This window comes from Bombina bombina, chromosome 4, assembly GCF_027579735.1.
Source record: "Bombina bombina isolate aBomBom1 chromosome 4, aBomBom1.pri, whole genome shotgun sequence".
Taxonomy (NCBI): domain Eukaryota; kingdom Metazoa; phylum Chordata; class Amphibia; order Anura; family Bombinatoridae; genus Bombina; species Bombina bombina.
Window position 1 is genome coordinate 741,789,379 of NC_069502.1, and position 66,369 is coordinate 741,855,747.

Here is a 66,369-nt window from a genome sequence, read left to right on the forward strand (position 1 = left end):
GTGAGGAGATCACTGGTATGGGCTCTACTAATTTGTCCCATACTCATCGTACCACAGTGAAAGTGCCCTGCACAGAGGCATACTTTGCAAACCTCCCCACTGCGGCAGCAAGAGCATAAAAATCCCCCTTTGTTGTTGCTCGCTCCTTATTCTCCTCTAACCACACTGGGGCTATATCTGTTACCCCGTGCTGCAGCTCAGCCTTTACTGTCCTCGCGGCGGCCGTATCCACATCTCTGCATTTCCTGGGACCCAGGAGGCCTGCTATCCCTTATGACTCTCTCGCACTGGACTGCTTCTTGTGAACATGGTGACGCGAGTGAGGATGATTCAAACCTAGTATCAGCATGAGTTTGCTAAAAGTTAAGCTGGGACATTGACTCCCTTTTTCTCCTTATGCACCAAACTGCCCCTGGAGCTTACTGTAATGTTGGTAAGGGGGATTCAACACCAATATCAGCATGCGGTTGCTGGAGCTAAGTTGGGACATTGTCATTCTTTTTTCCTTTCAACACCGGACTGCTCTTTGAACATACAGACGTTAAGTTGTACAGTCATTACTCTCTATATTTTCTGCATGTTTCCGGTGCAGTTCGATTTTATTAATATGCATATTTGCAATGTGCTTATATTTCACTACGGACGATCTATCTAATGTTTACAGGTCCCTTTACCTTGTTTTTGACTTATTTACTACCTAAACATATGCTTTGTAATATTGCATTATCCTTTACTTTTTATGTAAGGATGTCAAGTTTAGTAATATAGTACCATAATGTATGCATGTTCCTGGTGCAGCCTCGCTTTGGCAGGGTATGTCTGCACTATATATATAATCATTTTAAGATCATTTGCTGAAAGGTTGCAGGTCCCCTGCATTGATTGTTTGTTTGTGACTTATTTATTGCTGGACAATATATGCTTAGGTATACCCTTACTCTAAATGCTCTCCCATTTACCCACTCCTTAACTGCCTATAGAATCCAGCCACCTCTGCATTCATACCTTCGAATGCTTTACAGCCTTTACGCCTTACTTATATCTCCAATGTTTAGTATAATATTTTAAGGTGGTGTCTTGCTGCCAGCGGCCGGGGCCGCAGGATACCCATTTTCTCAGTCTTTTAATTTTTACTAGTCTTTTGCAAAGGTTAGGGCTAGTATGATAGTGTAATATATCCATTCCTTAATAGGAGGCAGAATTCTTTCTCTTTAATATGTTTTCGTGGGATCTTCCCTTATTATTAAACATATGGCACTCATATTTGGTTAGGTCCTAGAGACTTATCATTTGGAGCAGTTTTCTTTGGTTTATATTAAGCTCCCTTCTATTTCCCAATCCACATACATAGTTGCAACCTCCAAGTTAGTGTAGTCTCATATTCTACCCAGCATTTAAATAGTATATTTGGTCGACTTGTAAAGCAGAGTCCTATCTATAATATTTTCTCTAACGCTATATCACCCCATTAAACTGTTCTATGTTAAAAAGTATTTGCTTACTATCTCCCAACCCTTACAATATATACATACATAGTTGTAATCTCCAAGTTTTATGTAGTTTCATATTCTACCCAGCATTTAAATGGTATATTCTGGCCACACGCAAGGCAGAGTACGTACAGCTTTCCAACGCTATACCACCCCGTTAAATTACTATACGGTAAAATTTATTTATTTAAGCATGTTTTATAACAATCCTATAGTGCAATAAAACTAAAATCTGAGGTTTTCATAATGAGGCCCATAAGTGGCCTCTTACCTTTGGGGTAACCTTCCGCTATAGCTGTTCAATATTTTTTGTTATGAGGTTCAAGAGTGGCCTCTTAGATAAATAAGAAGGTTAAAAACTTTTATTGACATTTTCTTGAACGGTTGTTTTACCTGTCTTTTATTCTTGCAGCAGGTGAATATGTTTTACGCTTTGCTTCGTGCAACTGAGATCATATGTAATGTCTATCAACCTAGAATCTATGCATTGTACCCTGTTATAAGCAAATTTAGATTTCTACTGTATACTGCTGCAATTTTGTGTTTGTATGCCAAATTATCAGCTCAAAAAATTTTTTTTAAAAAAAAGCGTCGTAAAGTTTAATGAGTAAAAGTGTCCCTGTTTTTAAGATTATTTTTAGTTACCGGGCACTTATTCATTAAATTTTACAATCACTTTAATGTGTTTCCAATACCTTGTTATACCAGTTATAGAGTATAAATTATATGGGTAAACCAATACTTTAGTTTTATTTTTGTGTATGAAATAGCATTAACATTTTTTATTTAAAGGGACAATCTACTCCAGAATTGTTAAAAACGTTTTACCTCTGTGATTACCTTTTTATCTAAGCCTCTACTGACTGCCCCCTTATTTCAGTTCTTTTGACTGACTTGCATTTTAGCCAATCAGTGCTGACTCATAAATAACTCCACGGGAGTGTGCACAATGTTATCTATATAGCACACATAACTAGCGCTGTCTAGCTGTAAAAAACAGTCAAAATGCACTCAAATAAGAGGTGGCCTTCAAGGGCTTAGAGATTAGCATATGAGCCTAGATAGGTTTAGCTTTCAACAAATAATACCAAGAGAACATAGCAAATTTGATGATAAAAGTAAATTGGAAAGTTGTTTAAAATTGCATACCCTGTCTGAATCATGAAAGTTTAATTTTGACTAGACTGTCCCTTTATATCTTTTTCAAACCACAATCCATTAAAATGGGCTTGTAGGGAGAACAGGTATAATTATTTTATCGTATATAAATAACACAACGGCTTCATTATCACTGTCTGAGATAGTACTTCTCTTTCAGGGCCTGATATTTAAAACCTTGCTGCTCAGGCGAGATATTCTAAGAAGTTTCGTTGGTACTGCAAAACCCTTAAAAAAAAATTAGAAACACATTTAATCTTGAGACATGTTTATGTTGCTATGTAGTGTTCTTTATGTGAAACAGAGACTCCTACATTACAATACAAGGTCTAAAAGAAATCCCAAAGATTTTTTTATTTCTTTCCATTTCGGCAAAGTTTTGATTAGGCCTTGAGTGTTTACTAAAGTCCAGAGTATTGCATAAATGACTAAAATTACAATGTTGCACTGCACAGGTATTTTATTTGAAGAAGAAAGAAACTTGAATAATTGTACTGGATATATGAAGTTAACAAAAATGGATAAGTATCTGAAAAACATTCTTGTTGTTTCTTTTGGATTTTTGCTTTTGTTCACAGCCTTTGGAGGGCTTCAGAATATACAGGTGAGTACTTTATTAATATAGCTATATAGACTGTCTTATCTGTAAATATCAATCTAGTTGACATATGTTATATGCTACAAATATATAACTGATATCAGTAGCATTTTAAAAACAATTTAAAGTACTCTGAAGCATGTAATTGTTGTAAAGGGTCAACATGTATGAACTGATTAAAAATATATATATATTAAAAAAGATTTGCATATACAGTAAATTCAGACCCACCAACTGTCACTTTTTGATAAGGACAGTCCCAGATTCTGAGCTCTGTAATATGTCCCTTTTTGCAGAATTTTCTTTAGCCCCGCCTACTGAGCACCCAGACATGACCACAAACTGCCCAAACACACCCACTGACCACCCAGGCACAAACAATATCCCGCTCACTATCCTTTCATGATCCCACCTCTCCCAAAAAAGCTCCACCCACAAAATGGTGATAAACCCCATTAACCTTACGAGTCCCTGACACCCAGCCACAAATGTTGGGAGGTATGTAAATAATCTAAAATTAAAATCTGTTATTTTGTTGTCAAATATTTGTGCTAATTTTGCAGTCCAGTTACATACTGAAAAGTATTTTTATATTATCTCCTTTATCCAATTAGGGAGAGATATACATGAGCTATTATACTGATTCACCAATCACTGAGTTGGGCCTCTGTAATTTGGAATAAGCACTTCAAAATCTCTCATGGGAATTAAAAAAGCACTATTTTCAGAGTTAAATTTCAAGAAAAGGGGTAAAATAAATAATATAAGTGAATTGCAGGTTCTTATACTATGCATAATTAAATTTTTATGGCAAATTTAAAGGGATATAACAGTGCTCCTTTAGTAAAAACAAATATGTTAAAGGGACACTGAACCCAAATTTTTTCTTTCGTGATTCAGATAGAGCATGACATTTTAAGCAACTTTCTAATTTACTCCCATTATCAAATTTTCTTCATTCTCTTGGTATCTTTATTTGAAATGCAATAATGTAAGTTTAGATGCCGGCCCATTGTTGGTGAACAACCTGGGTTGTTCTTGCTGATTGGTGGATAAATTCATCCACCAATAAAAAAGTGCTGTCCAGAGTACTGAACTAATAAAAAAGCTTAGATGCGTTCTTTTTCAAATAAAGAGAATGAAGAAAAATTGATAATAGGAGTAAATTAGAAAGTTGCTTAAGATTGCATGCTCTATCTGAATCACTATAGAAAAACATTTGAGTTCAGTGTCCCTTTAAATCATAGTAAACATAAAAGAAACAGATTGTGTTTAAAAAAAAAAAAGCAAACAACTGCACACAGGGGATGAAAGAGCAGTCATGTTTTGAACATAAAGGGACAGTCTACCCAAAAGTTTTTATTGTTTAAAAATATAGATAATCCCATTATTACCCATTCCCCAGTTTTGCGTAACCAACACGGTTATATTAATATACGTTTTACCTCTGTGATTACATCTCAGGGCTATTTACAGACTTACTTTTCATCCAATTAGTGCTGCTTCATAAATAATTCCACAGGATTAGACACAATGTTATCTATATGGTACACATGAACTAGCAGTGTTTAACTGTGAAAGGCTGATAAAATGCACTGAGATAAGAGGTGGCATGCAGAGGCTTAGAAACAGGTTTTAAGGTTATAAAGTATATTAATATAACAATGTTGGCTGTGCAAAGCTGGGGAATGACTATCTTTTTAAACAATAAAAAAAATCAAGTAGACTGACCTTTAAAATTGCGGTCTGCCTCGTTTGAGCAAGGGCAAAACAGACAATGTCTCTCAAGCATTATCTCAATAGTAAACCATTTTAAGTTACTCTAGAAGAATTATGGCATCAAGCTAGATAAGACTTTCTGTAAAGACCCCACCCCCTTGTGGACCTTGCACAAATGAAGTTTAAACAAAAAAAAGAAATAATAAAAGGTACAATACTTTTAACATGATGAATAATACATATTGCAAGTGCTATTAAAACAATGAAAATGACTGTTTATATTCATTTAATTTGATTTCCCAGCTCCAAATAGTATTCACCATTTTTACAGAGCTCCAAACTTTCACACATTTTGTTGCATTTTCACAGTATGGGAGATTTTTCCCACTTCCCCTCCTGTACATCCTCCTTATTTAGGTACAGGATACACCCTGCCCTATTATTCCCCAATCCAAGCCCTATGCACACCTCAGCCTGACCAACATGGTCACCCAACCCAGCTCGCAGACCCAACTTCACCAGTCACTTTCCAGACTTCTCCATAATCGTTCTAGTCCCAGAATCACAGGGCAGAAGGGCAATAATGCTTCAGGCAATCAGAAAAGACAAATGTCTGAACATGGAACCCAAAATAAAAATCCTGATAAAATGATTAAGGAAAATATAACAGTAATGCAGTATGTATCCTTCCTTTTTTCTCACTTTTGATTTAAAATATTTAGAAAACTGCTTGTTTTATTTTCCCTAGAGAGGCAGGACAAAGTCAAAATTAAACTTTCAAGATTTAGATCAACTATGCAATTTTAAGCATTTCCAAATTACTTCTATTCTCTAAATTTGTTTTGTTCTCTTGATATCCTTTCTTGAATAGCATACCAAAGTAGGTTCAGGAACGGCAGTGCAATACCGTGAACTAGCTGCTGATTGGTGGCTGCACATTTATGTCTTTTTTAATGGGCTCACCCAATGTGTTCAGCTGGTTTCCAGTAGTGCATTGCTTCCCCCTTAACAAAGGATACTAAAAGAATGAAGCACATTTTATAATAGAAGTAAATTGAAAAGTTAATTAAAATTATATCATCTATCTGAATCACACACACACATAAAACATGGGTTTCATGTTTCATACAATGATATGCCTGAGTTAGCTACATACTATGTAGTGATTGCTTAGAGCAGTACTGGCGGTCCTGTAGCAGTGGCTGTGCGGTCGGAGGGTAGAAGAGGACGTCGTTCCGGTGCTGCGGGTGAGGTGCGGCCGTTAACGTGAGAACCAGGAGGAGCGGCGGCGGAGACGGTAAGTAGCCGCTGAGCTATCGAATGCATGGGCTGCTGATGAGCGGGGCTGATGGGGGCACAGTCAAGCGGGAGTTTAACCCTATGGTGGTGAGGTGCCAGTTACGGCCGGGGTAGGAAGGGACGAGGCCAAAAATGAAGGCCCGCTGGGATGAGGGAAACCTGGTGAACGGCACATTGGAGGACAAAGGGGGCCAGTGGGTTGAGGAGCAGTGGGGAGCCGGGGATAAGGCTCAGTGAGGCACAGATAGGGAGGCCACGGTATGGCGGTAGGACAGTTGGGGGAGGCCACATGTAAGGCCGTGACGGGGGGAGGCCGTGAATAAGGCAGAGGCTAGGATCATCAGAAGGGAGGCAGTGGATAAGGCCAAGCTTAGAGCAGTTAGGAGGGAGGCCACGGATAAGGTCGATATTAGAGCTGCTAGGGCGGAGGCTGCAACTACGGCTGAGAGGGGGAAAGCCGGAACGAGGCCTTTAGATGTGTGAGCCAGGGCGGGGGGGAGGGGCCTAGGAGCAGAAGTAGTGCGCAGGTAGCAGTAGGCTGTGCTAGGAATCTGCTGGGCACATGGGGGAAGAGGAAGGCCCTTAAGGGGTTTTTTTTTGTGTCAGGAGGCATAGCGCGGGTCAGGTGTAGGCGTGAGGCTATGGTGAAGGTTGCACAAAAAAAAAAAGGAATAGAAAAGATGGGAGGGATATTTGGAGAGGAGGGGGAAGGGGCCTGTTATATACAGTGGTGAGGCACTGAGGGGGGTATGGGACTAGGGGATGGGCGGGGGGGAAGGGGATTATCCACACACAGGGGGTAGTGCAGGTGGGTAAGGGTGATTGGCTCCTTGGGTGGATAAGGGGTGAGGGGAGTCGTGAGGAGTGGTAGGTAGCTACCCGGGGGATATGATGATTGGGAAAGTGGGATGCTAATCGTGTTTTTATTGTTGGTTACATTTCAGGGCTAGAGGCAGTGGACAGGAGGGGTGTAGAGACCCCGGAAGCCAGGAGAAGGGAGGTTGCAGCTCTGCAGGACCCGGTTTACGGAGCCGCCACTGGTACTGGAGGCCAGTGGTAACTTCGACGAGGAAGAGGAGGACCCTTTGGAAGGGACGTCAGCAGGACCAAGCATGGCTGGCCAGGTAGGGGAGCTCTCTGCCCTGGCGCAGCTCATACAATTGTTGTCTCTTCCATGGAGGGACAGGGGGGTGGAGCAGGGGAGCCAGGAGAGAGGGGCAAGGGGTGGCAGAGATGGGGATAGGGGGCAGCTTAAACATGTGTCTCCCTCACAGCCAGCAGGATCGGAGAGCAGGAGGGGGAGAGGTACCTCGTCCGAGGTCAGGGCAGGGGTGTCCAGCGGACACTGGAGGTTGAGGTCCCCATTGAGACGGCCGCGTGTGGGAGGCCGTGGTAGCTCTCCCACGTGGGGCCGGGTGTAGAGAGACCTGGAACGGAGCAGGCATGGCAGGGGGTGTTCCCCTGCAAGGCGGGACAACGTGCGCAGAAGGCTGGATACCAGCAGAGGTCGGGACAGTGACAGGGAGCACAGGAGAGAGCCTGCGGCAGTACGCGTGGGCGAGTCAGTGACGGTGCAGCAGCCAACAGGTGAGGTGCTGGCTGGGGGGGGGCGCCAGTGGTGAGTGTTTCGGGTAATAGTGAGAGAGAAGTAATTGTGGCAGGTTTAAAGGGGTTGCTGTTGGCTCTGGAGAAGCCAAGCGGTTCTGGGAGCGCAGTGGCGGCAGCTTGGGTAGCGCCGGCGGTGGGGACACCAGGAGCGGTTACGCAGGCGGTTGTCAGGGATCGGGTAGGAGTGACACCGGTGGCGAGCGCAGGTGAGGTGATTAGGGTGCCAGAAGGGGCCCTCAGGAGGCCCTGCTTATGCTCGGTCGGGCCTTTAGGGATCCACCTGACAAGTGAGTTGAGGGAAAAGATAGGGAAAAGGGAGTTCGTAGAGATATTTTCCTTATTGCCCTTAGAGCATGTATTGGAGGTGAAGGAGGACGAGAAAAAGAAGGGTAAAAAAGAGGAGGAGGAGAGAAAGAAGCGGTGGAGGAGGCTACCTAAAATGTTCGGGAACTGGTCCAGGGCCTTCTGTATCCTGGCCAGTGTAGTGTGCGAAAAATCACCAGAGCAGGGAGCCCCCTTGTTCTGTTATTTCGATGAAATATCGAGTGCATACAGGACTTACGGGGAGATGGCTTGCTGGAGATACGATGAGGGTTTTAGGCATTGGATGGCGGTTTGTCCGGAGATGAAGTGGGATGACAGGGACATGGGGATTTGGTTGGAAATGACGACCCCCTTACGGGGGAATTATTCCTTTCGAGGCTACGGACAGACAAGTGGGAGTGGCGCTGCAGGTAGTGGGTCGGGAGCGGCCATACGTAAAGGCCTGTGTTTCCAGTTCAACGAAGGGCAGTGTAGATTCGGGGCCTCGTGCAAGTATAAGCACGAGTGTTCCGTGTGCGGGGGGATTCATTCCGGAGCAAAGTGTTTCAAAAAGGGTAGACTGGGGACCCGTCCAGGGGAGGTGGGTGCAGCGGGCACGGACACCGGTGAGGGTAGAAAGAATGGTGCCGTGGTTAGAAGCGTACGCCCGTGAGCGGGGGCACACTGGGGACGCGGAGCTGATTTTAACTGGTTTCAGTACAGGGTTTATGATCCTGTACAGGGAGCAGGAGGGGTCGCTGTTTGTGGGGAATTTAAAATCGGGGAGGGAGCACCCAGAGATTTTGAGGGACAAATTGGGGAAGGAAGTGAGGTTGGGGAGGATGGCGGGCCCATTCCGGAGCCCGCCGTTACCAAACCTGAGGGTGTCCCCATTGGGGGTGGTACCTAAGAAGGTTCCGGGGCAATTCCGGATGATCCACCACCTGTCTTACCCGAAAGGGGGGTCGGTGAACGATGCCATCAACCCAGAGCTGGTTTCGGTCAAAAATACGTCCTTTGATAAGGCGATGGTGGTAGTGAGAGCAGCGGGAAAGGGAGCGTTGATGGCAAAGGCGGATGTTGAATCCGCTTTTCGCCTCTTGCCGGTTCATCCGAGGTGTCACCACCTCTTGGGTTGTAAGTTTGAGGATCTTTACTTTGTGGACCTCTGCCTCCCGATGGGCTGTTCGATATCCTGTTCTTATTTTGAAATGTTCAGCTCATTTGTGGAATGGGTGGTGAAGAGGAAGGCAGGGATGTTTTCAGTAGTACACTACTTAGATGATTTCCTATTTGTGGGCCCGGTGTGTACGACGGTATGTGAGATGTTGGTCAAAGTGTTTGGAGAGGTAGCGCAGGATTTCAGTATCCTGGTGGCGGCGGAAAAGTCAAAGGGTCCGTCCACGCTGTTAAGCTTCTTAGGCATAGAGGTGGATTCAGTCAGGATGGAGTGCAGACTCCCGGAGGAAAAAGTCCGGGACCTGCAGTTAGTGATTGATGTGGCTTTGAAGAAAAAGAAAATAGTGTTACGGGATTTGCAATCGCTATTGGGGATTTTGAAGTTCGCTGGCCGAATCATACCCATTGGGCGGGTATTTTGCCGTAGATTGTCTCTGACGGTGCGGGGAGTCACCGACCCCAGATTTCACATTCGCTTGTCAAAAGACGTGAAGGAGTATCTGAGGGTTTGGAAAATCTTCTTGGAAGATTTTAACGGCAGGTTGTTGATTCAGGAGAGGGGGTGGTCGGACGACCAGCTCTGCTTATATACGGATGCGTCGGGGGCCCGTGGCTTCCGGGCATTCCTGAATGGGCATTGGTGTGCGGCAGCCTGGCCGCACGAGTGGGTGGCATGGAGATTGACCAGGAACTTTACTTTTTTGGAGTTGTTTCTGTTGGTGGTGGCCTTGAGAATATGGCCGGAGCAGTTGAGTAACAAGAGGGTTTGTTTTCACTCTGGCAATTTAGGCGTGGTGTGGGCCATTAACCGCCTCACGGCGAATTCGCCAGCGGTGATACGGCTGCTGAGGGTTTTTGTGCTGGAGTGTTTGCGGTGCAATATTTCGTTCAGAGCTGTACATGTCCCAGGGCGTTTTAACGTGATTGCTGATTCTTTGTCCCGATTCCAGTGGGACAGGTTCCGAGAGGTGGCCCTGGAGACGGACACGGAAGGAGTCGAATGTCCGGGGGATCTGTGGCAGCTTGGTTGCCAGGAGCGTTGAGTATGGTGAAAGGGGCGCTAGCCCCTAGCACATGGAGGGCCTATGCCCGAGTGTGGCAGCTGTGGTGGGGATTTGTGGAACAGGAGCAGGTGCAAGGAGCAGGTGATGAGGATCTGAGGGTGTTGTTGCTGTGGATTAGGTGCTGGGAGAGGGAGAGGCTGTCGCCTTCGGAATGTCGTAAGAGGATGGCAGCATTGGCCTTTTTATTTCAGATGTTAGGAGGGGAAGATTTAACTAAGATATTCGTGGTTCGCATGGCGGTCAGGGGTCTGTGCAGGGGCGGTACCAGGCCTGATGGCAGGAGGCCGGTGACTTTTGCCATTCTGGAGGGTTTAGTGGATAGATTGAGGGATATTTGCACTTTGCGATATTAAGTTATATTGTTCAAAACAGCTTTCGTTTTGGCGTTCTTTGGGGCATTCAGGGTTTCAGAATTAATGGGGAAGAACCGGGAGGATCGGAGTGGTCTGGGGAGACAGGACGTGACGATAAAGGATGGGGTCGTAGAATTGTGGGTACGGAGGTCCAAAACGGACCAGGAAGGGAAGGGAATGTTGGTGAAATTGCGGGAGATTGGGGGTTGCTGCTGCCCGGTGGGAGCGGTGAGAGAATTTCTTGGTGCGACGCACCAGGCATCGGGGCCTTTATTGGTGCATGCCGCTGGTTCTTCCTTATCTAGGTTCCAATTTACGTCGGTGTTACGAAAATGTTTGGGTGCCATGGGACTGAGGGGGGCTGACTTTGGGTCTCATTCGTTTCGGATTGGGGCGGCTACAGAGGCAGCAAATTTGGGGCTCGACAGGGAGGTCATTAGAAAGATCGGGAGGTGGAGGTCTGAAAGGTTTCGGGGTAGGTGAGACCGGGACTGGTGTTGTCAACAGGGCCTGATGGGTTGTGATTTCTTTTCATCCGACAGGTCCAGCGAGGTGTTGGATCGTAGGGCATTCCTATGTTTTTTGGGCACAAAAGGCAGCGGCGGTAAAAGAAAATGAAGTACAAATGGGGTTTGCAAAAGACAGGGTGTACCTGAGGTGGTTTGGGATACGGGGTATGAAATGGGGTCAGGTAGTGGGAACGGTGGTAGAGTACGCCAGAAGGTTTGGTCCACCTCAGGTGCTAGTGATTCACGCGGGGGGGGGGGGGGGGAATGATCTGGGATTCATGCCTCAAAAAGACTTAGAAGAAGAGATGAAAATGGGTTTGGACAGATTGTGTGAATTGTTCCCGGGGGTGATAATAGTGTGGTCGGAAATTGAGAGTAGGATAGTGTGGCGTTTAAGCCTGGGACCTTAGGAGCCTGGAGGCGTCTAGACATAAGGTCAACAGAATGGTCAGTGCGTATGTGAGGAAGTTGGGGGGCATTGGACTTAGACATGTTGAATTCAAGGGTGAGTCTGGTAGGTGTTTCTACCTAAAAGATGGGGTGCATTTAAATGAGGTTGGGTTGCACCTTTTTAATTTTACATTGAAGAATGGGATAGAAAAGGCCTTGGCTTTAGGTGGCGGTACTCGCTGAGGGCGAGTTGTGGCGGGGTGCTTGCTATGGTCTATTGAGGCTTACGCCTGATGGATGGTGGCTAGTACTTTGGTTGATAACTGAGAGGAAGGTAATGGTGGACAATAAGCAAGCACTGTGGGTATTTTAAAGAGAAACAAAAAGGTTGTAAAATGTTGTGAAATAAAAGTTTAATCGTTGATGTTTTGTTAATAAATAAGCTGCGGCCTTTTCTTCCCCAAAACTTGGTGTCTGGTTTCATTATTGTGCTGGAATGGATGAATTGGAAATGTGGGGTCAAGTGTGTCCCTTAATGAAAGGGATATGTGCAAAGTGCATTGCGCACCTTTTCATGGGATTTTCTGATTCAAGCTGGTTGAAATCTTCAACCGCAGAAAAAAAATATAAAATCTTTACGGAGCAGTAATATGCCTTAGACTTTGCATGCAATGATAGTGGAGGGCTCTCTAGTGGGCCAGTAACAACATTAAGGGATTACCAACTTGAAGTCTGGAGAAATGCTAAAGCCATGTTTGTTACAATGTTGCATGTGGAGAGGCGGTGTCTGTTCTTACCTTTATAGGGTCCTGCAGCAGTGATTTCAGCCTCTTTCGGTTTCCAGACTTCAAGGAGAAGGTTTTCTGAAGTTTGCTGCAAAAGAGTGGAGCATGGAGAGATCTAGGAGGAAATCTGTGCCTCCCAAGCGTTACAGGGAGGTGGTGGAGCTATCTGCCAGGAAGAAGGGACCTGCAAAGCAAAGACAAGAACCTGAGACTGAGGATCTGGTACCCCCCACACCCCAAAAGTCCCCACCAGCCAGGCGTTTCAATAAGGGGAAGGGGAAGAATGGGGTGGGGTTGGGGGAGGGAGGCCCTAGTTGTCAGTCCGAGGGTGAGGGGGCCCTAGAGGGATCACCCATCATGGGAGCGCAGGCCCAGAGGTCAGGGGAAGGCATTGGGGCGCAGTTGGCGGACTTGTCACCGGAGGCCATGGTGGCAGTCCTGGCCCTAGCGCAATCCTTATCAGGCCATGCGCAGGGCTCGGGGGCCTTTGTGGCAGCCGGTGGTGAGGTAGGGAGCGTGCGGCCTAACACAGTTAGTGCAGAGTGCGCAGCGATCACGGCTCCCTCTGATGGCGGCTCACGCGAGAACTCCTCCTCCGATATTTCATCTGGGGAGGAGGAGGAGAGTAGCGGCCATCATCTTGGGAGCAGGAAGGAGCCGGAGGAGACACCCTCATGCGACCGGAGCTCCACAGGTAACTTGGGGAGACTACCGGTCGCGGGAGGGGAAGCAATGGAGCCCGCGGTGTGTGAGAGGGGGCACTTACCTCACGCAGTAGAGGTGACGGGTCCGAGCAGGGCGCGGCAGTTGTGTGGCGCAGATGAGAGGCTGACTGACAGGCCCGGGGCTGGTGCGCATGCGCAAGCAGGGGTGAATCGCGGTCAGTTGTGGATGGGCTCTGAGGTGATGATGAGAGCAGATGAGAGGCCTAGCACCAGCGCACAGGCGCAGGCACAATTGAATGAAAGTGTGGGAAGAAGGCCTCAGGTGTTTGCTGCGGCGAGTGAGCGGAGCACATATAGAGAACATATGGGAATATTTGCAGATGAGGTACAAATGGTGGCAAGGAGGAATGAAGGTGTGATGAGTGGGCACACGGGGCCTAGTGAGAGAGAGGGTAGACAAACTTATAGGTTAGATCTGCCACATGGTTCCCAAGACGGGTATGGCCAGCATGGGGGGTGGGCCCATGCGGGGATAATGCATGGTTATCAGCAGGCAAGCCAGGTTGCGGCTGGCGAGCGTATGAGAGAGGTTGGCATGGAGCGTGACAGGCAGTATGATATGGTGCAAATGCAAGGAGGGGTGAGTGAGGACACCATTAGGAGGGCAGTAGAAGCAGCGCTGCGGGCGGTTCACGGCGCTAGGCCCCTGCCTGGGTTTAGTGCTCACGCCCAGGAGGGGGCGGTGCAGGAACAGACTGTTAGGAGTGCTGTGGCTAGAGCTTTGGGCATGCACGGGGGTGAGAGTCAAGGGGGGGAAAGGAGGGGTGCTTCTGTTGATGCACCTCCTGTAGAACGGAGTACTCCCCAAGTTATTTTGTCCCCGCAGGTGCCGGAACAGTCGGCAGCACGAATGGAGTCGGGATCAAACAGCGCCTTGGTGGTGGCAGGGCCCAGGGCAACGCTGCAAGGGCCAACAGGAGCTGAGACGCCAGGAGACGGTGAGTGCCATGCACCTGACATTATGCACACTGACACAGGGTCTTCCACAAGTGGGTCTGGGTCTGACAGCGGGGAGGAGCTAGGCCTAGTGGGGAAGGGGCAGCGCAGAATGTTCCGATGGATAAAAAAAGATGGCATTAGCGCAGGCTAAGGACAGGGCTGAGGCCAAAGGCCAGGCAATGGAGGCTCAAGGGGCACAGGGACCAGGGGGCACTATGCCCCCCGTGGGCCCTGTGCCCCCTAAGGTGGCAGCACAAGGGGACACTTACCCCTGTTTGGTACACTCACTTTACGGACATCTGAAACAGAAGGTCGTAAAGAAGATTCAGGAGGGTAAATACATTAATGTATTTGACCTCTCCCTGGACGCTTATAGGGCAAAAGAGAGGGCGGCCGATGGGTCTGGCCCTAAGAGGGTGCGTAGGGGGCGGAGACATTTAATGGCTTAAATGCTTCCGTGTCTTAGCCGCGTGCTATGTAGACAGGTGGCCCTTACAGGGACACAACCTGTTTAAATACCAGAAAACAGTGGAGGATATACACACAAGATTTAAGGAAGGCGCATGGCGGGAGTATGACATGGCCTTCAGGAGGAAGATGGTTGGTAACCCCTTGCTGCATTTTGGCACCCAGGACATGCACCTGTGGTCTAAACTGGCTTTGGAGGGAGGTTCCCCCTCCCCGGTGGTGGCACGACAGACGCAGCAACATCAGGGGGTACGGCCCGGCAGACGAGGTAGGGAATGTTGGAAGTTCCAAGACAAGCAGTGTGACAGGGGGAGTAATTGCTCCTTTCGGCACATCTGTAAATTCTGCGCGGGACCACACCCAGGACTTGAGTGTGGAAAAAGGAGAGAGCAGGGACAGATCAAACCAGCCCCTAAGCCAGGATTTGCGGTTAAGGGCACCAACCCCGCTTAAGTTATCGGCCATGCAGATATGGCTGGATAACTACCCTGACCGGGAAGCGGCAGAATTGCTTAGGTCAGGGTTGGAGGGGGGTTTTCATATTCCAATTACAGGGACGGTTAGGGGTTCTGCGGTGCACAGGAACCTGAAAACAGCCTACGAGTTCCCACATGTTGTGAGGAAAAAATTTGGCTAAGGAAGTAGCATTGGGCAGGGTCTCTGGCCCATTCGCGGATTGCCCATTGGGAGATCTGGTGATCTCGCCATTGGGGGTCGTACCAAAAAAGGAGGAAGGAAAGTTCAGGTTGATACATCACCTGTCCTTCCCTAAAGGGAGTTCGGTCAATGACGCCATTGACCCCGAGATGAGTTCGGTACATTATCAATCATTTGATAAGGCGCTGGACGTGGTTAAGGTATGCGGCCCGGGCGCAATGTTAGCAAAGCTGGACATAGAGTCAGCATTTTGCTTGGTGCCCTTGCATCCCTCGGCTTTCAGACTGATGGGCATGAAGTTTGAGGGGGCATATTATGTGGACCGCCGATGGGGTGCTCCCTGTCCTGCTCGTGGTTTGAATGCTTCAGCTCTTTCCTCCATTGGGTGGTATACAAGGCTACGGGGGGGGAGTGTTGGCCCACTACCTTGACGATTTCTTATTGGTAGGGAGAGCAGGTTCAACAGAGTGCGAACAGCTCATGGGCATTATGCAGGATATGATGAGGCGTTTTGGCGTCCCGCTTGCGGACGATAAAACGCAGGGCCCGTGCACGTGTCTCACATTCTTGGGAATTGAAATCGACACGGTGCTGCGGATATGCAGGTTACCATTGGAAAAGGTGACGCGTATGTTGGCGGCGGTACGGGCAGCCAGTAGTAGGGACAAGGTCAACGTCAGGGATGTCCAGTCCTTACTGGGTTTGCTGAATTTCGCCGGGCGGGTTATACCTATGGGACGAGTTTTTAACCGTCGGTTGGAGGGCCTATTGAGGAGCCCGACTAGCCACACCAAATGGGTATGCGTCACATCTGAGGTGAGGCAAGATCTGGCGGTTTGGGATCATTTCCTTCAGAGCTTTAACGGGGTGTGCTTATGGAGACGCCCACTGGTACCTAACCGTTTGCTGAACCTGTTCACGGATGCAGCGGGCGGCTTTGGTTATGGGGCATATTTGGATGGGGAGTGGAGCGCGGCTCCGTGGCCACGGGAGTGGGTGACGTCAGGTTACATTAAAAATCTGACTTTGTTAGAGCTATTCCCCATCGTTGTAGCTATTGAAATTTGGGGAGATAGGTTAGCCAATCGGTCGGTGGTGTTCTGGACAGAGAACATGAGTGTGGTGTACGCCATTAACAGGTTGTCGGCGTCATCACCAGCAGTCGTGTGCTACTTGAGGCACTTGGTGCTGCGCTGCTTGCAGCGTAACATACACTTCACCGCCAAACACGTCCCGGGAGTGCATAACGTTATCGCTGATGCACTCTCTCGATTTAAATGGGGGCAGTTTAGGGAAGCAGCTCCCATGGCGGTGGTTGAGGGTCTAACATGCCCAATTTTTCTTTGGCAGTTGTTGAAGATTGGGCAACCATCTTACCGTTAATTAAGGCATCTTTGGCGCCCAGGACGTGGTCGGCATACAGGAGCCACTGGAACAGCTGGGAAGCTTTCTGTCTACGAAGGGGCGTGCAGGTACAAAAGGCCACTAGGGTGCATATTTTAGACTGGTTGGCGCAGCTGAGGTGTGACGGGGTCAGTAGAGCTGGTGTGGCAGGAAGACTGTCAGCTGTTGCATTTTTTAATAAAGCTTTGGGTCACGCGGACCACTCTGGAGCCTTCCTGGTTAGGAAGGTGTTGAAAGGGTGGGGAAGGGTGGCACCCCGGCCGAAGGACCGGAGGGAGCCCATAACACAGGACAGGCTGAGGCTGTTAGCCTTGAGCGTGGCTTTGGTTTGTAAGTCTGAATACGAAAGGCTGCTGTTTAGGGCTGCCTTCGCAGTGGCATTTGCGGGAGCACTCAGAGTGGGTGAGCTCGTGGCATCTGCTAAGGTCAAAGGCTCAGGAGGAGTACGGTTTGAGCACGTACGGGTGACGGACGGGGGTCTTCTATTATTCGTGCCAAGGTCCAAAACTGACCAAGAAGGTAGAGGGACGTGGTTGCCGCTTACTAAGCAAGGTTGTGTCGACAGTTGTCCGGTCAGTTGCGTTGAACAGTACCTGTCTGCCCGACCGGCGGGAGGTGAGCTGTTCTTCGTACATGAGGACGGGTCAGCATTGTCTGCGTTCCAATTCCGTAGGGTGCTCGCCAAGGTGGCTGAGAAAGCTGGGTTGGACCCAAAAAGGATTGCCCCGAATTCATTTAGAATAGGCGCAGCGACTAGCGCATCACAGAAGTGCCTCCCAGCAGCTGAGATTAAACGTCTCGGTAGATGAAAGTCTACGCAATATAAAACATACATTAGACCGACAAAGGGGCAGAATTAAGTAGCAGTTTAGGGGCTGGGAGTTGATGGTGGCTGGGGTTGATTTGTGGTCAAATTTGACGGGTAATTCATGATGGTGTACTCTGTTTTACCAGGTGTTGTAAATGAGAAAGCCCCGCCAGTTCGCGTGTGGATTGTTGGGCATTCATACGTCCACTGGGCTCACATCAGGGCGCTGCGGTCGCCGGAGGGACAGCAACTTGGATTCCCAACGTCCAAGGCAAGCTTCCGGTGGTTAGGGCGCAGGGGATTGTTGTGGGCTAATTTGCCGGCGCTCTTGCGGGCGGCCTAATATTTTGGTGCTGCACCTCGGGGGAAATGAATGTCAGCGGATGTGCATTGGGTGCACACTTGGTTGAAGGAGGTGACTGTGGGGTGGTCGAATGTGGTTGCAAGACTGCATTGGAGACACATTGTCACCCAGAAGGCCGCGTATAACGTGCGCAAAAAGGTCAATAGGGAGATGGGAAGGACAGTCACGGGCTTGGGGGGTTTCGTGGTTAGGCACAAAACTATCACGGCCGACAAAAAGGACCTATTTAGGCCTGATGGGGTCCACCTGACGGACGTTGGGCTGGACATTTTTCTAAAGGACATCAGGGGAGCCCTATTGAGGGTTATTTCATAAAGTTCAGAAATGTGGTTATGTTATTGCTGTTATTATCGTTACTGTTTAGTTAATATCGTTACTGTTTATGGTTGTGGTTAATGAATAGGTGCCTGTTGGTTTTTTGTTTTGGCGGCAAGAGTTTGCCTGGCTCTTGTGGCGGGTGGTCAATGCCCTGGGGAGCGGGCACAAAGAGAGAAGAGTGACGGTCCAGAAATAAGGGAGGGGTTATGCCCGCCAGGCGCCGGTCTGGGGGTCCCCTCCCTCGCGAATGTGGGCCGAAGATCTCTCAACATCACAACTCTCTCTGAGTGCCATTGGGCGTGTCAGCCGGGTGGCATACTGCAGGTATCGGAAGGGGCCTTGACCATCTGCTAGTAGGGGCTAGGATAGGGAGAGATGCCGCCAACAATGATTTATTACGAACTTGTTGCCAAGTTTTGATGATAGGTTGATTAAGTGCCTAAGGGTAATTAGAGTAACGCTTAGGCACTAGTTAAAGCGTTTATTTAATAAACGTGGACCGTGACCGGTCCTTTTTCTCCCAACAATGGTGTGTGTTGTCTTATTTATTTAGATAAGCTATTACAGTTTGGAGGACGGAATAGGGGGTTTAGACCTTATGATAGTGGAGGGCTCTCTAGTGGGCCAGTAATAACATTAAGGGATTACCAACTTGAAGTCTGGAGAAATGCTAAAGCCATGTTTGTTACAATGTTGCATGTGGAGAGGCGGTGTCTGTTCTTACCTTTATAGGGTCCTGCAGCAGTGATTTCAGCCTCTTTCGGTTTCCAGACTTCAAGGAGAAGGTTTTCCTGCCCACCCGTCCCATGGAAGAAGTGAATGGCGGCAAATAAGCGGCTGAGTAGGGTAAGCTGACTCGGCAGGGGTAGGTTTAATTGAGCTAGCCTGCAGTAAGACCGAGTCTTTAATATACCCATCAACCCCTGGCAGTTGGGTTGAACGATTCTGTTGACAGGGGTCGCCTTACCGGGTTGGTTGGATATGCCTCAGCAGGCGGGTGGTCAATGCCCTGGGGAGCGGGCACAAAGAGAGAAGAGTGACGGTCCAGAAATAAGGGAGGGGTTATGTCCGCCAGGCGCCGGTCTGGGGGTCCCCTCCCTCGCGAATGTGGGCCGAAGATCTCTCAACATCACAACTCTCTCTGAGTGCAATTGGGCGTATCAGCCGGGTGGCACGCTGCAGGTATCGGAAGGGGCCTTGACCATCTGCTAGTAGGGGCTAGGATAGGGAGAGATGCCGCCAACGATGATTTATTACGAACTTGTTGCCAAGTTTTGATGATAGGTTGATTAAGTGCCTAAGCGTAATTAGAGTAACGCTTAGGCACTAGTTAAAGCGTTTATTTAATAAACGTGGACCGTGACCGGTCCTTTTTCTCCCAACAATGGTGTGTGTTGTCTTATTTATTTAGATAAGCTATTACAGTTTGGAGGACGGAATAGGGGGTTTAGACCTTAATAATTCAACATTAGTTATTCGGTTAATCAGAAAACACATTTGAAACATACTTGCACAAGATTTTAGAGCTTTTCAAATTCTGCTTCATATACTTAAAAATCAATTTTAGTCTATTGTTTAATCACTAGACTACTAAATATGTCCGTCAGAATGATTATGATTGCAATTAAATATTTGGATGTTTACAAATGTTAATTATTAAGTGAAAAAAACAGGTTAGGTAGCCACCCATAAATATTGAATTAATTGTCTTTTTTCATTTTTATTTTTTTTTACTTTCTATTAGTCTTGTATTTTTTTGCTTCTATAAAGGTGTGTGACATTATTTGCTAAAGGCATTTGAAAACCCTTCCATTCCATTTTTTTAATTCTTATAAATGTTTTATTTTATGTCATTGATTCATTCATTCAAAAGTTTTTTTTCCCTAACTTTTCTTATGGGCTGAAATGGCTTAGAATCTGAAGTAAAAAAATAAAGCTGAGCTTCCACATGAAGTTTTCTCATGCAAATTATATTAGATGGGAATGGGAGGGTATTGTTTTTTATATAAACTATACTTAGTTTGTTCTTAAAAATATATATTCATTAACTCTATTTTTTTTATATACTGTATATCAGATACAAAACAGGTAGCATACTTAATAGTTTTTCTTTCAATTTCTTGTTCTTTATATGTATATTATTTATAATATGTTTTATTATGATATATTCCTTTCATTTTCACAGAGTAGCCTCAATGCAGACGATGGTTTAGGAGTAGCTTCCCTGAGTGTAATCTATGGAGCACTTATTATCTCTTCAATGTTTGTTCCACCAATTATGATAAAGACAATTGGATGCAAGTGGACCATTGTTGCTTCTATGTGCTGTTACATCACATATTCCCTTGGAAATTTCTATCCTAGCTGGTAAAGTGTTATATTTCTTTACTACAGAAAATACAATGGTTTTTAAAAGTAAAGGTTTCCATAAATAACACAAGTGTCTATACATAAAGGGCAGGGGGTGTAATTCTGCAATAAGAATTATTCACTAATATCACTATGTGGTTTTACTAGAGGATGATTAAAAATTTAACCAATGCCGGTATTTTAATTCTTGTAGTTTTCTGAAGTTATCACAGATAAAATGATTGAAAGGGCATGAAACCCATTTTTTTCTTTCATGATTAAGATAGGGCAGGCAATTTTAACCCCTTAAGGACCACAGCACTTTTCCATTTTCTGTCCGTTTGGGACCAAGGCTATTTTTACATTTCTGCAGTTTGTTTAGCTGTAATTTTCCTCTTACTCATTTACTGCACCCACACATATTATATACCGTTTTTCTCGCCACTAAATGGACTTTCTAAAGATACCATTATTTTCATCATATCTTATAATTTACTATAAAAAAAATTATAAAATATGAGGAAAAAATGGAAAAAAACACACTTTTTCTAACTTTGACCCCCAAAATCTGTTACATATCTACAACCACCAAAAAACACCCATGCTAAATAGTTTCTAAATTTTGTCCTGAGTTTAGAAATAACCAATATTTACATGTGCTTTGCTTTTTTTGCAAGTTATAGGGCCATAAATACAAGTAGCACTTTGCTATTTCCAAACCACTTTTTTTCAAAATTAGCGCTAGTTACATTGGGACACAGATATCTTTCAGGAATCCCTGAATATCCCTTGACATGCATATATTTTTTTTTAGAAGACATCCCAAAGTATTGATCTAGGCCAATTTTGGTATATTTCATGCCACCATTTCACTACCAAATGCGATCAAATAAAAAAAATTGTTCACTTTTTCACAAATTGTTTCACAAACTTTAGGTTTCTCACTGAAATTATTTACAAACAACTTGTGCAATTATGGCACAAATGGTTGTAAATGCTTCTCTGGGATCCCCTTTGTTCAGAAATTCCAGACATATATGGCTTTGGCATTGCTTTTTGGTATTTAGAAGGCCGCAAAATGCCACTGCGCACCACACATGTATTATGCCCAGCATTGAAGGGGTTAATTAGGAAGCTTGTAGGGAGCTTTTAGGGTTAATTTTAGCTTTAGTATAATGTAGTAGACAACCCAAAGTATTGATCTAGGCCCATTTTGGTATATTTCATGCCACCATTTCACCGCCAAATGCTAACAAATAAAAATAAAGCGTTAAATTTTTCACAATTTTAGGTTTCTCACTGAAATTATTTACAAACAGCTTGTGCAATTATGGCATAAATGGTTGTAAAAGCTTCTCTGGGATCCCCTTTGTTCAGAAATAGCAGACATATATGGCTTTGGCTTTGCTTTTTGGTAATTAGAAGGCAGCTAAATGCCGTTGCGCACCACACGTGTATAATGCCCAGCATTGAAGGGGTTAATTAGGGAGCTTGTAGGGAGCTTGCAAGGTTAATTTTAGCTTTAGTGTAGGTATCAACCTCCCACATGACACATCACACCCCCTGATCCCTCCCAAACAGCTCTCTTCCCTCCCCCACCCCACAATTGTCCCCGCCATCTTAAGTACTGGCAGTAAGTCTGCCAGTACTAAAATAAGAGTTTTTTTGGGATTTAAAAAAAAAAAATGATAATTCTGCTCTGTAGGATCCCCCCTTAGCCCCCAACCTCCCTGATCCCCCCCAAACGGCTCTCTAAACCCCCTCTCTGCCTTATTATGCGCCATATTGGGTACTGGCAGCTGTCTGCCAGTACCCAGTTTAAAATCAAATATCTTTTTTATTATATTTTATTATTTTAAAAATTATATTTTCTGTAGTGTAGCTGCCCCCCCCTCAACCCCCAACCTCCCACCCTCCCAGATCGTTAAATAACAAGTTAATTTCTAATGTTCCCACCCTCTCTCCCACCGTGTAACACTTAACATTTGTTCCATGGTGTAGGGTTCCCACCCGCCCGCGCGCGCACCCGCTCCCATGCACGCGCGCGCACCCACTCGCGCGCACTTGATCTCGCCCCCTTCCCCACCGATGGCCGCCCACCCGCCTCCCTGGATCAGCTCCCACCCACCAACGAACATGGCCATTGATGGCCGATGCAGAGAGGGCCACAGGGTGGCTCTCTCTTCATCGGTGGGCTAAAAAATGTTATAGCAGGATGCCTCAATATCGAGGCATCACTGCTATAACATGAAAGCAGTTGGAAGTGATCAGGATCGCTTCCACTGCTTTCAAAGACCAACGACGTACGGGGTACGTCCTTGGTCATTAACTGCATTTTTTTGCAGGACGTACCCCATACGTCGTTGGTCGTTAAGGGGTTAAACAACTTTCTAATTTACTTCTATCATCTACTTTGATTTGTTCTCTTGGTATCCTTTGTTGTAGGTTTAGGGGCTGGGAGTTAGCTGCTGATTGGCGGTGGGACTTATATGCTTCATTTCATTGGCTTACTAATGTCTTTAGCTAGATGCTAGATCCCTGTAGTACATTGCTGCTCATTCAATAAAGGATACCAAGAGAATGAATAAAATTTGGTAACATAAGTAAATTGAAAACTTGTTTAAAATTGCATGCTCTATCTGAATTATAAATTAAAAACTTCCCATTAAGTACTTTATATATACGGCACCAGCTAAAAGGGATACTAAACCCAAATTGTTCTGTCATGATTCAGATAGAGCATGTCATTTTAAGAAACTTTCTAATTTACTCCTCTTATCAACTTATTTTCATTCTCTTTGTATCTTTATTTAAAAATCAGGAATGAAAGCTTAGGAGCCGGCCCATTTCAGGTTCAGCACCCGAGTACTGCTTGTTGATTGGTGGCTAAATGTAGCCACCAATCAGCAAGTGCTATCCAGGGTGCTGAACCAAGAATGGGTCAGCTCCAAAGCTTGCATTCCTGTGTTTTCAAATAAAGATACCAAGAAAAATGTGCCTTTGAGTTCACAAACTTCAGCATGTGAGGGTATTGGAAGTATTACCAGCACTCGTTACAGGGACATTAAACGGAATGGTAACTATTCACAATGATAAATGTTTTCCTTCTGCAGCTCCCTTTACAACTGTTATGATGTTTTAATGCTTTTCAGGCAGCGGTTGGTGAAGCTCTACATTTTCATACCAGATGCTGCCATCTTGGAGCTCACTTATTTTTGCACCTTGTGACAGAAATGGTGGATATTTACAGATCAGTGCTTTTTCGTAGCTGTATTGTGCCTTTTGTGTTACTATACACAATACAGAATGGGGGAGGATATTTGCAGTTTAGGCACAATTTAAAATAAGCATATATAAAAAGTTCATATGAATAATACGAATCAATACAACCAGAGCTCCTGCTCGGTTACCTGCATGCTAACCCGAAGTGCACAATACAGTAGTCAGAAAGATGGCAACATCAGGCTCTGTGAATATGCACTTTTGTGACAGAGGGAAAAAATACCGAAACAGTCTAAAGACCGCTGCTCCATAACTGGTCCACCTTCTCTGAGGCCGCGGACATCAATCCGCCCGATCCTATATGATTGGGCTGATTGACACCCCCTGATAGCGGCCGATTGGCTGCGAAACTGCAGGGGGCGGCATTCTTGTGAACTGCTTGTGTAATGATAAATGCTGACAGCATATGCTGTCGGCATTTATCGATGTGCGGCGGACATGATACGCTACATTGTATCATGTCCACTCTCACTTTGATAAATTGACCCCCTAGGCTCCAAGATGGTGGCATCCAGAATAAAGATGTGAAGCTTGACCAGTCAGCACTATTATGGGGTTAAAATAAGAGAATGGTTTTGAAGAGAGATGCAGGCACAGGATGAGAAACGATAGCATGATGAGCTGTAACCATTCTAATGTAGCTGTGCCCTGAAGTTTCTTGCCACTTAATTTGTTGATTATCCATTCTCGTGCTAAAATCTGCTGTCTGCTAAAATAATCTGTGATATTTAATTGTTCCCAGCAGATGTAATATTCAACATATTTATTTCTGCCCAATGCCAAATAAGTTTGAATTCTTGTAACAGAAGTGGAGTTGAAATGCCTCCTTGGAACGAATATAGAAAACTACAGTACAATTCTATAAATAACCTCTAATTCTATATTCTGCATGATAATCCTGAAATATTATAAAGAACAAATAAAATGTTCAAAGTTCAAACACAATTCAAACCAAATAATATTTTGCTGCAGTTTAGGGTCTTGGAACCTATGGTCAAGCACACCACTTGTTAAACCATTAATAATTTCATGATTAGTGACTGTTACCTACCCAGACAATGTCTTCTCTTCCAGAGCTCTGCAATAAGAGTCACAAGGACATTCTTAGAAGTTCTTACACACGAGAAGGCCCAAAGGGCATAACACATTTAAAAAGGGTATTTCCTATTTTAAATCTGAGAAAAGGGGTTAGGAACAGTTCAGTTAAGATATGATTATATGCATATTCAAAGGACTACTGTCACCATATTCAATTTCCAAGCGATCACGTTAACCATAGCCAGTAAAGATTCCTTTTTTATTTTTTGTATGTATCCATGTTTAATGGCTAAAGACACACACATGCACCAAAATATATATACATATTTACTGGTATGGGTAGGATACAGTTTTTCTTCATCTGCCTAAAGGACAGAATAGGGTCCATACCATTGAGAAGGGGAGTCTTATTTTGGGTTTTCTGCCTGGTCCTACTAAAATGGTCTGTCTTCATTGGTATATGCTACTAGGTTTAGCCAAGATAGTTTTCCTTTACACATTTGATTCACTGGAAAGATACACAATTTTGAGCTTGTAAAATATAAAACTTATTTTAACTTCAACTCCCTCTGGTATTTAGAACCCCCCCCCCCAATAAACAAACAATAAAATGATTAAAATGTATAATTGTCTTTTTTACAGACCATGTATTCTATGGCTTTACATTGTTAATCACTATTACATTTATGAAAAATAATACAAAATTTATAAACAGACCCTATATAATTTGATCTTAAATTTTCAGTTCCAGGAAATAGTTTTGAGATACAAATGAATTCTACAAAAATAAAAAATATCAACAGTGTAACAAAAAAATTCTGGATAAACACATCTCCCCCCCCCCCCCAATTTAAAATTCTTATGCTTTTTTTTTTTGTTTGTTTAATAATTTGTATTAAGGTTCAGAAAAAAAAAGTTAGACATCTATAAAAATATTCATATCACAATTTTTAGCAACATGCATTTTTGAACCCACATGTATACAGATAAACATGCAATTTGAAGAACGTTTACAAGGCTATCCGTTGCAAGGATAAACATATATTTAATGGGCTGGATTAATACATTTCCACATACATTTATCCCTGCTAAATTTAAAATATAAAAATTAAAAAAATTACTGTCTTGAAAAAAAAATTATAACTGTTATATTCAAATCTATACATTATTTACATGCCAATTATAAATAAGTTAAAAAAATAAGTAGCTTTCCAATTTTACTTTATTTTGTATTGTAACTGAATTTAAATTTTATTTTTCAAGTGAGGGATTAGAATGTGTTAAATATGCAAAATACTTAGTCAGCATTTCCAATATATGTATATTGCTTTATTAGATACCCAGAAAGATGCCTAGAATTTTCAAATGTCCACTAGAACAAAATATATGAGCAAATGGTTGTCACTCTGGTTTAATCATAATTTATCATTCTGTGTTTTAGTTTTGCCCTAAATGCTTGGAATTTTATTTTATTTTTAACATATCATTAAAATGTTAAATATTAAAAAAAAAACACAAAATTATTATATTATGACAGTTTGAAGTGTGAGCAGTTATGAAGTGAATTATGATATGTTATATTAATTTTTAAGGTACACACTCATTCCCACATCTGTGATTTTGGGATTTGGAGGAGCTCCCTTGTGGGCTGCAAAATGCACATATCTTACAGAGAGTGGAAACAGATATGCAGAGAAAGCTGGAAAGGTTGCAAAGGATATTGTCAATCAATACTTTGGAATATTCTTTTTAATTTTTCAATCATCTGGTGTTTGGGGAAACTTGATATCATCTTTAATATTTGGTCAGACTCCAGACGCAGGTAAGGCACAGATCAATATACTATACATTTCTTAATCTTATTATGTTATAATATGTCTAATGTTAAAGACATAACACCTTTTATCAGTATCTCCTTACTGTCAAATACACAGATTAAAGATGCAAAACATTAAACAAGTATTAACTGATTCAAAAGTCACGTAGCTTCTAGTGTCTTGCAAAACTTGGAATGTTAATACAATTCAATGTATCAGTAGTGTATTATTTTCTATTGTTTCACAGGACAAAAAAAAAAAAAAACAAGAATAATTAAAGGACAGGAATCTGCAAAATTTTCTTTCATGATTTGGATAGAACATACAATTTCAAACAACTTTCCAAATTACTTCTATTATTAAATTTGCTTCAGTCTGTTATCCTTTGCTGAGGGAAAAGCATTGCACTACTGGCAGCTAGCTGAACACTTCTAGTTAGCCAATCGCAAGAGATAAATGTGTGCAGCCACCAATCAGCAGCTAGCTCCCTCTAGTGTAGGATATGTGCATATTCTTTTTTCAACAAGGCATACAAAGAGAGAAGCGCTCTACCAGGAACGAACAACAGCTCATCAGCTAGTTATGGCAATTTACCACCCAGGAGCAGCCTATTTTAGACCAGTGTGCTTTTCACAGAGAAAAACTTTCCTGAAGCATATCAGTCTGATCCCGCCAAGTAAGGTCAGTCCAGCCCCGGACAACCAGGAAATTCCCCACTGAACAAGGAACATGACAACCCCAGACGATCGTTTCAGCCTTCTATGGGCCTCGTCAGTGAGGTGCAGCCACATTCCTCTAAGTACACTGGGCAAGGAGTCCACGTCTGGTTTCCCCCATCACCTATAGGGATACCTCCCTAGGGTCATATTAATTTGCATACGAAGAGAAAGGCGCTCTACCAGGAACGAACAACAGCTCATCAGCTAGTTCTATGGCGATTTTTCCACAAGGGATATCAAGAGAACAAAGCACATTGGAAAATAGAAATGAATGTAAAAGTGTCTTCAAATTTCATGCTCTATCTGAATCATGCAAGTTTCATTTTGACTTTCCTATCCCTTCAATATTATTATTATTTAATACTAGTATGCATGTTTATGAGTGGAAAGTTTGTCATTTGTCATTACAAACTTTTATTGTACATAATTAGTCTAATACAGTGATTACAAGCAAATTTACCAAACAAAATACTAGGCAGCTGTATATAGAGCATTGACAAATTACATAAATTGTTTTGTCTGGAGCCGGGCTTCATTTGTGTATCTCCCAATATTTACAATTACTCCTCCTTCCATGACATGTCTGGTCAGCTTTTTACAACTATGCTGCATCACTTTCAATTGCTTTAACATTTGGGTATCACGTCCCTTTAAATTTGTAACAAAATTGTTCTCTAAAAAATCATTTTGAGGAAAGGTAAAACTCAAATTGAAATTGTGCAGGAAAAATATTTAAAGGGACAGTCTAGTCAAAAATAAACTTTCAGGATTCAGATAGGGCATACAATTTTAAACAATTTTCTAATATACTTTTTTTCAGCAAATTTACTTTGTTCTCTTAGTGATCTTCGTTGAAAGCTAAATCTAGGTAGACTCATATACTAATTTCTAAGCCCTTGAAAACCATATCTATCTTCAGTGCATTTTTACAGTTAGTCAGCGCTAGTTCATGTGTGCCATATAGATAGTATTGTGCTCACTCCTGTGGAGTTACCTAGGAGTCATCTCTCTCTCTCTGTATATATATATATATATATATATATATATATATATAAAATACTGGGTCAAGGGAATTTTATAATAAAAGTACTCAGTAGCCATACCCAATGTTGCAATCAAGCTCATATATTGTCCACTAATGAAACACATTAATTGATTAATGAATGAATAAGACATTTTAAAAAAAAAAAACACAAAATATCAAATGTATCTAATTACTAAAACTAGATCCTATTCATAATTTACAACAGTGAGAATTCTAGTGTAATTCTTGTATGTGTGTATATACTATACTGTATGTCAGTTACTTCCGGGAGGGCGGCTACGATGTAACACGCGAATGGAAACAGATTAGGCCACTCTTGGACCTGTGGATTGTGATTGATATTCTAAATAAGGGATCATTAACTTGAACAATATAGAAATAAAAGAATAAACATACATTATATTCGGTAAATATGAAGCATCGCAGACAAAGTATACATACAGTACCTGTGATAGGTATGAAGCTTCATCATGAAATATATAAAATAAAAGTAAAACAATAAAAACAGACAAAAAAACAACAACAACAAAAACAGGCCACAACTGATATTAATTATTTTATGTATTTACCAATCGCTAGCAATTTTCAGGGCTATATTGTAAGAATCCTGTGCTAGAGAGTGGGAAGTAGAAAGCCTGTTTGTTAGAAAATATATAAGGAGCTACACATAGCTTTCCTATTATTTACTGATATGATTACTTATTCTAACATGGGAATGTCACCATCTAGTGATCAGTGGTAGATGGGAATTAATGAAAGATAGAGAAATTTAGATTTTACTAGTAGTGATAATGAATAGGTTACTGTGTTCTATGAAAACAATACAGGAGATATTTCTGGTTTATATTTTGCATCCCCTCAGCAGCTCCGGCCGCAAGCCTCCGAGTAAAGGGCGACATATTTTAGAAATATGTGTATTGTCTCCCTTGCATAAATTTTAACACCAACATCATGCATATATTCTAATCTATAAATATAACTTAAAGGGACATTATACACTCATTTTTTCTTTGCATAAATGTTTTGTAGATGATCTATTTATAAAACCCATAAAGTTTTTTTTTTTTTTTTTAATGTATAATTTTGCTTATTTTTAAAGAATATTGCTCTGATTTTCAGACTCCTAACCAAGCCCCAAAGTTTTATTTGAATATCGTCAGCTACCTTCTCTAGCTTGCTCCTGTTTGTGTAAAGGGTCTTTTCATATGCAAAAGAAGGGGGAGGGGGGGGAGTGTCTTATTTCCCACTTGCAGTGGGCTTTCCAACTGCCTTTTCAACAGAGCTAAACTGAAAGCTTCTAAGTACGTTTTTAAACCATTTTATACTGGATTTTTATATCAGTATCTGTGCATCTTATTCTTTATAGTAGTGTCTATTACATGCAGTTATATGAAAATTAGTTTATACTGTCCCTTTAACCCATTTCTTAATAAAATATCAAAATGCATAAACTTAACTCTACAGTCAAAAATGGGTGTAATGATAATAAGAGATCTGCAGGCTCGCCATAGTAAAACTGTTTGTAAAAGTAGTTTTAATGAATACACGCTAACTTAATCCTATATAAAGGTAAAACAGAAAATAATTTAAGGCACAACTTTACAACCCAAAATAATGTCTCTATTGAGTTACAGCTTGCCGTCAATAAATAACATTTGTTTGGTCAGTCACATGGTTTTGTTTGTTAGTAGGGTACAGGTTTAAATGCTCCATAGAGATTTCCCTGCCGTGGATAAGAAGAATAGAAAGGTATCAGTCAAGTTAGGTAATTCTAATAGCTCTGCAGGAAAGTGTTGAGCCATTTGCATATTATATGCTTAAAATTTCCCTTGCAAATATATATATAATTGATAATATATTCCTAGGTGAAGTGATGTTTGAGGTATCCTCATGTGCTGCCCCTCCGTGAACTTCTGACGAGTGAGCCGTGCTAGTTGTTTTATGAATGACCTCAGCAAAATTACTATTATCTTTCATCAGCGCAGCTGTTAAAACAGATATAGGGCTATATTTGTTTATCCATGCGGTCCCCCGAGAGGCCCCCACAAACCCCCGGGAAGCCGCACCTGCTGATACTTGTATTCCTGTCTGTAGAGATCTTTTTAAGGCGCCTGATGAGACAATGATTGCTGGTGCTGTGTTTGGTATATCATGCTTCTTGATGAGTTCTGTGTAATGGCTGCTAGTCACCTCCGGAGGCTCTATGCCACACAGCGATCTGCGCAGCAAGGCTGCCTTGTGTTGAAGTCCCTTCTGTAGTTTATTGCTCATGGTGAGCTTGATTTCCTCTTGTTCCTTTGTCGGCAAGATGTTACATCATCAGGGCAACAATGGGCCATTAAGTAGTCCAATGGAGCTTTGTCGATGAGTTTCTGGCATAATGCTTCGAATTTGTGCCATTGAGTAGTTAAAATGTCTCGTTTAGTGGTATCCCCTGATACGATCATTTTGATTGTAGGTTTTAACTAACCCTCTCTTCTAAGATCTTTAGGGTAAGAGAGGTAGAGTCCCAGCAGGTTTAGCAGTATGGTCTGTTATGGCTGAGTACCTCGCGCTAGCGAGGGGATGACATCGCCTATACTGAGCCGCCGCTCTAGGCCTCAAATGTCTGTATCAGGTCTCCGGTGTCAAAAATACAGCAATCATGGATTTTTATATGGCCCCTCACGTGATGGAGCACTTCAGTTTTCTGAAAAAAGGTTTTTTTGAGGTAAATTTTCTACCATAACCGGTAGTTTATTGAAGATTCTACTGGAACTGGAAGTGTGACCACGCTGGATCGCTATGCAGACACGCCCCACCCCCTTCCTAATAAAGTTGAACTCTTTCCAGTCCTATTAATTTTCACTTAGTGCGCCAGCAGATCTTAATTAATTTTAGGGAAAAAACACATACTTTTAGGTTTATTTTCTTAGAAACCTATTTTCTTAGTTTAGTTCTGATGGAATAGCTACTTAGCCACTGCGCATGGGCACAAACACACACAGAACATATCATAGCGATGTGAGCTCCCCCCACACTCACAGCATCCATAGTGATGTCATATATGTCTAGGGTGCTGTGTGTGCAATTGGGGAACACATCTGTAAAGGGGGATGTGTGTGCAGAAGGGGATGACACAAACATAACTGGAGGGTCCACAAGGAGATCACATCTCCACGTGTGCAGTGTGAAACACGGGAGATCACTGTGTGCAGCCCCCACTAGGGAAGCCCACATCAACAAGGGTGTGTACATCTCAACAGACCAATACAACAAGCTGCACGAGAGTGAAACCGCATCCCCGCCACTCTCAACACAAGCTCCGCCCCCTCTGCACCCATGCACAATTGCCAAGCATCTGTCATGTCTGAAAAAAGTCATATCGGAATATATCCGACATAGGACCGGAGAGGGATAAGAATTTTATAATACCGGCGAGTGCCCTTACATGAAGAGATACATTTTTCTGGAGTGCCCCCCGGGTTATGTGAAGGTGATAGTGGTGGAGTGCTTGATTGTCTATATATATATATATATATATATATATATATATATATATATATATATATATATATATATATATATATATGTGTGTGTGTGTGTAAATATATATATACTGTATATCCCAAAGCCATAAAAATGAAGAAGTGAACCCGTAGGACTAGAATGAAAACCATAGCCTCCTGGGTAGGTACAATATTTACAATGTCTTCCACCGCAATAAGAACAACAAAAAATACAAGAAAATAAAATAAGTGCTTACCAGAATCAAATAAACAGGAAGCTTGAAGGGGAGATTGTCCCCCAAACGTCACGACAATAAAGCTGCAAGGAATGTTTGTCTTCTAGCCATCGAGTGTGGTCTGTATAATATACTGTATATATATATATATATATTCCAAAATCTAAGAAAATATTATACTCAAAAACTACCTATAAATGAATGTCAATGACCCACTAGCTTGAAGCTCTGAAAAATGTTTTGAAGCAAATTATTATCTTATTTTATTGTATCAACAAAGTAGTTAATCAACCAAAGTATTAATCAGGAGTTAAGAAAAAAAGAACATGTATACATACATAAAATACAATCATAAATCAATCAAAATGAAACGGCTCTCCATTTCAAGGATCTATTATTTTCTCCCAATGTCTGACACCGTCAATCCAGGGGCGTATTATGGCCTAGGCCAACAAGGCCAGTGCATAGGGCAGCAGATTTGGGATGGGCAGCACATCTGTCCTATCCTCTCTCTAAAAGCAAGCACACAGTACAGTGAGCGATAAAGTGCAGGCTTTTACAGAGAAGACAAGGCACATGCGCTGATTAAGGTCCCTCTTTACAGGGAGTGCTCCTTTAAACCATTGCTTCATTTAGAGCTGCCGGTATTTTTGCAGTGGAAGAGTTCTTGGTGAGAAACTTGACCGGGTATACGCTTCCAAGGTGAGGCTGGAGGAGAAGACCTTGTGCCGATATGCTGCCTCCCCTTATCAGCTTTGGTGGGTCTGCGAGCGCAGTGCTTATTGCAGGTCTTAGCAGCTAACAGACTGGTTGCATTTGTGCACTGCTTAGATCAGCTTGTGAAGTCTAATCATATACTCTCAGTGCTAATGTATGTTAGCTACTAATAGCTAGCTTTCTCTGAATTCATGTGATGTCTAATCATAAACTCTCAGTGCTAATGTATGTTAGCTACTAATAGCTAGCTTTCTCTGCATTCATGTGATGTCTAATCATAAACTCTCAGTGCTAATGTATGTTAGCTACTAATAGCTAGCTTTCTCTGCATTCATGTGACGTCTAATAATAAACTCTCAGTGCTAATGTATGTTAGCTACTAATAGATAGCTTTCTCTGCATTCATGTGATGTCTAATTATAAACTCTCAGTGCTAATGTATGTTAGCTACTAATAGATAGCTTTCTCTGCATTCATGTGATGTCTAATCATAAACTATCAGTGCTAATGTATGTTAGCTACTAATAGCTAGCTTTCTCTGCATTCATGTGATGTCTAATCATAAACTCTCAGTGCTAATGTATGTTAGCTACTAATAGCTAGCTTTCTCTGCATTCATGTGATGTCTAATCATAAACTCTCAGTGCTAATGTATGTTAGCTACTAATAGCTAGCTTTCTCTGCATTCATGTGATGTCTAATCATAAACTCTCAGTGCTAATGTATGTTAGCTACTAATAGCTAGCTTTCTCTGCATTCATGTGATGTCTAATCATAAACTCTCAGTGCTAATGTATGTTAGCTACTAATAGCTAGCTTTCTCTGCATTCATGTGATGTCTAATCATAAACTCTCAGCGCTAATGTATGTAGTTACTAATAGCTAGCTGTCTCTGCATTCATGTGATGTCTAATCATAAACTCTCAGCGCTAATGTATGTTAGCTACTAATAGCTAGCTTTCTCTGCATTCATGTGATGTCTAATCATAAACTCTCAGCACTAATGTATGTAGTTACTAATAGCTAGCTGTCTCTGCATTCATGTGATGTCTAATCATAAACTCTCAGTGCTAATGTATGTTAGCTACTAATAGCTAGCTTTCTCTGCATTCATGAGATGTCTAATCATAAACTCTCAGCGCTAATGTATGTTAGCTACTAATAGCTAGCTTTCTCTGCATTCATGTGATGTCTAATCATAAACTCTCAGCGCTAATGTATGTAGTTACTAATAGCTAGCTGTCTCTGCATTCATGTGATGTCTAATCATAAACTCTCAGCGCTAATGTATGTTAGCTACTAATAGCTAGCTTTCTCTGCATTCATGTGATGTCTAATCATAAACTCTCAGCGCTAATGTATGTAGTTACTAATAGCTAGCTGTCTCTGCATTCATGTGATGTCTAATCAAAAACTCTCAGTGCTAATGTATGTTAGCTACTAAAAGCTTTCTCTGCATTCATGAACCCATGAAGTAAATAGTAAACGGACACTTAAAAAGTTTAATTACCTGAATAATGGTTATTAATGTATGTTGTTGCATGTAAAGGGGAGTGATTGTTTCAAAGTGTATTCTTCTTTCCCTCCCTTCCTTTCCCTTTCTCCCTCCCTTCCTCCCTCAACTCCCTCCCTTCTTTCTCTCTCTCCCTCCCTTCTTTCTCTCAACTGCCTTCCTTGCTCCCTTCTTTCACTCCTTTCTTTCCCTCACCACTTTTCTCTTCTCTCTCTTCCTTCCTCCCTGCTTTCCTTTCCCTCCCTTTTTCCCCTCCCCTTCTTTTCTCTCCCTTCTCTCAGGGAGAAAATGGTATGAGATGCATGCAATTCAAGCCACCTGTATACAAGTGTTTTGCTTGCCCATTTTCTTTAGAATTGTTATAAAAAAAAAAACAAAAAAACATTTTGCACACTGACCCACAAAAACATGAAGTGGAAAAAAAGGCCTAAAACCTTTGATGGGGGGGGGGGGGCAGCAGAATTTTGCGTGCCTAGGGCAGCACTAAACATAAATATGCCACGGCGTCAATCATATTTGCATATCTGTACTCACAAAACACATGCATATAGTATGTATAGGAGGCCTTGCACAAACACACACCTTTGTTTACAAGAGAGCGAAAGATTACACAAGCAAGCTAAAACCACTAATATTGTATAGACCCCTTATGCCTAGCAGAAATACAAAAAAAAAAACTGAAAACCATTTTATTTTAATCTGCACCCAAAAGGCTTTTTTGTATAATTTGTGTGGCTCTACACTGGATGACAAGTGTTTATACTGTACTGAATCCCAATTTATAATATGATTTATGTCGGACTGATACTTTATCCAGATAAGGTAGATTCCAGTGTAAATAAGACAGTGTATAATATCCTTTAACACTGTCAGATTAAGTAAGACCTTATTATGAATATTACATCCTATATAATCAGATAAGTAAATGTTGTATTCAAACTTTGTGGCAATCTCACATTCGTTTACCTCACTCAGTACAAATATAGTACATAGCTTAACACAACTAAATCAATCTTCAGAGCATATTTTACTCACTTGAATCCACGGTGTAATACCGAAAACAGATTAATCTCAGAGGAACATTTCTGGTGAACGAGTAAATCTTCTGCCAACCTCCGTGAGGTACGATACAACAACTTCAGACACCATCTGTGTCCAAACAGCGTCCAGGCTAGTCCTTCCGGTGTTGAAAGGGCTCCCCTACGAGACCCTCTTAAAACAGATAAATATAGTGGACGAAAGGTACAACACCATTATGAACGACATACACCCATACTGAGACAACAAGAAGGCTGATGATATGCGGTTAAAACGTCCATTTTAATGGTTAAACATAATAAAAACTTGCAAAGGCACAGTGAGCATGGACCTTCATCAGAGCCGAGTGTGGCAGGAAACGCATCAGTTGTAATCAGGTCTGTGCTCACTGTGCCTTTGCAAGTTTTTATTATGTTTAACCATTAAAATGGACGTTTTAACCGCATATCATCAGCCTTCCTGTTGTCTCAGTATGGGTGTATGTCGTTCGTAATGGTGTTGTACCTTTTGTCCACTATATGTATACTGTACTGGATGTCCTGGGTACAAAAACAGTGGTTACTGAATCTTGTTTCATATACTCTATTTAGTATGCCTTTGGCATCCATTTGCGCAAAACTACCATGTCTTTTCAGTTTAATTTAAGCTATCTCTAGCATATATCTAGATATGTCATCGATGATGCAATTTATGATGTCATACCTTGATTAATGTTGGTGATAAGATTAGGTATGGTAGTTCAGGTCAGGAAGAGGAGAGTGCAATACTAAAATGTTGTAGTACATTGTTTTACTCTGGTCTGTTTACTTTGAAAGCAATATAAGCTCTATATATTAATTTATGGTATATAAAAACACCATACTCATGTTAAAGGGACACTGAACCCATTTTTTTTTCATGATTGAGATAGAGCATGCAGTTTTAAGCTACTTTCTAATTTACTCATATTATCAACTTTGTTCTCTTGCTATCTTTATTTAAAAAAAGAAGGCATCTAAGCTAAGGTGCCAGACAATTTTTGGTTCAGTACACTGGACAGCCCTTGTTCTTTGGTGGGTGCATTTAGCCACCAATCACCAAGAACAACTCAGGTTGTGAAGCAAAAATGGTCTGGCTTCTAAACTTACATTCTTGCTTTTAAAATAAAGATAGAAAGAGAATGAATAAAAATTAGAGGGAAGCCACAGAACTAGGAAACTCAGAGACCCAGGATCAATCTCAAGCACATGTGTGACAAGTACATTTAAAAACCTGCTTTTAATTTGAGAAAAAAATGGGTTTAGCAAAAATGTAGTTTATAAGACATTTCTTTAGAAGTCATGGCAGGGTTGTATTCTGCCCTAAAGCAACTAGCTCTGAAAGGTATGTGGATGTAGTACATTCTAAGGAACACTTCAACAATATGATGCCTTCCTGTGCTCTGCATGTTTTATTCATTAATTTTATTACAGATAAGTGATCCCTGGTTTTCTAGTGGTGGGTAAATAACCCCTTTGTGTGTACCTGGCCTCTAGTAATGAGAAATATAAGAAATATGAGATAAAATTGTTGGGGGGTCACATGGTAGCATATTTTTAGTGCTTAATGCAGCACATAATCTAAATACATAACATTGGCATGGAAATTATGTTATCCTTACACTGAAATAATAGATCTCATGCTTCTGTTTCTACTATCAGGATATAATGTTAGCGTTACTAACTATACGCACTGTGGAGCAAATGACTGTCCAGCTAAAAGTATCAGCAGTGGAAATGATACATCTTTACATCGACCATCAAACAGCCTAATATACACTTTACTGGGTATATATACAGGTAAGGCTCAAATTCTTTTCAAATGAAAAACATGTAAAATGCTAAATAACCTGACTTAGAGGCAGTACTGTCTCAAAATATGTAAACAAATAATTTATGGAAAGGTGGGAAAGCCGAAAGATTAAGATTGCTCATAATTACTTGTTTCATGCACCTCCAACTGTAACAAACTATTAAAGGGACATAAATACAAACAAAATGTGCAATACAATCACAATAAAATATGTAATATAGTAAATAATGTGATCAAATAAAGGATATGGCCACCTAAATAAGGATGGTAGTTGAAGTGATCCGATGTAATACTGTATGAAATTTCCAGGAAAAAGACGTCAGTATACGGTGAAACGTACGTCGGATCGTAACCAATATGATACGTCTGTACGTGCCAGTGACGTCAGAGGTGGAGCGTTACAGCGGAGGTTGGATCGGGATTCTCACTGCCCATAATCCAATTCCATCCGTTACAGAGGATAGCCCTTAACAGTGTTGGTGAACTGTTCTGATTTCGGAACCTGACTATCTGGCATATGCACTGAACATTTGACTATTTCATGTATTTTATTATATTTTAATACATTTTATTTGTCTCTATCCATGGGATACTGTTTGCCTACCAGTATAAAAGTGAGTGTGCGCATATAAAGAGATTATTATAGCTCCATCTCAAGTGAGTAGTGAATCGTCCATTAAGATCTGTATTCACAATTTCATACAGTATTACACTATTTTATGTTTTGTTTCCTTTGAGGATCATCCTGATCATCGGATCACATCAACTGTCATCATTATTTAGATGGGCATATCATTTATTTGATCACATTATTTATTTATAGTAAAGGGACAAAAAAAAAATGAAAAGGATATGAAACCTGTTTTCTTTCATGATTCATAGCAGGTAATTTTAAACAACTTTCCAATTTACTTCTATTATCTAATTTGCTTCATTCTCTTGGTATATTTAGTTGACAAACATGCCTAGATAAGCTCTGGAGCAGAAATGCATTAGCGGGAGCTAGTTTTTGATTGGTGGCACGGGCTACACACAAATGCCTCTTTTTATTGATTCACCAGAGGTGTTCATTTAGCTCTTAGTAGTGTATAGCTACTTCTTCAACAAAGGATACCAAGAAAGTAAAGCAAATTTGATAAAAGAAGTTGTTTCAAATCACATGCCCTATTGGAATCATTAAAGAAAATGTTTGGGTTTCATGGCCTTTTAATCTTATATGATTCGAAATGTTCAAAATGTTTTTTAAATTGTATGCTGTAAATTATAGATACACTAGTCCTAAAACCCGTTCACACGGGGCATTTTTTGCAGTACAGTGGTCCCACCCCTTGCTCTCTCTCCCTCCCCCTCTCTTTTGCTCTCTCTCTCCCCCTCTCTTTTGAGCTTTCTCTCTCCCCCCTCTCTTTTGCACTCTTTCTCTCCCCCCACTCTTTTGTGCTCTCTCTCGCCCCTCTCTTTTGCTCTCTCTCTCCTCCTCTCTTTTGAGCTCTCTCTCTCCCCCTCTCTTTTGAGCTCTCTCTCTCCCCCCTCTCTTTTGCGCTCTCTCTCTAACCTTTCTTTTGTGCTCTCTCTCTCCCCCCTTCTCTTTTGCGCTCTCTCTCTCCCCCTCTCTTTTGCACTCTCTCCCCCCTCTCTTTTGCGCTCTCTCTCCCCCCTCTCTTTTGCTCTCTCTCTCCCCCTCTCTTTTGAGCTCTCTCTCTCCCCCTCTATTTTGAGCTCTCTCTCTCCCCCCTCTCTTTTGCGCTCTCTCCCCCCTCTCTTTTGCACTCTCTCTCCCCCTCTCTTTTGCACTCTCTCTCCCCACTCTCTTTTGCGCTCTCTCTCCCCCTCTCTTTTGTGCTCTCTCTCCCCCTCTCTTTTGCGCTCTCTCTCTCCCCCATCTCTTTTGCTCTCTCTCTCCCCATCTCTTTTGCGCTCTCTTCCCTCTCTTTTGCGCTCTCTCTCCCCCCTCTCTTTTGCGCTCTCTCTCTCCCCCTCTCTTTTGTGCTCTCTCCCCCCTCTCTTTTGCGCTCTCTCTCCCCCCTCTCTTTTGTGCTCTCTCTCTCCCCCTCTCTTTTGTGCTCTCTCCCCCCTCTCTTTTGCGCTCTCTCTCCCCCCCTCTCTTTTGTGCTCTCTCTCCCCCCTCTGTTTTGCACTCTCTCTCCCCCTCTGTTTTGCACTCTCTCTCCCCCCTCTCTTTTGCGCTCTCTCTCCCCCCTCTCTTTTGCGCTCTCTCCCCCTTTGTTTTGCGCTCTCTCTCCACCCCTCTCTTTTGCTCTCTCTCCACCCCTCTCTTTTGCACATGACATATAAGCACCCCTCTCTTTTGCGCTCTCTCCCCCCTCTCTTTTGCGCTCTCTCTCCCCCCCTCTCTTTTGTGCTCTCTCTCCCCCCTCTCTTTTGCGCTCTTCCCCCCCTTCTCTTTTGCGCTCTTCCCCCCTTCTCTTTTGCGCTATCTCTTCCCTCCCTCTCTTTTGCACTCTCTCTCCCCCTCTCTTTTGCACTCTCTCTCCCCACTCTCTTTTGCGCTCTCTCTCCCCCTCTCTTTTGTGCTCTCTCTCCCCCTCTCTTTTGCGCTCTCTCTCTCTCTCTCCCATCTCTTTTGCTCTCTCTCTCCCCATCTCTTTTGCGCTCTCTTCCCTCTCTTTTGCGCTCTCTCTCCCCCCTCTCTTTTGCGCTCTCTCTCTCCCCCTCTCTTTTGTGCTCTCTCCCCCCTCTCTTTTGCGCTCTCTCTCCCCCCTCTCTTTTGCGCTCTCTCTCTCCCCCTCTCTTTTGTGCTCTCTCCCCCCTCTCTTTTGCGCTCTCTCTCCCCCCCCTCTCTTTTGTGCTCTCTCTCCCCCCTCTGTTTTGCACTCTCTCTCCCCCTCTGTTTTGCACTCTCTCTCCCCCCTCTCTTTTGCGCTCTCTCTCCCCCCTCTCTTTTGCGCTCTCTCCCCCTTTGTTTTGCGCTCTCTCTCCACCCCTCTCTTTTGCGCTCTCTCCACCCCTCTCTTTTGCACATGACATATAAGCACCCCTCTCTTTTGCGCTCTCTCCCCCCTCTCTTTTGCGCTCTCTCTCCCCCCTCTCTTTTGTGCTCTCTCTCCCCCCTCTCTTTTGCGCTCTTCCCCCCCTTCTCTTTTGCGCTCTCTCTCTAACCTTTCTTTTGTGCTCTCTCTCTCCCCCCTTCTCTTTTGCGCTCTCTCTCTCCCCCTCTCTTTTGCACTCTCTCCCCCCTCTCTTTTGCGCTCTCTCTCCCCCCTCTCTTTTGCGCTCTCTCTCCCCCCTCTCTTTTGCTCTCTCTCTCCCCCTCTCTTTTGAGCTCTCTCTCCCCCCTCTCTTTTGCGCTCTCTCTCTAACCTTTCTTTTGTGCTCTCTCTCTCCCCCCTTCTCTTTTGCGCTCTCTCTCTCCCCCTCTCTTTTGCACTCTCTCCCCCCTCTCTTTTGCGCTCTCTCTCCCCCCTCTCTTTTGCTCTCTCTCTCCCCCTCTCTTTTGAGCTCTCTCTCTCCCCCTCTATTTTGAGCTCTCTCTCTCCCCCCTCTCTTTTGCGCTCTCTCCCCCCTCTCTTTTGCACTCTCTCTCCCCCTCTCTTTTGCACTCTCTCTCCCCACTCTCTTTTGCTCTCTCTCTCCCCCTCTCTTTTGTGCTCTCTCTCCCCCTCTCTTTTGCGCTCTCTCTCTCCCCCATCTCTTTTGCTCTCTCTCTCCCCATCTCTTTTGCGCTCTCTTCCCTCTCTTTTGCGCTCTCTCTCCCCCCTCTCTTTTGCGCTCTCTCTCTCCCCCTCTCTTTTGTGCTCTCTCCCCCCTCTCTTTTGCGCTCTCTCTCCCCCCTCTCTTTTGTGCTCTCTCTCTCCCCCTCTCTTTTGTGCTCTCTCCCCCCTCTCTTTTGCGCTCTCTCTCCCCCCCTCTCTTTTGTGCTCTCTCTCCCCCCTCTGTTTTGCACTCTCTCTCCCCCTCTGTTTTGCACTCTCTCTCCCCCCTCTCTTTTGCGCTCTCTCTCCCCCCTCTCTTTTGCGCTCTCTCCCCCTTTGTTTTGCGCTCTCTCTCCACCCCTCTCTTTTGCTCTCTCTCCACCCCTCTCTTTTGCACATGACATATAAGCACCCCTCTCTTTTGCGCTCTCTCCCCCCTCTCTTTTGCGCTCTCTCTCCCCCCTCTCTTTTGTGCTCTCTCTCCCCCCTCTCTTTTGCGCTCTTCCCCCCCTTCTCTTTTGCGCTCTTCCCCCCTTCTCTTTTGCGCTATCTCTTCCCTCCCTCTCTTTTGCACTCTCTCTCCCCCTCTCTTTTGCACTCTCTCTCCCCACTCTCTTTTGCGCTCTCTCTCCCCCTCTCTTTTGTGCTCTCTCTCCCCCTCTCTTTTGCGCTCTCTCTCTCTCTCTCCCATCTCTTTTGCTCTCTCTCTCCCCATCTCTTTTGCGCTCTCTTCCCTCTCTTTTGCGCTCTCTCTCCCCCCTCTCTTTTGCGCTCTCTCTCTCCCCCTCTCTTTTGTGCTCTCTCCCCCCTCTCTTTTGCGCTCTCTCTCCCCCCTCTCTTTTGCGCTCTCTCTCTCCCCCTCTCTTTTGTGCTCTCTCCCCCCTCTCTTTTGCGCTCTCTCTCCCCCCCTCTCTTTTGTGCTCTCTCTCCCCCCTCTGTTTTGCACTCTCTCTCCCCCTCTGTTTTGCACTCTCTCTCCCCCCTCTCTTTTGCGCTCTCTCTCCCCCCTCTCTTTTGCGCTCTCTCCCCCTTTGTTTTGCGCTCTCTCTCCACCCCTCTCTTTTGCGCTCTCTCCACCCCTCTCTTTTGCACATGACATATAAGCACCCCTCTCTTTTGCGCTCTCTCCCCCCTCTCTTTTGCGCTCTCTCTCCCCCCCTCTCTTTTGTGCTCTCTCTCCCCCCTCTCTTTTGCGCTCTTCCCCCCCTTCTCTTTTGCGCTCTTCCCCCCTTCTCTTTTGCGCTATCTCTTCCCTCCCTCTGTTTTGCGCTCTCTCTCCTCCTCTCTCTTTTGCTGTCTCTCTCCCCCTCTCTCTTTTGCTGTCTCTCTCCCCCCTCTCTTTTGTGCTCTCTCCCCCACTCTTTTGTGCTCTCTCCCCCCTCTCTTTTGTGCTCTCTCCTCCCTCTCTTTTGTGCTCTCTCCCCCTCTCTTTTGTTCTCTCTCCTCCTCTCTTTTGTGCACTCTCCCCCTCCTCTCTTTTGCGTTCTCTCTCCCCCCCTCTCTTTTGTGCTCTCTCCCCCTCTCTTTTGCTGTCTCTCTCCCCCTCTCTCTTTTGCTGTCTCTCTCCCCCTCTTTCTTTTGCTGTCTCTCTCCCCCTCTCTCTTTTGCTGTCTCTCTCCCCCTCTCTCTTTTGCTGTCTCTCTCCCCCTCTCTCTTTTGCTGTCTCTCTCCCTCCTCTCTTTTGCTGTCTCTCTCTCCTTCTCTCTTTTGCTCTCTACCCCCTCTCTCTCTCCCCCCTCTCTCTCCCCTATCTATCTCTCACCCCTCTATCACGCGACGGCACCCGACCACGCCCCTTTCACATCTGACCACGCCCCGTTCACGACCATTCACACATGGCCACGCCCCCTTCATGCCAGTCACGTCCGGCCACGCCCACTTATGCCGTGGCTGCAGATCAGCTAGGGACTCAAAGGCCAGGTGTGTTTGTCCTCGTGCTGTCTCTACTGCGCATTACAGCTTCGGACAAACACACTTGGCCTTTTATAGTATAGGATGTGCAATTATAGAAACAGGACTTTATACACCTAGAATTTGAAAGTAATATAATGTGTCAGGGTACCTTGGATATAGCTGTGCCCTGTTTAGCTTACAGACTAATTAAGGGAACGTTGAGGAAAATAAAACATAAGAGTAAAGGGAACCAGCAAGTCCTAAAGGGACAGTTAACAACTTGTAATTACCCTTTTAAAACAAATTTACATCTTGTCTGCTGCATTTGTTTTTAAATAGCCAAGCTCCACATATAGGGGCATATATGTAGTAGGGTTAACCTTGAAATGCCTGCAGTGTTCAATTTCAGCTCTGAGAATTAGAAAATAAAATTTAGTCAAATTACATGAAAAATAAAGTATATTGTCAAGTTGTTTTACTATTCAGAATTAAACATTTTATATACAAATCACAAGGTGCGTACTGTCCCTTTAAGTTATGATTCTAGAGAAATACTGCTGAAACATTGAGATCAGGTTACGCTAATGATTTTTTAGGGTACATACTTTGTAAAGGATTTTAAAGAGACATAAAAATAAATTTTATATATGCACATGACATATAAGCAATTAAGTTTGGCATTTCAAAAGATCTGCATAAAAATATAAAACTATCCTTTTGCAAATAAGTTTTGCAGTACAGAGACAGACTCGAGTATTGATTTTTCTTATCTCCTTTGACGTGACCAAATGATGACAGATATATATATATGTAGCACATAAACTACAAATGCACAGTATCCTTATTCTTGAAGAACAAAGTTATCAAAATGTAATAAAGATAACAACTTAATTACTTAACCTTTTAACGCCGTTATGCCGTTCTATTCCGTCATAATTACACTGGGCTTTAGAGACGTTATGATGGAATACAACGTCATAGCCAATGGCTGTCCTGAAGCCTACTGCGCTTCCTGGATTTGATCGCGGTCTGGAGGGCGTTCCTAGGGTTATAGGGACGTCCCCCCAGACCCGATCCAATAATTGAAATCTCGCGATCGTGTGCACGATCTTGTGATTTCAATTTGTCTACATCGGAACAGTTGTTCCGATGTAGACACTTTAACCCTGGCAGGAAAGGGTTAAAACTCCACAACTGCACCATAAAAATGTGATTCTGGTGAACTGCTTGTGCAATGCCACCCCCTGCAAATTCACGATCGGGCGGATTGCTGTCTGCAGCCCCAGAGGAGGCTTATGAGTTAAGGAGCAGTGGTCTTAAGTCCGGAAGGCTTGTGCGGAAACAGCAGCATTACTGCACATTCGGCCCTTAATAAATCGGCCCCTATATATAAATTAAGGATGGATTTTGTGAATCTTAAAAGTAAATGTGCCCTGAAAAAAACATGAGTTATAACTTATTGTACAGATGCATGAAAAAATGTGTCTATAGGTGATCAGCATAATGAAAAATAGAACTTTGAATTACATCACTATAACCAAAATGCTTTTCATTTTTTACAGGCTGTGGAATCCTAGCTGTTATACTTATTTCTACATTATTAGACAACATTGATTTAAAAACTGCACAGAATAATGACGAGACCAAAAAAGAATCCTTTTGGATGAAAATTGTAGAGACCCTTATGCAACTAAAGGATAAACGTCAATGTCTTCTCATTCCTCTGACAATTTACAGTGGTTTAGAACAAGGATTCCTTTCTGGTGACTACACAAAGGTTTTCAGAATATTCCTATTTTTAAATGTATCTTATCATCCAAACTGTTTAATTTGATATAAATCCATATTGGTGGCTAAAATTTGCTATAATTGGTGAACATGGAAAGCTATAGATGATCTTGCACCTACTTGAAAACATCAATAAATGTGCAAAGCTGGGTAACAAACAAATATCCAAATGCCCATGTTAAAAATGATGGCGCCCATTTTGTAATATGTAGATAGACCAAGTTCCTGGAGAGCAATGCAGCAGTCGCTGCCTGTGTTTATCATTACATTGCATGAGCAAACACTTGTGCGGACCCCTCCCCTGCTCTAGCGCACCCATTCTCACAAGAGCAGGGGTTGTATAAATAGATATAGAGAAATAGAGAGAGATATACGGCTCTATGTACAAAGCAGCAAGAGCTGCTCCGGAGCCCTTGCGGGGCAGGTTTGCATATGCGAGCCTGCTTCCCGCAATGTAAGAAGCAGCGGTCATTAGAGCGCTGCTTCTTACACCCTAAGCCACCTCTGAGGTGGCGAGGGAAAATCACAGAGAGCACGCTCGCTCTCTGTGATTGACAGCCCCTTCAGTTGTGCAAATGAATGGGCGGGCATTACACACTCCGATCAGTCTGTAATGATACATACAGGCCAGCGGATCAATAGATCTGCTGCCCATGTGTAGCGAAGGTGGGCGGACAGCTTTGCAAATTGAGAAGCTGTCCACTCGCAGGTTTAGTACATGGAGCCCATAGAGAGAGAGACAAAGACATACTGTATATATAAGTACTGGGAATCATTTTAAACATTGTTGCTAATTGGCATTACAAGTGTGCTTGTGCATGTTTGGGGTATAAAGAGTAAAATAATTGGGAGGAATTTGCCCTTCTCTAGACACTCATGATTTCAGACCCCGCTACTACAGAAGTTGTATGACAATGTTCACTTCAGTTTAAGAGCAGCCTAGTAAGATATGAGAGACCTGCACACCCTTTACAATCAAATGGAAGCATCTTATTGGGTATTTTAAATTGCCCAGTTTGTCTGCCAAGCTAACCAGTGATCTGCCATTCAGCATTCATTTTCTAACACATTAATTGTGAAAGGGCTGGTAAAATACAAGAGCAGGTTATTCTTATCTTACCAGATCTGCAGTGCAAGTGAATCTGGGTAATTTCATTTTGCTTTACCTGTTTCCTGATGTATTTATTTTAAAGGGACATAAAAGGCAAAGCAATCCTATACATTTGTTAGATAATTTTATTACTTTACTGCTGTTTGTATATAATATGTGCTTAGCACCTGCAAAGAGGTTAAACACATCGGTAAAACAGCACCAGAGCAGAAATGCACTACTGGGACCTAGCTTAACACATTTGGTGAGCCAATGACAAAAGACATATGTGATAGCCACCAATCAGCAGCTAGCACCAAGTCGTGCATTGGTGCTTCTAAGACTACCTAGGTACGTTCTTTAACAAAGGATATCATTAGAATGAAATAAATATGATAACAGATTCAGATATAGAATGTAAATTTAAACAACTTACAAATATACTTCTATTATCAAATGTGCTTTATTTTCTTGATATTCTTTGTTGAGAGTAAAGCTGGGTAGGCTCATGGGAGCTCAGGAGCGTGCACGTGTTTTAAGAAGTCTATGAAAGCAAAACTTTGCAATATTGTTTGTAGCAGTCTTCTACATTGTTGCAAATTCTGAATGTTTATTTTTTACTTTACTTTAATATAGGAATACATAGTAGCATCTATAATTAATATAATGTTTCTTCCTTTATAGTCCTATGTGACATGCAGCCTTGGAATACATTTTGTTGGATATGTGATGATTTGCTTTGCAGCAACTAATGCTCTTTGTTCTTTGCTGTTTGGGAAACTCTCTCAATATACAGGAAGAATATCCCTTTTCTTCTTTGGTAAGCTAATTATAGAACTACTAGTCTTAAAGCCTGTGTACAGGGGCCAAAATGTGTAAGGAACAAAATACACCTCTTATGAGGCATTGTGCACATTTATCTCAAGCGTAGCTGCCCAACTCTCTACCCCCTCCCTCATTTACCCACCTCTCCCTTCAAGAACCTTTCCCTACCCTCTGATACCCCCATCCACTCGGATCTCTTCTCCCTTATCCCCTCTCCCTCCTTCCCCCTCTTTGCCGGTCTCAACATTTTTTTTTCTGCAGCACAGCGGTCTCACCCACTCCCACCCCCCTCCAGCAATGGGCCGCCCACCCGCCTCCCTCCTAATCCTCTCACGCCACCAACGATCGGCACCACCGCTGCCCGATGCAGAGAGGGACACAGAGTGTCTCTCTCTTATTTGGTACCTCTGCAAGACTATTTCTGCACTATCCCACTCATGAGGCATGCAGAAATAGCGCAATCTCACTACTTTTAGCGAGATCGCGGCAGAGAGAGGCCCAGGAAAGCAGCGCTGTACATGGTAAGACTCTGGTGGTTAAGGGTTTAAGGCCAGGTATGTTCGTCTTGCGCAGTCTCTACTGCGCATGACTGCGTCGGACAAACATCCCTGGCCTTTTACTATAGAGGATGCATATTATGCATGTAACAGTCATACTAAGCAGAATACTCAGGGTAATAATAAGTAGAAAAGTTTAGTCTCAAATATATTTTTCAGTCAACCAATTTTTTTCTTTCATGGTTTAGATACAGCATGAAATTTTAAGCAACATTCTAATTTACTTCTATTATTAATTTGTATTCGTTCATTTGGTATCTTTATTTGAAAAGCAGGAATGAAAGCTCATTTTTGGTTTAGAACCCTGGGTAGCGCTTGCTGATTTGTGGCTACATTTACCAAGAGAACAAAGAAAAAGTGATAAGGAGTAAATTAGAAAGTTGCTTAAAATGCCATGCTCTATCTGAATCATGAAAAAAATGAGTTTCATATCCCTTTAAGTTTATTAAATGTTTTTGAGCTTGGGTAGCAATGCCATACTAAATATTCTTGACAAAACTGTCACTCATAAGTAAAGAATCCCTTTAAATAGAACATTTATCTGCCTTGTCCAACAAAAGCCCTGAGGGCCATCATACAGTACATTTTAGCCGGCCCCACATTTCTTTAATGAATACTGTTTATTAAACATCATTGAAGATGAGAGTCTGATTGACAATTGCCCCTAAAAATTTGCTGCCAAAGCCTTTGGTCTAATTGGTTTATTAAAAGGAAACTAAATACTACGCAGATTTTTTTTTTTTTAAATTATATAAATATTTAAGTATGTGTAAAGTATTTTTTTTTTACTTCATGTTAGTAAAGGGCATCACCATGTTGTAAGTAACTTATCCTAGGTAAAATAAGAGCCTATTCTTATCTGACAATAAATCAGAAAAGTAACCAATCGCAAAAAGGGTTAGGAGTAGATTTATCAAGCAGCGGATGCTGCAATGTACCCCCGTAATTTCAGTTTCCCCTGAAACTGAAGTTAAGAAGCAGTGGTCTTAAGACCACTGATTCTTAACTCGTCCGCCACCTCTAAGGTGACAGACAGCAATCATCCCAATCGAATACGACACCCAATTGGCCGCGAATGTGCAGGGGGCTATATTTATTTTATCTGTTTTGTTTTTTTAAATATGACATATTAATATGTTTTAAGAAATAAACAAATGATATATTATTCTTAATACATCTTTAGCTGCAGCAAGTAATATCGCATGCATTATAGCGCTGCTTTTGTGGAAGCCTAACCCAAATCACCTGGCAGTGTTCTTCATACTTCCTGCTCTTTGGGGTATCGCTGATGCTATCTGGCAGACGCAAACCAATGGTGAGTTAAATGCATTTCTAACAGACTTGTGCAGCCAGGAAAATATTGTTTCAGACTAAAGATTTGTTCCAAATATTTGGGGAAATTTGTTTCCCCGTATATTCATTGGCTGCCCAATTTTCGTTTAGCTTAAAACGAAATGAATGCTGAATTTTAGTTAAACATTTACAATTTGTTTTCTTTAAAACAAATTAAATGTTTTAAAGTTACAGGTTAAAACTACAATAACTTACCCTAACGCACTCTGGAGGGCGCGCTAACCTGATCCTTTTCTTGTAAGAGCCCGGCCACGCTAACAGTAGGTTTAGCGTGCTCGGGTCCCAGGACGTGCACTAAAGTTAGTGCAGGTCCTGTGAGCTGAGCACTCTAAGGGGTAGATTTAACAATGTCTATCCGACATGATACGCTGTAGCGTATCATGTCTGACAGACATCACTGAATGCAAGACAGCATATGATATCAGCATTTATCACTGCACTAGCAGTGAACTGCTTGTGCAATGCCGCCTGCAGATTCGCGGCCAGGGGGTGCCAATCAGCCGGATCGGATTGAAGACCACATCCTTCAGAGGCAGCGGACAAGTTATGGAGCAGCAGTCTTTAGACCGCTGCTTCATAACTGCTGTTTCTGGCGAGCCTGAAGGCTTGCGCGGGAATGAGGGCCGTTCGGCCCTTGTTAAATCTACCCCTAAGTCTCCTGTTAGCATGGCTGCGGCTCTTGCAAAAAGAGGTTCGGGTTAGTGCTCTCTCTCCAGAGCACATTAGGGTAAGTATTGTACCCCTAAAAAGTAATTTAAAGAAAACAAATTAATGCTGACAAATTTCGTCAGTATTTTTTTATTTTCTTTAAATTTAGCTGGTGCATTCATTTGAATATTCGGTTACAAAAACAAATATCTGTGCATTCGTAACTAAACAAAGGCACATCCCTAATGTATAATTGTTTGCAGTCACTTTAAAAAGGACCTTACACTGCTGGGCACACCAGCAATAGCATTGTCACTACTCACTATAATATTGCTTTTTCTTCAACGCCTTTCTCCTATTTTAACACCTTAAAGTTTCTAGATGGTGAAGCTCCAACTATTTATACTGGGAGCCACCATCTTGGAGCACAGGTATTCTCACACCATGTGGCTAAAGCAGTGCGCATTTACATATCGGTGATGTTACCAGCTTTTTGACAACTGTATAATGTGCTTCGGGTCAGGATGCATCATACAGAGCAGGAGTTGTACAGAGTTTAGTTTTTTTTTGTTTGTTTTTTATATATTTTGTTTAACTTTAAAACTGTATAATAAAGTGTAAAACTCACACGCTGTATCATGCACACTAACCCCAACCAATGATGCAGCTGTCAAAAAGCTGACATTATCATCACTGATCTGTGCATGTGCGCTGCTTCTGTCACAGGGTGTGAGAATAAACTAAGCTCCTGTATTAAGAGGCGGAGCTTTACTATCTGGCAACTGTATGTGGTTAAAATAGGAGAACTGTTTTGAAAAGATCTGCAGACACAAGAGGAAATAGCATGGTATAATAGTAATCATTCTTTGATTGTTTTTCTAAGCAGTTTATTGTCTCTTTAACATTTTCTTGTATTCAAGCAAGGCCCCTAATGGTTACCATTGTGAACCCTCCAGCTGCAAATAAGATTAACTCGTTTCTTCCCAAGACTCTCAGAGCATTAACTACTTAACTGTAATGAACCCCTAGATCCCAATGCAAATTATCCCTAACCGCCATTACCCCTCTAAAATATATCCTTCCCTTAACCCCTCTTTATAATTTGGATGAGTTATTTATATAGGGAGATTGACCATGTGTGTGCTAATATTAAAGTTCAACCTACCCATAATTCTGATTGGCTGACCAGCTATGAACAGCCATCAGGTACCAGTATTATTTAGTTAGTAGCAGTCACTTAACAGTTATAAGCTAATTATCTAACTATCCTGTCTGTTCTATTATTTATCTTCTTTCCTGTTCTATCATCTATCTATGTTGTCTGTCTCTCTATATATCTGTTCTATATGTCTGTCTTTCTTATTATCTTGATCACCCTATATATCTATCTATCCACTCATTATCTGTCAATATATCTATCAATCTATCTAAATATATTGTGAAACAACGTTACACTAAGGGTTGCTATCTTTGAGAATAACATAATGTGTCCACTGGTAATATTAGTCCCCTAATACATTCAGGGTTACGACTGCTTTTCCGGATGTACCTTCTGACACTCATTCCGGTGTCTAGTAAATAGTGTAAGAGTTAACTCCTGTAAATTCGTCAACTCACAAAACGCGAATCAGCGTGTCTTCTATGATCTGCAGCTCCTCAGTGTTGGAGTTCCATCACAAACTCATCCAATATAGAACTAAAAGAAAGAAAATAGAAGAGCGCACAAACACGCTTCTAAGTGTAGATTAAAAATAACATTTATTAAAATAGCCCCTTTCCAAGAGAGCTGCTCACAAGATATATGATAAAATTGTGCAAAAAGTTTTAAACACAGCAGACCCGCTCCAGCGTCCGAGAGGCTTGATCCTCCTCCTCAAACCGGCACCTGATGTCTGTAGCAATTGGGTGTATGTCTATGTAGAGCGTGGTTTCAGTGCTCTAATCAGTCTCAAGGTAATACTTCATTAAAAAGTAATTAAAACCAAAAATCCCTCGGTTCACAGTGTCACACAGCGTTACTGCTGCCGCAGCTAATGTAGCCTCACAGGGACATATACTGAAAAGACTTGACGTACGTTTTGTAGTCTATTGGGGAGAAACCAGTGGTAATATTCAGAAAAAATAGGGATATGTTAGTCCCTACTAAATTAGGAAATAAACCACAAACTGGCCTATAAGAATGGGGGGGTACTCCAGGAACATACAAAGTAAGACTAAGGATTGCGTGATGTGCCCACACATTAGCATGGAACATAACTCTTTTGTTAACTTTGACGGTTCCAGAAACCACGCTCTACATAGATATACGCCAAATTTCTACAGACATCAGGTGCCGGTTGGAGGAGGAGAATCCAGTCTCTCGGACGCTGGAGCAGGTCTGTTGTGTTTAAAACTTTGTGCACAATTTTATTGTATATTGCAGAATGAGCATTGATATGCTCCTACTGACACAAAAATGTATATTGTTCTGATTTGCTTGACTTTAAAATGGTTTTCTCTACAATTATTTTTTAAGAGCAAATTTATAACAGCAACTGACCCACAATTAGCAATCATTTTTAAACTGAAAGATCTGTATAACTACTTCTAATAACATCCAAAATGTGGTATCATTTGTTGTAGGTGATTGCATGCTCTGGTGTATTTTTAAAAAAAAAGCTAAGATCTTTCTGCCCTTGTGTTTCCTAGTCTTATTGACTTTACTTAAAACCAATAACCTGAGTATAAAGTACCAGCGAGAATCTGGATATTCATGGATAACATTTAAATGTTTTTCAGCTCTCTATGGAGTATTATTTGATGACCACAAGGAAGCTGCTTTCGCCAATTACCGCCTTTGGGAATCATTGGGCTTTGTCATAGCCTTTGGATATAGCACATTCCTCTGTGTATATGTAAAACTGTACATTCTACTGGCAGTACTAATTCTTGCAATGTTGATGTATGCATGTGTTGAATATGTAGAATATAAAAAAGTACCAAATCGTACACCACAAAAGGAGGACAATAATTCCTTACATATTCAGACACAGATGTAATTTGTATTTGCTACATTACAATAGGTGACAGGACACCACAAAGCACTTTAGTTTATTTAGATGTTATTCAGCCTGAAATTAGACAGTGATATTACCTCAATATGCTAAACCTGCTGACTACTGTCTTGTGATTGCTGTAATAGAGACCAATATAAGTAGAACATTTAAAAATTAGGTTAATCTGAATTTTTTAATATAAATTCTCTAAAATCCAGTACCAGTACCAGCACAAGAAGAGGCTGAGGACAATGCTAAGTAAAGCCTCAATATATTAAAGGGGGCAATTAACAATGCTCCAAATTGTGCAACACTATTGAGATGCCTTGCTTCTTCACCCCTTGCCTTCTACTCAGGTATTTTATATATATATATATATATATATATATATATATATATATATATATATATATATATATATATATATATATATATATATATATATACACACATCTCATGGCACCCCCTTACCTGACACCTTTTTACACTCTGCTAAACTTTATTGCAACAGAAGACAAAAACAGATAAAGACTAGATAAAAAGCTCAAAGCAATCAAACTTGTAATACCAGATAATAGAGTAAAATCCTAATTATACTAGCCTTGGTGTAGGTATAATCTAGATTTTATTAAAGACACAGACACAAGTATTTTGGTTATCTTTCAGTTTACTGCTCTGACAACTTTTAAATGTATACAGTATATTTAACATTCTAATTACAACAACTTAACAGAGATATAAGCAGAGAAAACAAAAGGACCAATGATGATGGACATTAGGTTGGAGTGGATGAGATCAGCCAGTCAGCTTGGTCATAGTTCCTATAAACAGTCCAGAGAGCACCAATACCTCCTCTTTCTTGTTTGATGCAAAGAGGTAGGATAGAATGTAACAGAGGAAAAAAGAAGTTCAAACACCAAAATAATTGGAAAAAGAATAACCAATAGAAAAAACTCAAACAGTTGAGTATTCAATTGGGAAACTTGATGAAGCAGGAGAAAAGTCATCTGTGTATCCATTTTGGCTTGAGTAGAATTTTGAGAAGATGAGACTGCTGGAAGACGATGAGAGGCGTGTCTACATTAATTGAAAAATACATTGTTCGAAGTGGATACTAAAAATAAAATTAAATTAATAAAGGGATAATAAATGTGAGGAAAAGGGGATTGGAAAAAGAATTACCAGAGTGGGAAAATACTCATCTCTGTGTCTTTAATAAAATCTAGATTATACCTACACCAAAGCTAGGATAATCAGAATTTTATTACAAGAACAGAGACTCGTGTTTTGCTAGCTTAAAGCAAAATGGATAGTGAAAGTAAAGAAAGGACAGCATTATTAAACATGTTTAAAATAAAATTGTCTGAAAGTAGAGTCTGAGGACCAATCAGCTGCGTTCAAAATGTCTTGGAGGAAAGAGAATTTTAAAAAGGCTTTTGAAGCTGAGGCTCCATGAATAGAGTAAGATGAAAAAGAATCTTCCAAAAAGCAAGGAGCTTGATCCACTTTACCCACTTGGCTATAGATGTAGAAGAGACAGGTTTGAAAGGAGAAACAAAAGAAAAGAGAAACAAAAGAAATGAGAAGTGGAGAAGAAGATAAAGATGGTAACATTGTAGTACAAGACGTATTCTTTTAGAAAAAGGACAATACATAAAGTTTGTTTGGTCAGAGAAATAAGGATAAAAATTGGTTGTGAAAAACATTTAGTTCATTTAGAAAGATAAAAGGTAGCACCAAAAGGAGAAACATTTGAGAGTTAATATCAATGGCACGAACATCAGAGACTCTGCAAAAGGAGAGAAGACATAGAAGAGTGGCAAGTTTATCTGAAAGTTGTCTGAGAGAAAGGAGATTGTTAGAGGGCCAATTACAAAGGAAAGAAAGAACTAAATCAACATCCCAAAAGAAGGAAAATTTAGGAGTAAGGGGTTTATTAATGTGAATAGCTTTAAGAAGTCTACAGACCTGGTGAAGTTTCCAAATGGGAGTGTTATTAATAACGTAAACAAAAGAAAACACAAAAGGTGAGAGTTGCACACTAATAAGTAATTAACTAGAGAACAGGTGCTTCCTAGAAAGATACATATGAAAACAACATAGAAAAGGAAGTGGGGATTTCACAATAAGAAATTCCCAAAAGTCTAGGGCCTAGATTTAGAGTTCGGCGGTAGCCGTCAAAACCAGCGTTAGAGGCTCCTAACGCTGGTTTTGGCCGCCCGCTGGTATTTGGAGTCAGTGATTAAAGGGTCTAACGCTCACTTTACAGCCGCGACTTTTCCATACCGCAGATCCCCCTACGCCATTTGCGTAGCCTATCTTTTCAATGGGATCTTTCTAACGCTGGTATTTAGAGTCGTTTCTGCAGTGAGCGTTAGAGCTCTAACGACAAGATTCCAGCCGCCTGAAAAAAGCAGGAGTTAAGAGCTTTCTGGCTAACGCCGGTTTATAAAGCTCTTAACTACTGTACCCTAAAGTACACTAACACCCATAAACTACCTATGTACCCCTAAACCGAGGTCCCCCCACATCGCCGCCACTCGATTAAAATTTTTAACCCCTAATCTGCCGACCGCCACCTACGTTATACTTATGTACCCCTAATCTGCTGCCCCTAACCCCGCCGACCCCTATATTATATTTATTAACCCCTAACTTGCCCCACACAACGTCGCCGCAAGCTACTTAAAATAATTAACCCCTAATCTTCCAACCGCAAATCGCCGCCACCTACGTTATCCCTATGTACCCCTAATCTTCTGCCCCTAACATCGCCGACCCCTATGTTATATTTATTAACCCCTAATCTTCCCCCCACAACGTCGCCGACACCTGCCTACACTTATTAACCCCTAATCTGCCGAGCGGACCTGAGCGCTACTATAATAAAGTTATTAACCCCTAATCCGCCTCACTAACCCTATAATAAATAGTATTAACCCCTTATCTGCCCTCCCTAACATCGCCGACACCTACCTTCAATTATTAACCCCTAATCTGCCGACCGGAGCTCACCGCTATTCTAATAAATGTATTAACCCCTAAAGCTAAGTCTAACCCTAACACTAACACCCCCCTAAGTTAAATATAATTTTTATCTAACGAAATAAATTAACTCTTATTAAATAAATGATTCCTATTTAAAGCTAAATACTTACCTGTAAAATAAATCCTAATATAGCTACAATATAAATTACATTTATATTATAGCTATTTTAGGATTAATATTTATTTTACAGGTAACTTTGTATTTATTTTAACCAGGTACAATAGCTATTAAATAGTTAAGAACTATTTAATAGTTACCTAGTTAAAATAATTACAAATTTACCTGTAAAATAAATCCTAACCTAAGTTATAATTAAACCTAACACTACCCTATCAATAAAATAATTAAATAAACTACCTACAATTAACCTAACACTACACTATCAATAAATTAATTAAACACAATTGCTACAAATAAATACAATTAAATAAACTATCTAAAGTACAAAAAATAAAAAAGAACTAAGTTACAGAAAATAAAAAAATATTTACAAACATAAGAAAAATATTACAACAATTTTAAACTAATTACACCTACTCTAAGCCCCCTAATAAAATAACAAAGACCCCCAAAATAAAAAATTCCCTACCCTATTCTAAAATACAAAAATTACAAGCTCTTTTACCTTACCAGCCCTGAACAGGGCCCTTTGCGGGGCATGCCCCAAGGATTTCAGCTCTTTTGCCTGTAAAAAAAAACATACAATACCCCCCCCCCAACATTACAACCCACCACCCACATACCCCTAATCTAACCCAAACCCCCCTTAAATAAACCTAACACTAAGCCCCTGATGATCTTCCTACCTTGTCTTCACCATGCCAGGTTCACCGATCCGTCCTGGCTCCAAGATCTTCATCCAACCCAAGCGGGGGTTGGCGATCCATAATCCGGTGCTCCAAAGTCTTCCTCCTATCCGGCAAGAAGAGGACATCCGGACCGGCAAACATCTTCTCCAAGCGGCATCTTCTATGTTCTTCCATCCGATGACGACCGGCTCCATCTTGAAGACCTCCAGCGCGGATCCATCCTCTTCTTCCGACGACTAGACGACGAATGACGGTTCCTTTAAGGGACGTCATCCAAGATGGCGTCCCTCGAATTCCGATTGGCTGATAGGATTCTATCAGCCAATCGGAATTAAGGTAGGAATTTTCTGATTGGCTGATGGAATCAGCCAATCAGAATCAAGTTCAATCCGATTGGCTGATCCAATCAGCCAATCAGATTGAGCTCGCATTGTATTGGCTGATCGGAACAGCCAATAGAATGCGAGCTCAATCTGATTGGCTGATTGGATCAGCCAATCGGATTGAACTTGATTCTGATTGGCTGATTCCATCAGCCAATCAGAAAATTCCTACCTTAATTCCGATTGGCTGATAGAATCCTATCAGCCAATCGGAATTCGAGGGACGCCATCTTGGATGACGTCCCTTAAAGGAACCGTCATTCGTCGTCTAGTCGTCGGAAGAAGAGGATGGATCCGCGCTGGAGGTCTTCAAGATGGAGCCGGTCGTCATCGGATGGAAGAACATAGAAGATGCCGCTTGGAGAAGATGTTTGCCGGTCCGGATGTCCTCTTCTTGCCGGATAGGAGGAAGACTTTGGAGCACCGGATTATGGATCGCCAACCCCCGCTTGGGTTGGATGAAGATCTTGGAGCCAGGACGGATCGGTGAACCTGGCATGGTGAAGACAAGGTAGGAAGATCATCAGGGGCTTAGTGTTAGGTTTATTTAAGGGGGGTTTGGGTTAGATTAGGGGTATGTGGGTGGTGGGTTGTAATGTTGGGGGGGGGGTATTGTATGTTTTTTTTTACAGGCAAAAGAGCTGAAATCCTTGGGGCATGCCCCGCAAAGGGCCCTGTTCAGGGCTGGTAAGGTAAAAGAGCTTGTAATTTTTGTATTTTAGAATAGGGTAGGGAATTTTTTATTTTGGGGGTCTTTGTTATTTTATTAGGGGGCTTAGAGTAGGTGTAATTAGTTTAAAATTGTTGTAATATTTTTCTTATGTTTGTAAATATTTTTTTATTTTCTGTAACTTAGTTCTTTTTTATTTTTTGTACTTTAGATAGTTTATTTAATTGTATTTATTTGTAGCAATTGTGTTTAATTAATTTATTGATAGTGTAGTGTTAGGTTAATTGTAGGTAATTGTAGGTAGTTTATTTAATTATTTTATTGATAGGGTAGTGTTAGGTTTAATTATAACTTAGGTTAGGATTTATTTTACAGGTAAATTTGTAATTATTTTAACTAGGTAACTATTAAATAGTTCTTAACTATTTAATAGCTATTGTACCTGGTTAAAATAAATACAAAGTTACCTGTAAAATAAATATTAATCCTAAAATAGCTATAATATAAATGTAATTTATATTGTAGCTATATTAGGATTTATTTTACAGGTAAGTATTTAGCTTTAAATAGGAATCATTTATTTAATAAGAGTTAATTTATTTCGTTAGATAAAAATTATATTTAACTTAGGGGGGTGTTAGTGTTAGGGTTAGACTTAGCTTTAGGGGTTAATACATTTATTAGAATAGCGGTGAGCTCCGGTCGGCAGATTAGGGGTTAATAATTGAAGGTAGGTGTCGGCGATGTTAGGGAGGGCAGATTAGGGGTTAATACTATTTATGATAGGGTTAGTGAGGCGGATTAGGGGTTAATAACTTTATTATAGTAGCGCTCAGGTCCGCTCGGCAGATTAGGGGTTAATAAGTGTAGGTAGGTGTCGGCGACGTTGTGGGGGGCAGATTAGGGGTTAATAAATATAACATAGGGGTCGGCGATGTTAGGGCAGCAGATTAGGGGTACATAGGGATAACGTAGGTGGCGGCGGTTTACGGAGCGGCAGATTAGGGGTTAAAAGTGTAATGCAGGGGTCAGCGATAGCGGGGGCGGCAGATTAGGGGTTAATAAGTGTAAGGCTAGGGGTGTTTAGACTCGGGGTACATGTTAGAGTGTTAGGTGCAGACGTAGGAAGTGTTTCCCCATAGGAAACAATGGGGCTGCGTTAGGAGCTGAACGCTGCTTTTTTGCAGGTGTTAGGTTTTTTTTCAGCTCAAACAGCCCCATTGTTTCCTATGGGAGAATCGTGCACGAGCACGTTTTTGAGGCCGGCCGCGTCCGTAAGCACCGCTGGTATTGAGAGTTGTATTTGCGGTAAAAATGCTCTACGCTCCTTTTTTGGAGCCTAACGCAGCATTTGTTATAACTCTCGATACCAGAGTTAAATTTATGGTGCGGCCAGAAAAAAACCCGCGGAGCGTTAACAGCCCTTTTACCGCCAAACTCCAAATCTAGCCGTAGGTAAATCCAGCACAACTGTAAAATTGAATAAAAGCGCTACAAAAAGCTTGTATGTCAAAAACAATGTAAATATTTATTAAACAAATGCACAATACACACATTCACATTCATACAGTGGATCCCACACAAAGCAGTATTTATGAAGTACTGGCCAAAAAATTATTATCTGGTGCACCAGATAATAATTTTTTGGCCAGTACTTCATAAATACTGCTTTGTGTGGGATCCACTGTATGAATGTGAATGTGTGTATTGTGCATTTGTTTAATAAATATTTACATTGTTTTTGACATACAAGCTTTTTGTAGCGCTTTTATTCAATTTTACAGTTGTGCTGGATTTACCTAGACTTTTGGGAATTTCTTATTGTGAAATCCCCACTTCCTGTTATTAATAACGGAGTGGCCGACAGAGATAGTAGAATGGGTCAAATTAATGAATCTATAGGCTAACTCGGAGTTAAAAAGGAAGGAGAGATAATCCAAAATATGATTTAAAGGGGCTGAAAAGGGATCCAAATCCCTTTGGACAAACCAGCTAGACCACTTATGCCAAGCTGCGAGGTAAAAATTTTAGTTCCGGAGGCCCATGAGTCTTGTAATAAAAATATTGCTTGTTCAGAAAGCCTGTCAAGCGACCAGGATCCCCTGAAAGCATCCAGGCTACAAGAAGGATCCAAGAGGAGGAGAGGGAGAGATGGAAAGAGGAGGAAGGAAGGAAAGTTCCAGAAGGGAAAGATACCAAGGTTGAGTTGGCCAAAGGGTAGGGATGAGAAAAAGAGATAACTGGTTCCTGCGTAGAAAGGATAGAGTTTGAGCAATCATTGAGATTAGAGGGAAGGCATAAGATCCAGAGGAGGACCAAGTCTGAAGAAAAGAGTCTACTGCCGAGGCTTCTAAATCTGGCCTCCAGCTGTATAAAGGTTTGATTTGGAAATTGAAGCGAGAGGCTAAAAGATCTAGGCAGAATGGACCTCTCAGAAAAGATTCTTTTTGGAATATTTTCTTATCCAATTTCCAATCGTTGGAGTCCTTCAAATATCAGGAACCCCAATCTGCAGCCAAATTGAATAACCCTGGAAATTCTCTAAAGATATTTTTGCCTAGACTGAAGTGAATAACGTTTTTGGTGAAGTCTGACAGGGGTTTTGATTTTGTGCCTCCTAAGCGATTGAGATATTGAACTGTGGATAGGTTGTCCATGCGCAGGAGGACTGAGGTGGGTAAATTGGATTTGAGGAAATTCTTAATTGCGAAGGAACCTGCAAGAAGTTCTTTACAAGTGATGTGCAGGTTTGATTCTGCAGCGGTCCATTTGCCACCTATGATTAAGTGCTGCAGTGGGCTCCAAAGTCAGAATTGCTGGCATCTGACTCAATGATGAAATCTTGAACAGAGCCAAAAATGTCTCTGCCATTCCAAGCTTCCATATTTTGAATCCACCAGAAGAGTTCTTTGACTTCTGGTGAAAGAGAGATTTGGTGAGAGTAAGAGAGGCCCTTGCTAAGATGTACAATTTTGAGCCATTGCAGGGCTTGATAATGGAGGGGAGCTGGAAATATTGCCTGGATAGAGGAAGAGAGAAGACCTATGACTCGAGCTAGAGAGCGAAGAGGAAAATTGGTTTCAAGAGGGATGAGATCTTTCTTGATGTTCTTCAATTTGTCCATAGGAAGGCTGAGGGCAGAATCCAAGGTGTTGATTTGAAATCCAAGGAAAACGAGAGTTTGAGTGGGAGAAATAATTGATTTCTCTTTGTTGATTACAAACTCTAGATTCTTTAGAAGGAAGAAAGTTGTGTTGAGATGAAAAAGGAGAGAAGTTGGTCTTGGTGTAGAATGATGATATTGCCCAAATATACGATAAGAAAAATTCATCTGACCCTTAACCAGCAGGCTATGGCAGGCTTTGGAATCTTGGTGAAAATCCAAGAGGCAGATGATAAACCAAATGGAGGCAGGTGAATTACCAGAGGGAATGATTCCAGAAAAAACTAAGACATTTTCTGTGACCAATAAGGAATCTCTGAGAAGGTGAATACCCTCCATTTTAAAATGTTGGTAAGTTACAAAGTAATTCATGGTTCTGAGATTGATAATTGGAAACAATTTACCATTTTTCTTTTTTACCAGGAAAATATTGCTTATGTAACAGTCTTGGTCTAAAGCGATATATTCTATCGCTTGTTTTGAAATTAGAGAGATTTTGGAATCTATGGCTCGCAAATCTGTATTTGAGAAAAGAATAGGTTAGGGTCGGACAATTCAAATGGGTATGAAATCTATAAGGATCCATGAAATAGTTTGAAGAATTCAAGGGTCTAAAGTTATCAATTGCCAATTTGGAAGAAAGAGGGCTAGCCTTTCACCCATCTTTTTTGGGGGGAAAAGTTTAAAGGGAGGAAGAGGAAAAGTTACCTCATGGGGTTCTAAGGCGACCTCTTGATCTGGGACCTCTGGGTCAGGAACGGGATCTTGTAGGGAAGAAGTGAGGATTGAATTGTTGTAACTGCTGTTGCTGCTGAAAATATTGGGGTCTTGAGATAAAAACTACCCCTTCTTTTACCAGCCCTGTAATAAAGAGGACAAGGTTGTTGGTATAGGATCTTTTTGATGGTGGATTTAGTTTTGGACAAATTGAAAAAGGTTTTAGTATAATCGTTAAGTTTCTAAAGGTAGGTCTCTCCAAAGAGAAGACAGTGTAGGCCTGTAGATGTCTCATTTGAAATCAGAAAGCTTGGGGTCAACACAAAATAGATCTTCTTTGTTCACAAGCAATAGCCATATTGGCGTTATCTAAAAGGACAAAGGCTCTTTGGATTTATTCAATAATCATTTGAGGGTCTAAGGGAGAATTATTAGATAGTGAATCCTCAGCTAATTAAAAAAAATTGGACATAGGACCAGATACATCCAGCAACTTATCTTGGCAGGATTTTAGTAATTTATCAGAACCATTTTTGATACTGGAGCCAGGGGAACCCAGACATTTTAAGATTTGGGGATCAATTTCAGGTGTAGCAGATGAATTAGAAGGGAGAGAGGGGCGAGGACATTCAGCTCAAAGTTAACTGCAAACTTCTTGGAGCAAAGGGTGTCGAATAAAAATCAATATATTCTGATACACCCAAGGAGGGGAACCACTCTGAGGATCTAGGATGTTATATGTCTTCGTTTTAAATCTGGGATTGCCACGGGAGTCTAGAAAAACTACCTCTGAATCAGAAGGGTTTGATCTTTTTGCTTCTCTTAAATTTTAGGAAAAAATCTGAGTCATTATCAGAGGACAGGAAACGTTCAAATTTGGGTTCTTCCAAAAAATCTTTCTCATCCGAAGAAGTAAATGTTGACTCAGAATGAAGAGCCTGAATAAAATCACAAGCCTGTCTTTTGAGACAAGGTCTCTTAGGACCAGAATCTGAAGAAATACCCTCTAATGTTCGGCTCTCACAATCAGAAGTTTTGTGGCCGGATGAATGCCGGCTAATAGTTCTGGTGCTTATAGAATGAAAGCTATGATGGTTGTCTGACGAAAGCAGACTGTCAGCATCTTTATGTGAGAGTGAGGGAGAGGAGAGATGTTTTGTTTTTGCAGTAGATTTCTTATGTATTTGGGGGGGTTCATTTTGAAAATTGGCCATAAAGTTATTGATTTTATTATCCAGTTTAGTCATAAGTGTGCATAGAAAGCATCATGTCTTGAAAAAAACAATCAAGAGGAATTCTGATTAGTGTCATCATGAGAAATCTTAGGACCCCACACATTAACAAGGGGCAAGAAAATTAATTATTAAATTATTGCGGAGATTAAATAAAATTATGTAGGGTAAAATTTATATTAAATGTTGTACAAAAACCTGAAAAAAAATATTACCATGAACAAAAAGTAACCAGAATGGATGGAGGAAACCTTGAAGTTATGAGGTAAGAGGGTGGGAATGAAGCTTCAGACAGCTCGACAATGACAGGAGGAGGGCGGGCAGAGAAATGAGAGGGTCCAAATGGTGTCGGAACAGCATGAGCCGGTGAGGGAGCAGAGAAACCGTTGCAAGACGGATAAGTTAGACAGGAAGGTAAGAGTTTTGAAAAACAGAGTGAAAAAAGAAGGGAAAATATAATTCCCACAGAAAGGGGAGAAAAAACAGACATTTAAAAAGGATATGAATAAGTCAATAATAGGTATTTAAAAATGAAATGAATGTCAATTATGTAAGAAACAGGAAAGAACTAAGTGGAATGTGTTTGTATAAGTGCAGAGACTAAAGGCATAATAGGTTAAAAAAAAACAAAAAAACTTAGAGAGCGTTGTGTAATGCACTTATCTTTCCAGAGCAGCAAATTGGCTGCTCAGGAAAGATAACCAAGCTGTATGGCTGATCTCGTCCATTCCAACCTTATGTCCATAATCATTGGTCCTTTTGTTTTCTCTGCTTATATCTCTAAGTTATTATTAATGTGTTAAATATACTGTATACTTTTAAAAGCTGTCAGAGCGCTAAACTGAAAGATAAGCAAAATACGAGTCTCTGTTCTTGTAATAAAATACAAAACCACAGTGACCTCCTGTGGTGGAAGTACTGCAGTACACAATTTTATTAACCCCTTAAGGACCGGACATTTCAGACAAAAGCTTACCCAAAAGCATTTTTAGCATTTTTGCTAAATCACTACATTTAAACATAAATAGAGCCTTTTTTATGTTTACCTATCAAAACTATATATATTTTTTTAGTAGACAACCCAAAGTATTGATCTAGGCCCATTTTGTTATTTTTGATGCCACCATTTCACCGTCAAAAGCGATCAAACAATTTTTTTTATTTTTTTTTTACTTTTTCACAATTTTAGGTTTCTCACGGAAATTATTTACAAACGGTTTGTGCAATCATGGCACAAATGGTTGTAAATGCTTCTCTGGGATCCCCTTTGTTCAGAAATAGCAGACATATATGGCTTTGTTATTGATTTTTTGTAATTAGAAGCCTTTGGAAAATAAAAGCCTTTTTTATTTTTTTAATATATTTGCTTCAGTGTAGGTTCCCCCCTAACTTCCCTGATCCCCCCAAAAAAGCTCTCTAACCCTCCGTTCTCTGCCTATTAGTCGCCATCTTAGGTACTGGCAGCTGTCTGCCAGTACCCAGTTTGCATAAAATTTGGCTATTTAAAAAAAAAAAAAAAAGACCCATTTTTTTCTGTAGTGTAGCTTCCCCCTCCCTACCCTCCCCCTCCCCTCCCAGATCCCTTTCCGTTAAATGATCCAACATGGGATTGCTCTCATCGCCCCTACTCCATCCTCCCTCCTTCCCCCTCAATGACACAGATATTTATTTTTTTACTCCCTGTAACATGGCCGAGCAGCCCCACCCACTCCTAACCCCCTCCAGCGATGGGCTGACCACCTGCCTCCCTTCTTACCCACCCACCCACCCACCCACCAACGATCGGCACCACCACTGTCCGATGCAGAGAGGGCCACAAAGTGGCCCTCTCTGCTTCGGTAACTCTGTAAATCTATTTCTACAGTGCCCCACAGGGTACGGCGTTGGTCGTTAAAGGGATAAGAAACTCAGTTGTTTTTTTTATTATTCAAAATCATCATAAAATAATGATTTTGTAATATGCACCTATTAAATATTTTAAATTTTTTTTTATATTAAAACTATATTACTGCTAAAACCTACTTTTTTTTTTTAATAAATTCTTCTTTATTATTAAGGGCAAACAGTCAAACAATAAAAGCAGTGTATCATATAGGTACAGAACTTCATACCTGGATAATATCATCAATAGTTAACAATCACTAACCAAAATTATGTACATCTTAATCAGAATTATATTATAATCATACATGAGTAGGAAACATAAAATCAGCAAATTGAAAAATAGACCTGTACTTCTTCAAAAAATCGTTCATAATATGTACCAATATATTTCTGTTTGACCTTAGAAAATATTTTTTGTTATTGTATTTATTTAATGATTTTTTCTTTTTTTTTTCCGGAAAGAACAGAAAAACAAAACAACCTCAGAGTTCAAATTAATTTTTGATACGGTCCAAAAGGACGCGACGGGTTGGGGGGAGAAGGGAAAAAAAATAAAAAAAATAATAAGACTAAAAGGGAAGGGGGAGATTATAGTAAGCCAATTTATTTCAACAACAGCTCATACGAGTACATTTTTGCTGTTTTTTGCTAATTTACTCTTTCCTTTTTTATAAAGGAGACATAGGCTGCATTTATGTATTGTTTCTATATAATTTAATAAAATCCAGCCATTTAGTAACAAATCTATGTTGCTGATTTTCTCCATTATTAGCACTATCGAGCTGTTCTATTATATATTGTGAATGTAATAAGTAGGTTAGGTTATTAATTGTTGGTTCTCTCTTAGATTTCCAGTTTTTCAATATAAGATATCTTCCTCCCAAAATTGCTGTGATATCAAAGTTAGCATTGCCAACATTATCTCTTGGGTCCAGTAAAAAAAACAATGTGTTGTAATTGAATAACTATGTGCGATGTAAGTACCCTATTCAGCCAGAATTGTATGCGCTGCCAAAATTGTTGTATTTTCGGACAACGCCAAAACATGTGGACCAGGTCGGCATCAAGAAAACTACATCTTGGGCGTAGATTTAGGGAATTACGAAACCATCTATTTAAACTAGCAGGGGGTATGTATACACGATTTAGGATTTTAAAATGTGATTCCCGCCACGCTGCAGATAGGGTAGCCTTTTCAACCGCTATCAAACTATGCTTCACTTTATACATCATATTATCAAGTGTTGGAATGACTTTGGACCATTTTGAGCAGATATCCAGCATATTAAGCTCACCAGATTCTGATAAAACCATCTTATACCAGTAACTAATAGAGTGTTTACCTAGTTCATAAAGGGCTAAACCCATTTTTATGCCTGGGTGTATCCATTCTGTAACAGAATCTGTGGTTATTTCACTGTACCAATGCCGAACTTGTAAATATGCATAAAAGTCTGTATTTTTAAGCTGAAAATGATTTCTAAGATATTCAAATGTGTGTACAGCAGGGGCGTAACTAACAGTGATGCAAAGGTCGCCATTGCGACCGGGCCCAGCAGGTCTCCCACACAAAGGGGGGCCCAACTTAAGGCAGGTGTTTTTTTTTTTTTATTAATTTTTTTTATATTTTTATTATTTTCCCCCCAACAGTATTATTTTATAACATACATTTGTAATTTGCAGGGCAGGCATCTGCAAAAAGAGGCTGCAGGCAAAATTTGCGTTTTAATTATTAACACTTTATTTGTTGTTTGCACTTTGCTGCCGGGTGCCTGGCCGGAACTTTCCATTTTTGCGCGCACTGATCTCTCAGACTCTCCCTCCTCCTTCCTCCTGACTCACTGACTGGCTACCTGCACGCACGTGTATCATTCTCAACAATTGTCTCGTGCAGCCTAATCAGTAGCAGAAGAAGACAGGAGTCAACTGAGTCTGGAGCTGGAGGAGTCGTTGTGGACTGTGCTGTGCGGTCAGGTCTGGGTTGACTCCCCTCTGACTGTGTCCTCCCCTCCTGGGGCTGGGAGTCTTCTGGCTAGCACGGAAGCTGTCAGGGGTAGGCAGCAGTGTCACTGTGGAGGAGGAGAATTGAGAGAGACCTCTACGAATCCAACTCCAAGGTAATCTCAGAGTCAGACTGAGGGGGTCCGCGGCATAGGGGCATGTTGAGGCTGAGATCTCAGAGTCAGGCTGAGGGGGGGCTGGCCGGGCAGGGGGCCGTGGGGGGCACGGTGACATAAACAGAGTCAGACTGAGGCCAGGCAGGGCCCGGTGACATAATACATTGATCTGATGATCACTGAGATTAGCAACAAAACTATATTTAAATAAATCCCAAAATTCTGAAACCAGAACTAGAATTTTAGGAACTATGTCTTCTGGAATTCTTCAAGCCCAGTCTTGTCTATAATCCAGT

The 66,369-nt window shown here is 41.8% G+C and overlaps 1 protein-coding gene across 1 annotated transcript; it reads left to right on the forward strand.

The window, feature by feature from the left end:
- Positions 1 to 3,165: 3,165 nt before the first annotated feature.
- On the forward strand, positions 3,166 to 52,162 carry LOC128655575 (protein unc-93 homolog A-like). Its single transcript, XM_053709167.1, has 8 exons — positions 3,166 to 3,252; positions 20,324 to 20,505; positions 26,400 to 26,629; positions 37,060 to 37,197; positions 44,316 to 44,530; positions 46,316 to 46,451; positions 48,197 to 48,328; positions 51,793 to 52,162. Exons 1-8 carry the CDS (start codon positions 3,166 to 3,168, stop codon positions 52,050 to 52,052), a joined length of 1,380 nt encoding a protein of 459 aa, XP_053565142.1. The 3' UTR covers positions 52,053 to 52,162.
- Positions 52,163 to 66,369: the final 14,207 nt, after the last annotated feature.

Bases quoted from the DNA above. Each gene is read 5' to 3' on its own strand.
- LOC128655575 (XM_053709167.1), top strand. From the start codon at position 3,166: ATGGATAAGTATCTGAAAAACATTCTTGTTGTTTCTTTTGGATTTTTG. The intron at 46,452-48,196 runs GTAAGCTAATTA...ATACATCTTTAG, and splicing joins AATATCCCTTTTCTTCTTTG to CTGCAGCAAGTAATATCGCA. The intron at 48,329-51,792 runs GTGAGTTAAATG...AATGTTTTTCAG, and splicing joins CTGGCAGACGCAAACCAATG to CTCTCTATGGAGTATTATTT.